Source organism: Lolium perenne, chromosome 4, assembly GCF_019359855.2.
Source record: "Lolium perenne isolate Kyuss_39 chromosome 4, Kyuss_2.0, whole genome shotgun sequence".
Taxonomy (NCBI): domain Eukaryota; kingdom Viridiplantae; phylum Streptophyta; class Magnoliopsida; order Poales; family Poaceae; genus Lolium; species Lolium perenne.
The window spans coordinates 321536518-321606664 of NC_067247.2; the positions used below are offsets into that span (position 1 = coordinate 321536518).

The following is a 70147-nucleotide window of genomic DNA, read 5'->3' on the forward strand; positions in this document are numbered from 1 at the left end:
CTTGGACTATTAATAGAACCAGGATGCAAACTATTATACCAAGTTTTAGCATCATCCTTTAATGAGAAAGGAAAAAAATTTAGCAACAAAATAAGTACGCAACTTGACTTCATCAGAAAACAAGCTACTCATAGAAGAAAGTTCATTCATGTGTTGTACAACACTTTCTTTTTCAGTACCACAAAAGGGTGTTTTCTCAACAATAGCTATATGAGATAGATCAAGAGAAAAATCATAATCCTTATCCTTAATGTTTATAGGAGATGTGGCAAATTTAGGATCAGGAGACAGCTTATATCTAACAGTATGTTGTGCAAGCAACTTTTTAATTTTTCTTGCATCAATAGTAGCATTGCATTTATCAATAAAATCATCATCAAGTTCCACATAATCCTCATCAGGATCATCACTAGAATATTCAACAGACTCAGGTGAATTAACAGGTGTAGCAGCATTTTCATTAGGAGTTTCAGTATTTTCAATTTGTCTAGACCTAGCAATTGTAGCATCTAGAAAAGATCCCAATGAACCACTATCATCAAGCACAGCAGAAACATCATCAATATTATAAGAGTTTTCAGATTCAGCAGAAGTACCAGCATGTGAAGCTTGTGGTGGTGAAACAAGTTGACTTATCACAGATGGTGAATCGAGAGCAGCAGAGGTACTCAGAATTGTACCTTTTCTTGTAGTGGATGGTAATATGGCGACTTTAGGATCGCGAGATTTACCCATGATGGAGAATTTGCAGTGAACAATATCAATCCAAGTAAACTTTCAAATAAAGATATGTTCCCCAGCAACGGCGCCAGAAAATAGTCTTGATGACCCACAAGTATAAGGGATCGCAAAAGTCTTCGAGGGAAGTAAAACCTAATTTATTGATTCGACACAAGGGGAGACAAAGAATACTTGAAAGCCTTAACAGCGGAGTTGTCAATTCAGCTGCACCTGGAAACAGACTTGCTCGCAAGAGTTTATCAGTAGTAACAGTTTATAGCAGTAGCAGTAGTGAAATAACAGCAGCAGAGTAACAAAGACAGCAGTAGTGATTATAGTAAACAGCAGGATTAAAATACTGTAGGCACAGGGATGGATGACGGGCGTTGGATGGATGAGAGAAACTCATGTAACAATCAAAGCAGGGCATTTGCAGATAGTAATAAAACGGTGTCCAAGTACTAAGCAATCCATAGGCATGTGTTCCGTATATAGTCGTACGTGCTCGCAATGAGAAACTTGCACAACATCTTTTTGTCCTACCAGCCGGTGGCAGCCGGGCCTCTAGGGAATCTACTGGACCTTAAGGTACTCCTTTTAATAGAGCACCGGAGCAAAGCATTAACACTCCGTGAACACATGTGATCCTCACATCACTGCCTTCCCCTCCGGTTGTCCCAATTTCTGTCACTTTGGGGCCTCGGGTTCCGGATAGCGACATGTGTATACAACTTGCAGGTAAGATCATAAAACAATGCATATCATCATGAAACAATAACATGTTCAGATCTGAGATCATGGCACTCGGGCCCTAATGACAAGCATTAAGCATAACAAGTTGCAACAATATCATCAGAGTACCTATTACGGACACTAGGCACTATGCCCTAACAATCTTATGCTATTACATGACCAATCTCATCCAATCCCTACCGTCCCCTTCAGCCTACAGTGGGGGAATTACTCACACATGGATGGGGGAGACATTGCTGGTCGATGGAGAGGCGTCGGTGGTGATGATGGCGATGATCTCCTCCAATTCCCCATCCCGGCGGAGTGCCAGAACGGAGTTTCTGGTCCCGAGACGGAGTTTCGCGATGGTGGCGGCGTACTGGATGGTTTCTGGCGACTTCAACTTCCTGTCTCGCGTTTTTAGATCGAAACCCTTAAGTAGTCCAGAGGGGGGCGTCAGAGGCCAGTCGAGGGGGCCACACGCTAGGGCGGCGCGCCCCCCTTCAGGCCGCGCCGGCCTAGCGTCTGGGGGCCCTGGGCCTCCCCCAGGCCTGCCCTTCTGGCTCCGTGATTCTTCTGGAAAAATAGGCCCTTTGATATAAATTCCGAGGATTTTCCTGAAAGTTGAATTTTTGCACAAAAACGAGACACCGGAGCAATTCTGCTGAAAACAGCGTTAGTCCGTGTTAGTTGTATCCAAAATACACAAATTAGAGGCAAAACAATAGCAAAAGTGTTCGGGAAAGTAGATACGTTTTGGACGTATCAAGTACCTAAAATCCTAAAATTTGGTATGATAATTTGTCTCCTGGATCTATTGATAGTCCTATTGGTTTGGTTAATGCTTTCTTTCAGAAATATTACCCTGCTAGTGCTCAACATGTTGCTTTGCAAAAAATCTTTGACTTTCACTACAAGGAAAGTTCTGATACTCAACGTCCAATTTTCGTCAGGCATGGCCCCTTTTTCGTCGCCTATGGGCCTAACCCGACGATATGGGTTCTGTGGTCGAAACTGCGTCAGGCAAAGTCCTACCACGTTTTTTTCGGTTCGTCGCGTTTGGGCGCCCTTCCGCCACGGAAAACCGGACCGTTGCAGAAGTGTTTTCGGGAGCCCGTTGACTGCTGACGTCATGCAAACTGACACGTGGTAGACGTCGTTAACGCTGTTAACCGGCTGAAACCCCGTGGTAGATGGTAGGCCCACATGAGGCTTGCCACGCCTTAAGCGGGCTGACCCATTTAGTTTACGGGCCGGTCCAACTGACATGTGGGGCCCACACGCAGGCCCAATTAGTAGGTGGGGTCCATCATAAACAAGTGGACTGGCCCACCAAGTTAGTGGGTCGGTCCAAGAAAATAGGTGGGGCCCACTTTCCTGTTAACGGGTCGGCCCAGTTAGTATGTGGGGTCCACCATAAAGCAGGTGGGCTAGCCTAACAAGTTAGTGGGCCGACCCAGTAAGCAGTTGGGACCCACTTCACGTTAGCGGGCCGACCTAGTTGTCCACCATAAAACAAATGGGCTGGCCTAGCATGTTTGTGGGCCGACCCAATAATAAAGGTGGGACCCACTATCCTGTTAACGGGCCGGCCCAAGTAGCCAGTGGGGCCCATCTTGAAGCAAGCGGGTTGGCCCAATAAGCACGAGGGTCCCACTTTCCTGTTACCTGGCCGGCCCAGTTAGTGAGTAGGGTCCACCTTAAAGCAATTGGGCTGGCCCAATAAGTAAATGAGCCGGCCCAATAAAAATGGGTCCCACACTACAATAAGTGGGCAGGCACAGTAAGTTGTAGGGCCCTAGTCGTTTGACTAGTCAACTTGCATTTTGGGCCAACCAATTTAGGTTTATGAGAAGGCCCATTAAATTTCATGAGTCTAAAATCTGATATCAATGATATACACAATTACATACACAAATAAAATAACTAGGAAAATTACAAGGCAATTAATGTGCCCAAATAAAACATTACATATAATCATGGAGGGCTTCTATTAGCATCATCAATAACACGCTGATATTCGGCAATCGCCTTGATTGAATCTTGTGAACTCTTTGTCAACATATCAGCTACAGATCTTAAAGCAGCAACCCCATGTCTTTCATATAGTACAACCTTGAGATATTTACTGTTTGATGAAATGAATGTTCTAGGTTAATGGCTATGAGAGGATGCATCAGAAGAAAGATCAGAACTTTTTGTGGGCCGCTCTACTGATAAAGATTGCTTCATCACAACTGCATTCTGATAACAATGCAAAAAGAGTTAAACGATGAACTATGCAAACATGTATTAAGCATTGTCCATATGAGATAGTCACAAGTACTAAGCACATACTTACATTATATCATTGCATAGGCTCACCACGAAACCTTTTGTGCCCTCTATGTTCTACTAAGGACTTCTTCATTATAACTGCATTCTATGTCGTGGTATCGTCACGGCATATGCCATAGGGTGGCTAAAGAGAGTGGTTCCTAGATGATCTCGCGGCGGTATCCGGATGCGGGTATGGGGACGAGCGACACGGCGACGTACCCAGGTTCGAGGCCCTCCGGTGGAGGTAACACTTCTACTCCTGCTACGAGTGTATAAGATGATCACACAATACAATGGTGCTCCTAGAGCTGTGTCCGGCTGCTCCTGGGAGGCTAAGGAAGACGATGGTCTCTCTCACAGGGCAGCGCTAAGGGTGGAATGAAGTGAGAATGATCGATCCCCTGCACGAGAGGGGGTAGTGCGGCTTATATAGGCACCGGCACTTTACATAAAAGACCCTATAGTCTACTGGCCGGCTTGGCCGGCTCCGGCTTCCGCTCCTTCCCGAGGTACTGACGTCAGTAGCCGTTGAGGCCTCATGGCCTGTCCCATCCGGCTGCCGAAGTCAGCGGTATGGAGAGGAAGCGTCCCTGTCGCCATCATGTCCTGTAGCCGGTACGGATCGACGTATGCCATGATGGCCTGTCCGGCGCGTGGCACTATTGCTCCACAGTGCCCCGCGCTTTACGGGAGATGAGGTCAGCGTGGACCTGCGAACCCGGACCACCTACCCAGATCCTTCCAGTGCAAGATTCGCCAGCCTCGAGTCGGTCTGAGGTATAAACCCCAGTCGGATATGGCTTGTAGAAGCCGGCCCAGCTACAGCACTGGCCGCCGCAGCCAGGCCGACTAGGACTTAGAGCCAGCCGGCTTCCGGACCAGCCGGCCACGGCTCCAGCCGGCTGCTCCTCAGCCGGCCTTTGCCGCGAGCCGGCCAGTGGCCAGCCGGCTGCTCCGCATCCATTGCCCTACCCGGGGTCTTCCCCCCCGACATTAGCCCCCGAAGCTGGCAAGGTCCTGCGTTAAGAAGGACCTAGGCAGGTTTTCCTGGCTTTTAGATCTCTTGAACATGTTTGACGGCACTCGGAGGGGCCGGCTGAGAACTCCCTTTCAGCCGGCTGCGCCCTCATCCGGCTCGTCTCGTCCGGCTGCTCCTAGCCGGACACTATTTTCTCTTCTGCAGCTTTTTGCTTTTTCGCAAGTCTTGGCGATGCTTTCGCCTTGCTGGGAAAGTTTTGGACCGGATTGAATTTAATGTCCGGCTCCCGCTTGGGTACGCCGGAGTCTCCGCCGCCTCGGGTCCTGCGCCCGACTTGACTGGTCTGACGTCAGGCTGCTGCGGTCGTTTCGTCTGGTCACATCGCTGTCTCCTCCGGATCCGGTGCGATCGTGGGAGACGTGGTGTGGCGGTTTCCAGTAACTGCAGCGGTCGTGGGAGACGTTATGGCGCAGTTAATCCGGAGGACGTGGCCACGATCGCCACTTGGAGGCCAACCGCCCGCGGCAGGCGGCTATAAATGCCGCGGGGGGGGGGGGGGGGCTTCGAGGCGGCCACCTTGCCCACTTCGTCCTCCCAGCGCTCCCGCTCCCTGCGTCTTCTTCCTCGAGCTCGAGCTCTTCGCTGCGTCGGCGGAAGTTCTCTCACCATCTCCCTGGTGAACTCCGGCCGGCAGCAGCCCCGGCACTTCTCCGCCGATCCGCCGCCGCCGCTTCATCAGTCCGGCGCCACGGGGCCACGCGTATCTACGGTACGTCCTCCGCCGCCGCCGTCGCCGCCGTCGCGTGGTTCTTCCTCGCCCTTCCGCTTGTCTTGGTCTTCTTCTTCCTCCTCCTCGTCAATGGCTCAATCGAGCGGATCTTGGAGGGGCTCGTATATGCGGGAAGATGATATCGAGCGCTTGGTGCGCCTCCGCCGGATCCCGACGACGGTGATCACAAGGGCACCCGGTGCGGAGATAGAGCCCAGCCCGGAGCCCGGTGAGCGCGTTGTCTTCGGCGCGCACTTTGACCGCGGGTTGGGCCTGCCGGCTTCCAACTTGTTCCGCGAGTTCCTCGACTACTTCGGCTTGCAGCCGCACCACCTGCCGGCCAACGCCTGCGTCCTCCTCAGCTGCTACGTGGCTTTCATGGAGGCGTACGCCGGCTTGTGGCCGGACCTCGACTTCTGGAGCCGCCTCTTCTACATCAAGGCGCAGACGACTGACGGCCATCTGCGGACCTGCGGCGCCGCCTCGATCTACTCCCGTCCGGGTACGCCTTTCCCAAAAATCCCAACAGTTGACTCGGTGAAGAACTGGCAGATGTCATTCTTCTACGTGCGCAGCGAGAACCCGGCCTTTGACCGGATCAACTTGCCGGAGTACAACCCGGCGCCGCCAGTCGGCCGGATCAACTGGGGCTACAACGCCCGGACCACGGACCCGGACGCGGAGGTGAACCAGCTCTGGGACTTCCTGGGGGCCTGCGTCTCTGGGGGGGCGGCTGAGCGCCGAGGACCTCCTCTGCACCTACGCCGAGCGCCGGGTGCTGCCGCTCCAGCTGCGCACCCACAAGATTGGGCATATGTCCGGCCGGTTCGACCCGACCCGGACGTCCAAGGCGGAGCTCTCCAAGGCCCAGGTGGCCCGCCGGGTGAACAACATCACCAAGGCCAACATGCCCGAGGCCTGGGACTATGGGCTGGTGCCCTACAGCCGGGGGTCGCCGCCTGAGCTGGTAAGTTTTCGTGTTGTGATCGACTTCCGGCTTGCGGCTGCATGGCCGACTTCTCTTTTCGCTGACTTCTGGCTCGCAGCTTACTCATCTTTGTTTTGTCTTCAGCTTTTTGACCGCCAGGGCATCGAGGACGGCGACCTGGCGCAGAAGGTCTGGACGCCGGATCACGCCGATCCGGCTGACCAAGCCGGCGATCAACCCGGCGACGATGAGCTGCCGCAGGTGCCTGACCAAGGCGGCCAGGGGGAGCACAACCCGCCCCCTTCGCCAGAGCAGCAGGAGGAGGACGAGCCGGCGACGTCCACCACGGGGCCAATCCCTGCGGTGCCTCTGCGCATGAGGCCGCCTGGCGCCTCGGTGACTTCGGCCCCCAAGGGGAAGAAGCGGGCCAGCGACCGCTCCACCGCCACCTTGGAGGCGAAGGTGAAGAAGCAGCGCCGGCAGCAGCCCAAGAAGGTTCCGGAGCAGGCCGGGTGAGTTTTCTTTTTCTCCGTTGTTTGATTCCTTTTATTTCCTTTCTCTTTATATTTATCTTTTCTTATTTGTCCGACTAGGGCTCCCATCAAGTTTGCCCAGGGCGGCGGCTCTCGGCAGGCTCCCCGCGTCGTGTTGCCGCTTCCGCGGCAAAGGAGGGAGCCGACGCCGTAGCCTCCAGTGCGTGCGCCTACGCCGCCCCCCGTCATTGTGCCTCCTGCGGGTACGCCGCCTTCCGCAGGGGCATCCTCTTCCGCTGTGCCTCTTGCTTCAGCGCCTGGCCGTGGCGCTCAGGGTGAGCCGGCGCGCCGGCCAACTCTCGACGACATGTTTCCGCGCCGCGCCCGCCTTCTGGACCCAGCGGCTGGAGCTGGCAGGGGCATGCCGCCTGCAACCGGAGTCGGAGCCGGCGGGGCTGCGCCGCCTGCGACTGGGATCGGTGGTGCCGCACCCAGCGTGGTGGTGTTAGAGGAGAGCCCGGAGGGGGCACCTCAGGCGCCGGAGACGGCTGCCCCTACCGGGCCGACTATTTCGCTCGGGGCGCCTCTATCTTTGGAGCCGTCAAGGGAGGAGCCGGCCAGGCAGGAGCCGGCTAGGCAGGAGCCGGCGAGGGACGAGCTGGCGCGCACAGGGGATACCGGCTCGCGGGCGCTGGCGAGGAGGGAGGGCCCATCGGTGCCGCTTGAGGGCCTTCACGTGGCCAAGGGCGCCCGGCTTCTGAACGTGGCGTCCGCCTCCGACTCCAGCCTTGGCTCGGCTGGCACCATGGAGCAGGCGTGGCACAGCGCGGATGCCTGCGAAGTGACCAGCCGGGAGGGGAATCCAGGCGTGGCGCCGATGAAGCTGTTCTTCTCCGGCTTCCTCGCCAACCTCAAGGCCAGGGCCGCTGAGACCGCCGCCAACCTCGCCAAACTGGAGGAAGCTGACAAGGTAAGTGCCTTATCTGTTTTTCAATTTTGTTACTATCCTGGTAGCCCTCCGAGGCATGGGCCGGCTGCTTGGGGCCGGTCCGGGTTTCGCCTATATCTGATTATGCTTCTTCTAAGACGGTTACGGAGCGGCGTACCGTCTTGTACAACCGGGTCATCACCAGCTACCACAAGGCGAAGATTGAGCGGGCCGCCTTGGCTCGCGAGCTGGAGGACGTCAAGGGTAGGGTTTTCTCCTTTTGGCTTGATTTCTTTCTCTTTGATCTTGCTTGACTAACGCTTTTTTCGGCCGACTTGCAGTTGAAGCCGCCAGGGTTCCGCAACTGGAGGCGGATCTCCGGGTCGCCCGCGCCCAGTGCGCCGAGAGCGAGGAGGCGGGCCGGTCTGCTGCCGCCAAGCTCAAGGTGGCGGAGGGGGAACTGGCGCGGCTGCGTCGGCTTGAAGCCAACCACCTCAAGGAGTTCGCCGCCCTCAAGAAGACTGAGGAGGAGAAGGTGGAGGGCCTGAGCAAGCGGCTGGAGGAGGTGGAGAAGCAGCGGCTTGCGCTTCACCAAGAGGTGACTGCTAAGTCCGCAGAGCTGTCGGCCACCGCCAAGCGGTGAGTGGAGGAGATTGGCGCGCTCGACCGCGGCTTGGCGGGTGAGTCTGCATTTTCTTTCTTCCTTTCCCTTTGCCGGCTTTCGGCTGTCGGCTGCCGGCTTAGGTTGGCAGCCGGCGGCAGAAACTAATTTTTTTTCGCTATCTCCATCTTCGGGTTGGGGGCAGTCGGTTCATGCCGGACGCCGCCAGGCTTTTTTCTTTTAATCTTCGAAATCTCCATCTTCGGGCTGGGGGCAGTCGGCTCTTGCCGGCTGCCGCCAGGCCTACTTTAGAGCTTCGGAATCTCCATCTTCCGGCTGGGGGCAGTCGGCTCATGCCGGCTGCCGCCAGGCTTACTTTAGGACTTCGAAAATTTGCATTTTTCAGCTTTTTTCGGCTTTGATGGATTTCTGACACACTTCTTCTTTGCAGCGGCCTTCCCAGAGGCGCAGGAGGCGGCGCTAGCAGCCGTTGGTGTTGCGCGCGATGCTAGGAGGCGGGCAACTGGCGAGGGCAGCGCCGAGTACTTCACCATGGAGGACTACATGGCATCCATGGCCGCCCGCGTCGAGCCCATCACTAAGCTTGGCTGGGAGCTCCGGAAGGCGGCGGAGGAGCTGATCCGGCTGCTGTGGCCGACGGAGACGTTGCCGCAGGACCTCTCCAACCTCATCTCCTGGCTGGAGAGGGCGCCTGACCGCTTCCTCGACTGGAAGGAGTCCGCCGCGCGCGCTGGAGCCGACATGGCATTGTCCTTCGTGCTCTCCTGGTACAGCGAGGTCGACCTCGAGCAGCTTGAGTGCCGGCGAGCCGGCGTGGAAGACTCGCTCCCGGCCGAGACCAAGACAGCCCGGCCTGCCCGAGCCTGTGCCATCGCCGACTTCGTCGACAAGGGCATCTTCATCCCGGACCCGAACCCGCCGTCTGAAGACGAGGGCGAGGAGATGGAAGACGAGGAGGCGGAGGACGTGCCTGAGGATGACCCGGCAGCTGGCTCCGCTGATGCTCCTCCGGCTGGTCCTAATCCAGCCGGTGCTTAGTTGTTCCTGTCTTAGGCATCGCTTTTGCAAAACAATCCATTAATATCCCGGGATGCCGGGTGCATATGTATGAATATTATTATCCTTTTATTATGTCACACTTTAATGTGTTTATTAATCATTTGTGTGCCGACTTGCTTTCTTCCGACTTGTTCGCTTTTTCCCATCCGCCCCACTCTTTGGCTTTGCTCTTGCCGATCGTACGTCCGACTTGCGATCCGTCGCCGGATCAAGAGCGGGCCGCTGGGTGAGGCCGACAGTATTTCAGTCGAACGAGCCGAGTTCGGCAATTTGGCACTTTTATGAAAAGTTGCAAGTCAATTCGCTTTCACTCTTTCCCTTAGTCGTCTTTCACGTGCCGGCTCCCTAGGCCTTACTCCCACCAGCCGGACAGCCGGGTTGCGGTCTGTAGCTGGATCGGAAGCCGGCTGTCGAAAACCGGATCACGTTACTTAGCCGGCCGCGTGAGAGGGTGTAAGCCAATTGGCGAAACAAAGTAGAGTACGCGAAAAACTTGTCGGAAACGGCGCTCTTGGCGCTTGCTTTTTCATAGCTTAAAAAAGGAGTACAAGGGATACATACATTCCTGCTCTCAAGTGTAAAATGGGCGGAGCAAGTTAACATTCCAAGGACGTTTAGTCTCCTCGTCAGCCTTGTCCGGCTTGTTCTTTCTGGCCTCTTGGGCATCTATGAGATAGTAGGAATCATTGCCTGCTGCCTTGCTCACGATGAAGGGACCCTCCCATGGGGATGACAGTTTATGCTGTCCGGCTGTCCGCTGGATCAGCCGGAGCACTAGGTCTCCTTCTCGGAATGCTAAGCGCTGGACCTTCCGGCTGTGATAGCATCGGAGGCTTTGTTGGTAAATGGTGGATCTGGACACAGCCAGCAGCCGGGCCTCTTCGACCAGGTCGACTCCATCTTCGCGAGCTTCTTTAGCTTCAGCTTCTGTGTAGAGCTTGATCCTTGGCGCGTCGTGCTCGATATCAGTCGGCAAGACGGCTTCGGCCCCGTATACGAGGAAAAATGGTGTGTAGCCGACTGAGCGGTTTGGCGTCGTGCGCAGGCTCCATAATACACTGGGCAGCTCTTCAATCCAGCAGCCGACTGCTCGCTCGAGCGGCTCCACCAGCCGTGGCCAGATGCCGGCTAGGATCAAGCCGTTGGCCTTCTCCACTTGTCCGTTAGACTCCGGATGCGCCACGGAGGCTAGGTCCATCCGGATCCCCATTTCCTCGCAATAGCAAGAGAAGATGCCTTGGGAGAAGTTGCTGCCGTTGTCGGTGATGATGCTGTGGGGGTAGCCGTATCTCACGATGATTTCCTTGAGGAATGTGACGGCTGTGGAGCCGTCCAGCTTCTTGATTGGCTTGGCTTCAATCCACTTGGTGAATTTGTCAATCATCACCAAGAGATGTGTCATGCCGCCTCGCGCCGTTCTGAACGGGCCCACCATATCCAAACCCCATACGGCAAATGGCCATGTGATGGGGATGGTTTTCAAGGCGGAAGCCGGCGAGTGCCTCTTCTTTGCGAAGCGCTGGCAGCCGTTGCACTTCTTCACCAATTCTTCTGCGTCTCTGAGCGCAGTCGGCCAGTAAAAACCGTGCCGGAAGGCTTTGGCCACGATGGCTCTGGATGAGGTGTGATGGCCGCACTCTCCTTGATGGATTTCCCGTAGGAGTTCAATCCCTTCAGCCGGCTTGACGCACCGCTGGAACACCCCACTTACGCTGCGTTTGTACAGCTGGTGGTTGATGATTGTATATGCCTTGGCCCTTCTCTCAATCTGCCTGGCCTGGACTCTGTCATCAGGCAGCACACCGTCGGTGAGGTAGGAGAGGAATTCTTGTGCCCATGAAGGTACGCATCTTATCTCGAATACGCTAACCAACAAGGCCTCCTGCGTGGGAGCTTCCGGATTCGACTGCATGGTCGCCGGGTTCGGCTTGCTAGCCGGCGGGTTCGGCTTGCTAGCCCCCGAGCTTGGCGATGAAGCCCCCGGGTTGGACTGAGAAGTCCCCGGGTTCGGCATGGAAGCCGGCGGGTTTGGCTTGTTAGCCCCCGACTTGGGCGATGAAGCCCCCGGGTTCGGCTGAGCAGCCCCCGGGTCAGCCGGCACGAATATTGAATCCGAGTCCGGTGACGGTATGATGGACGGCTTCTTGAGAACCGCCAGGGCAACACCCGGCGGAATAGCTTGCCGGGTTGAGCCAATCTTGGATAGGGCATCAGCCGCCTCATTGTTTGCTCGTGGCACATGGTGGAATTCGCAGCCGTCGAAGAAGCCAGATATCTGCTGGACGTGGAAGCGGTACGAGGCCATGTTGGCGTCCTTCGCGTCCCAATCGCCAGATGCTTGCTGTATGACCAGGTCGGAGTCGCTGAAGCAGAGTATGCGACGCACGCCAATCTCCTTGGCCAGCTTCAGCCCGTGAATGAGCGCTTCATACTCCGCCACATTGTTGGACGCGGCGAAGTGGATCTGTAGGACGTAGTCCAGCCGGTCTCCTTTGGGAGAGGTGATGACGATGCCGGCTCCCAAGCCGTTGCACATCTTCGAGCCGTCAAAGTGCAGCTTCCAATGTGTGGAATCCGGCACAGGCGGCAGGTACTGCATCTCGGCCTAGTCGACGAAGAAGTCCGCTAGGATCTGCGACTTGATGGCCGTGCGTGCCTCGTAGAGGATGGTGTGGGCGGCTAGCTCCAGAGCCCACTTGGCAACCCGGCCGTTGGCATCCTTGCTGCCAATGATTTCCACCAAGGGCGATGTGGCAACCACCTTGATGGGGTGCTCTTGGAAGTAGTGCTTGAGCTTCTTGGCCGCCATGTACACGCCGTAGGTGACCTTCTGGTAGTGGGGGTAGTTTTGCTTCGACTGGGAGAGCACTTCGCTGAGGTAATAGACCAGGCGCTGAACCAGCTGCTCCCTGCCGTCTTCTTTGCGCTCCACCACCAGGACGACGCTAACCACTTGATTGGTGGCTGCGATGTACAACAGCATCGGCTCCATTGAAGCCGGCGTTGCGAGGATTGGCGCGGTTGAGAGCACGCGCTTCAAGTCACGGAAGGCTTCATCCGCCTGTGGTGACCAGATGAACTTGTCCGACTTCTTTAGCAACTGGTACAGGGGCAGTGCCTTCTCCCCCAGCCGGCTGACGAAGCGGCTCAAGGAAGCCAGGCAGCCAGTGAACTTCTGGACGTCCTTGAGGCACTGCGGCAGTTTCATCTTCTCCAGGGCACTGATCTTCTCCGGGTTGGCTTCGATCCCTCGCTGAGAGACGAGGTAGCCAAGGAGTTAGCCGGATGGCACACCGAATGTGCACTTGGCCGGGTTGAGCTTCATCCGGAATCTTCGCAGATTGGTGAAGGTCTCTCTCAGATCATCAAGGAGGGTAGTCGTCTCCTTGGTCTTTACAACGACATCATCCACATATGCGTGAACGTTTCTGCCGATTTGATCCTGCAGGCATTTTTGCATGCACCTTTGGTAGGTGGCGCCTGCGTTTTTCAAGCCGAACGGCATAGTCGTGTAGCAATAAGCCCCATACGGGGTAATGAACGAAGTCTTTATTTGATCATCCGGAATCTGGTGGTAGCCTGAATAGGCATCTAGAAAAGACAATAGTTCGCAGCCGGCAGTCGAGTCTATGACTTGATCTATGCGCGGCAGGGGGAAGGGGTCCTTCGGGCACGCCTTGTTCAGGCTGGTGTAGTCAATACACATGCGCCAGGAGTCGTTCTTCTTCAGGACCAGGACCGGGTTCGCCAACCAGTACGGGTGCAGCACTTCCATGATGAAGCCGGCTACCAGCAGCCGGGCGATTTCTTCACCGATGGCCTTCCTTCTTTCTTCAGCAAAGCGCCTGAGGGGCTGCTTCACCGGCTTGGCTTCAGGCCGGACGTGGAGGTGGTGCTCAGCCAACTCCCTCGGCACACCCGGCATGTCTCTTGGAGTCCATGCGAAGATGTCCCGATTCTCACGGAGGAAGCTGGTGAGCTCGCTTTCCTATTTCTTGCTCAAGCCGGCACCGATGGTGACGTACTTGTCCGGCTGCGCCGGGTCCAGCAGGATCTTCTTGGTGTGGTCGGCCGGCTGGAAGTGAGTCGTCCCAGCCGGGTTGCCTGCAGCCGGCATGTCAGTCTGCGCGGCTTTGGCCAAGGCAACGGCATCGTGGATGAGCTGCTTCTCGGTGGCAATGACCAGCGTCTGGGCCATCTTGGAGCTCTGCGTGGCGCAGTCCATGGAGCGGCGATAGTCGCCGGCGATGGTGATGACCCCTTTAGGGCCAGGCAGCTTCATCTTCAGGTACCCGTAATGGGGCACCGCCATGAACTTTGTCAGGGCCGGCCTGCCCAGGAGCGCGTGGTAGGGACTGACGAGGTCCACCACCTCGAACTCGATTCGCTCGGTGCGGAAGTGGTCCGGCTTCCCGAACATCACCTCCAGCGTGATCCGGCCAATCGGCTGGCAGCAATGGCCTAGCACGATGCCATGGAAGACGGTGGGGGTGGGACGCAGCTCGGCTTCTTGGATGCCTAGCTTGCGGGCGGTGTCGCGGTAGAGGATGTTGATGCTGCTGCCCCCATCGATGAGGACGCGCGAGAAGCGCACGCTGCGCCGAGTCGTGCCAATGGTGGGGTCGAGGACCATGGCGTAGCTGCCCGGCTTCGGAAGGACAGCCGGTGTGTCGCGGCGATCAAAAGTGATGGCCTGCTCGACGGTTTCGTCTTGGGGGACCGGCGGTATGACCGCGTTGACCTCGAGGGAACGGCTCTGCTGGCTCGTCTTGTCCTCGGGCTCGGAGGTGAAGATGATGTAGGTAGCATCTTCGGCCAGGTATCGGCCATGGTGCACTTGGTTAGCCTCGTGGTGCTCGAGGTTGGCGTTCTCTGCGCCGGCTTGGCCACCCGGCCCGCCGGCTGGAGGGGGCGGGGGTGGAGGCATGAGAGGTTCGCCGCTGGTCAGCCGCTTCATGAAGTGGCAGTCGCGGGTGGTGTGGTTGGAGGGGTTCTTGCCGCTGTGATACTTGCACGGCGAGTCGAGCATTTGCTCGAAGGTGTACTTCGGCTTCCATTGCCAGTCTTGCTTCTGGCGGCGGCTGCCGCCTGCCGCGTTGTCCGACACGGCTGGCACATGGGCGGAGCCGTACCGGCGGTCCGGCTGGTCGCTGTGCCGCTTGCCGCGGTAGTTGTCCCGCCGGCTGCCATTAGAGGCGCCCTCTGCCGGCTTGTGCTCGGCCGACTTGTGGTGGTCCCGCCTGGAGGGAGCCGGCGTCGGTTCAGCCGGTGCCTTGCCGGCTTCTTCAGCCAGCGCGTACTTGTCGGCGATGGCCATGAGGGAGGCCATGGACTTGGGCTCGCTGCGGCGCAGCTTGTGCCACAGCATGGTGTTGGGCCGGCAGCCGCCCATGAAGAAGCTGATGGCCTGGATCTCGTGCATGCCCTCGCAGGAGTTGCGCGTCACGCACCAGCGCGTCAGGTACGCGCGATCCGTCTCGTCCGGGCCCTGCTTGCACATCTCTAGCTGTTGGGGGCGATCCGGCCGGCGGTAGGTGCCGGTGAAGTTGCTGATGAAGGCCTCCTCGAAATCAAGCCAGCCGTTGATGCTGCCGGCTGGCAGGTTGTTGAGCCAGGTGCGGGCGGAGCCGACTAGCATCAGGGGGGAGTATCGCACCGCCCAACGCTTGTTGCCTCTGGAGATGCCGACTGCGGTGGAGTAGTCCAGCAGCCAGTCCTCCGGCTTGGCGGTGCCGTCGTACTTGGGCGTGTCGCGGGGGAGCTGGAAGCCGTCGATCATGGGCTCGTTGGCGATGCGGGGCCCGAAGCACTTGGGGCAAGCCGGCCCCTCTTCTTCCGCGATGCGGGATTCGACCAGCCGATCAAGGCGGTCCCTGGCGTCGGTGGGCTCGATGCAGGGGCCCAGCCGGGAAAGCGTCGGCTGGCGGGTGCCGGTTGGCTCTGGAGCCGGCCGGTGCTGGCGCCTTGGCGCCGCCTGCTCGGAGTCATGCTCCTGGTTCCGGCTTGGTGGTGGCCGGCTGCGGCCGCTGTGGCCGCTGTCCAGCCGGCTTGTCCGGCTTGAACCTGCGTGCGTGGCGCGGGAGTCCTTGCGCCGGCTTGGCGCTGGCGAGGCGGACTCGGCCGTGTCCCTGTGGGGGTCCTTGCTTTTGCCTGCAGCAGCGCGGACGGGAGGAGCTTTGGGAGCACCATACCTGGGGTCCTTGGTCTGCTCAGCCGCAGCCCGGCACAGGTCAGCTACGCGCTGCGTCTGGCAGCTCTTCTCCTTCGAGGAGGCTCAGCTCCTTGGCAGCAGCTTCGGCTGCGAGGATGTTCTTGTCGGGGGTATTGTAGACGGGTAGCTCCATGGATGGAGCCGGCGTTTCCGCGCCGTCGCGCTCGATCTCGGCGCCTAGGCCGCCTCCTCGCCGGCGGATCATGCCAGCTCGGCTGGGGTTGTTGCCGCCTGGCGTGAAGCCATGGGCGTGCTCGTACTCGCGCTGGGTGATTTCCAGCTGGCGTTTGGCAGAGGCCAGCTCCTCAGTCTGCTTGAGGAGGAGCTGGCGATGCGCCTCCAGGTCCGCCTCGACGGTGGCGGAATCGCCGCCTGTTGTGAGCGGAGAGCTCAGCTTGGCCCGGACTTCGTCTAGTCGGGATGGTGGCGGGGGCGCCTTTGGGCCCGAGCCGGATGCGTTGGGGTCGACGTTGCGCTCCAGGTTGGGGCCGCGGATGCGAGTGGACTTGACGGGGGGCTCCTCGCCAGCCATCATGACTTGCACGACGGCGGGGCTGGCGGGAGCGCTGCTGGCGCCGGCTCGCGGAGGAGGGCTTGCGTAGCGCAGCACCTGCCGCGGGTAGCGCGGCGGTGCGACGGTGGCGATAAAGACGTCGTGGCCGCTGAAGGAGATGATGCGGCCGTCGGCAGGGAAAGGCCGGTCGGCGAAGCAGCCAGCGTTGTCGCTGACGCAGTCGAGGGAGCCGAATCTCCAGATCAAGCCTGAAGCGACTCGCTCGCCGGTGGTGATGGTGAGGCCCGTCCGGATGAAGACACCGGCCGAGGACGCTGAAGGCCCCACGGTGGGCGCCAAATGTCGTGGTATCGTCACGGCATATGCCATAGGGTGGCTAAAGAGAGTGGTTCCTAGATGATCTCACGGCGGTATCTGGATGCGGGTATGGGGACGAGCGACACGGCGACGTACCCAGGTTCGAGGCCCTCCGGTGGAGGTAACACCTCTACTCCTCCTATGAGTGTATAAGATGATCACACAATACAATGGTGCTCCTAGAGCTGTGTCCGACTGCTCCTGGGAGGCTAAGGAAGACGATGGTCTCTCTCACAGGGTAGCGCTAAGGGTGGAATGAAGTGAGAATGATCGATCCCCTGCACGAGAGGGGGTAGTGCGGCTTATATAGGCACCGGCACTTTACATAAAAGACCCTATAGTCTACTGGCCGGCTTGGCCGGCTCCGGCTTCCGCTCCTTCCCGAGGTACTGACGTCAGTAGCCGTTGAGGCCTCATGGCCTGTCCCATCCGGCTGCCGAAGTCAGCGGTATGGAGAGGAAGCGTCCCTGTCACCATCATGTCCTGTAGCCGGTACGGATCGACGTATGCCATGATGGCCTGTCCGGCGCGTGGCACTATTGCTCCACAGTGCCCCGCGCTTTATGGGAGATGAGGTCAGCGTGGACCTGCGAACCCGGACCACCTACCCAGTTCCTTCCAGTGCAAGATTCGCCAGCCTCGAGTCGGTCTGAGGTATAAACCCCAGTCGGATATGGCTTGTAGAAGCCGGCCCAGCTACAGCACTGGCCGCCGCAGCCAGGCCGACTAGGACTTAGAGCCAGCCGACTTCCGGACCAGCCGGCCACGGCTCCAGCCGGCTGCTCCTCAGCCGGCCTTTGCCGCGAGCCGGCCAGTGGCCAGCCGGCTGCTCCGCGTCCATTGCCCTACCCGGGGTCTTCCCCCCGACATTCTAGTAATATTGCAAACATAGTTACAACAGGGAACTATTCAAACATGTATTATGCAATGTAGATATAAGATAATAACAAGTTGCATAAATAAGCACGAGACAATGTATGGAACTTGTACTAAGCACAGACTTAGATCATAATGTTGAACAGGGTCGCTACAGATCCTTTTTTGGCGACTATCTTCTAATGATGACTGCTTCATTACAACTGCATTCTGATAATATTGCAACATAGTTACAACAATTTTGGGACACTCTCAATCTCATTATATTTGATGCCCTCACAAAGTTGGCCATAAAAAGAGGAAGTAGGAATCGCAAGAAGACCTGAAAGGAAGCCGTCTGGAGCTGATGGGAAACTATTGTCTATGAAACTGTCCATACCTATAATTTTTTATATCTGCTAACTAAGGTGGTGGCCAATATACATACACGTTGATCGTCTGGGTGAGTGAACAAATGGGTTAAAATCTGAATGGAAACAAATACAAGTAAATTGGATACCTTCAGATTTAACCTTTTAGAGCATCTCTAATAGAGTCTATAAAAATGTAAACCGAAAAACACGATTTCAGCGTTCCAAAAACATGTTTACAGGTCGCAAAACGACGGACGCAGAACAGACTCTGTAAACTAAAACTAAAAAACAAAATATTCGAAAAATAATCATCTTTTTTACGAGAACTATCTGCGCTGCCTAGATCTCCCGCGCAGCCGCCGCGGAAGCAACAAAGCACCAGCAGCTAGTACAGGCGTCTCCGAAGTAGCAAATCACAAGCAGCTACTACAGCCGCCGCCGAAAGCAGCAAAGCACAAGCAGCTTGTCCATGCGCACGCGCGCAAGCAGCAAATCACATCTCACTAGTTATTCCAAGCAGCAGTATTTTCTACGGCGATTCTTCCTCTTCTTCCGCGGTGCTGTGCGGGCGGGCGGCGGCGGCGTCGCCGGCGAGCGAGCGAGGCAGGCCGGATTAAATAGACTAGATTTTAATGTGCGCCTTGGCGCACGATCCCGTGAAGTTTGTGACAATTTTCATTATGTAAACATCGATAGAAGTTAAGCAATTAATAAAGAGTGAATAATTATACATTTGATTCTCCTTGATAAAAGGAAAAATTATTAGAACATAACATATCATGTGAATTAAACACAACAGTAAATTAGAAAAATGCACTCCACGTAAATGTCGAAGTAGGAAAATATTATACACAAATATGAAAACATGGTTATGAGAGAACTCGGTAGTTAAACATAGGGAAACATCAAAGAGTTTGCTTCGCAACTTTACAATGAGTGAGAACGGATGAAGGTAGGAGAAACGATGTAAAAATGATATAATATAATTTTGCTCCCAAATTTAATAAATCTTCTTCAACAACATGATGCGTGTACATAGGGATGTGTTTTCCCCATAGCCAGACTTTTTCAATAGATATGTATATGACATACCAATAGAGGTAGGTCACCGTCACTTCACACTTCACACTTCGTGGCTATAGTGTTGTACAATTGATCTGGAAGCTGCCATGATCAAGACCCTGGATGAAATCTCAACGACAACTATGTGCTTTCTTGGTTGTAGTCCGAGAAAGTAAATCATTTTTTCGATTGATCCATCAGTCGGTATGTATTTTAATTTCCGAAAGAGTCTGGTTGGAAAAGCAAGAATATATCTCACAAAGGATATGTAAGGGAACGTAATAATATACATGCAAGCCATTGATTATTTGATATTTCTGTCAACCTCTATTTGAAAATTTTCACCATCGAGCATAATGAAAAAATATATTTAATCTTTCTATGGGAAACATTGTCTGATATCTCACATCAAAATTTCCACAAACAATTGTGTCATCTCTGACTGAGTAAAAAATAGCTAGAATGATTATAGAAACACCATGTAAAAACCATGTCCATGGAGCCATAACTCTTATCCAAACATATATCAAATCACCACTTCATAACATTCAGAAAATAGCAGCGTTCCTATGCCCAAGACTAAGTAAAAAGTGTCCATCCAAAGTTGTAATGAAGTTTACTGTCTATAGAAGAACTATATTCTGGACAGATCAATAAACTGGGCGCTATTTGAATGTGTCCAACCAAATTGCACAAATAAATATTATATGGAAAGCCTGGAACATGGTCTACAATTTTTATTCAGGGTGTGCCTCGAAATTATGCTTGTAGAAATAAAAGACTTAATTCTAAACTCACTGCACCAAACAGCCCAAGGAGAACCTTAATAGAAGATGTTTGAAGTCAACACTCAACAGGCTAACACTTCTGAACCTTAACTCTCAATGTTGGCATGCACCCGTACTAATTTTCCAATTGCTACTGTAAACTACACAACATGTCCATCTTTTCATATATAAAAAGTACAAAACAAACAACACCTACAGAATTATTTTAGAGAATTCCAACTCTAATTTTTCCCTTCAATGGAGTATAGGGACAGAGAAGAAACAAAACATAGCTTAGCAAACCCAGCTAATTAACCATTTTTATCCCATCGTAAATCCATCTATTGGCCATATGCTTTGGTTCTACCGAGAACCAGACACAGCAAGGGATTGCTAAGATAACAGACCTTATGCCAAGATGGAGGCCGGCAACCTGTACTCCTACTCCAGCAGCTGCGGCGACCCAATGACAGCGGAAACATACTTCAGCATAAGCAGCAACCCAACAGGAAATGTTGCTGAAATGAATAATAGAAACATCGTACAAAACATGACCTATGGGTTATATACTTTAGAACAGCATTGGCAAATGTTTGAAGGCTATATGAATAGGTAATATCTTACACATGACAAAACTTGAAATAAAAATTAAACAAAAACAACAATGGAGGCCTTTGAAGCTTATTTTTCTGAAATAGTGAACCACTTAGTTATGTCATACACAGAACAATACATTTAGGATGATCAAACTAACAGAAACTATATGGTAAAGTAACAACTGAGTATTTAGCTGTACATCTTTGGATTGCGACCAAAAAAATATTTTTGATGCTGCTTAGAAAGGTTAGCAAGTAGTGCATACATGAGCGTCTAAACTCTAAATTAGTGTCCATCCTATTGGTGACAAATCACTATCGTGCAAACCAATTTGCACAATAAAAGAACCTTGCAGTTTTCTTCTTCGGGGTTACTTTTGTCACAGGCTACAAATGAAGTGTTTTCTTCATCCAAATCTAGCATAATTCTATTTCAACAAATAATCAAGCAAATATGTATAGGGCATAGATGCGGATGCAGCATGACAAAAGCACATCATAGGATGGCAAAATACATCCTAAACAATGAAGATCCCAGTGTATTAGTTCACCCAAACTAAACTCACATGCCCTGGCTGTACTGTTGGGACCTTGGGGATGTTTCCATCTTCTGTTTAAATAACCTGAAATTGATAAGTCAGTTCACCAATTTAAGGACTCACTTTTAGTGGCAAAAAGGAGAAATTGATACAGAAGTAAACCAGAAAACATATTAAATCTAGCAGGCAGAAGCAACAAAGAGCATGAACAGATCAGCTTTGGAGCGGTACGCCTCGCATCCGTTGAACAGCAACTTCAAGCACCAGAGACATGGGCCAGCGACCAACCTCAGACCTACCGGCAGGAGCTCAAGATGGGAGACAAATAAACTGTATTGGAAATGTAGGGGAGTATGTAGAGATGCATAAATACAAAAGGATACCTATATCTTGCAATCCAGGCCTGTAGGTCATCATACACTCTTCTTTCCGCTCTCTAGGAGACCTTATGCATCAACTCCTCGAGGATACTCCCATATCTGTAAAGACTTGGTTCGGTTCCTTTGAATACACAGTCATTTCTGCAGCACCAAAAAGGCAGTGTTGAAAGATTTGAGTTCCCACCAGGATATTTGGGAGTAGAAGTATAGAAAAAAGCCTGTAACCAGCCAATCACAAGGGGTTGCTATAGAATAATAAAAAATAAAAATATGAAAACTTATTAGGTATATTATCTGACATACAACGAAGTAAGTTGACCAAGTAGTGAACGGTAAGATTAGGGCTCTATTGGCCAAGGATTTCGTCTCATCATTCCCTAACTAATTTGTGAGCTAAACAAATATAAGCGCCAGTGCCAAGCTACTATACCTGCATGGTAGCATAAGCACACAATTAATAAAAAATCCAGTATTATCAGGAACGGTAAAATTAGCTCTCTAAACAATGTATAAGATAGAAATATGGGAAGATATAGCTGCAAAGCAATCTCGTTTGAACCAACAAAAAGATCTCAAGCTTGAACAATGGTTCAAAGCGCACATGAAAAATACATAAGCTGACTGTATGAAAGAAAACTGACACCTAAGGTTCAACATTTATCTACCAAAAGAGCCAGAATTGAGGGGAATCTTTCTTTTACATTGCTCCAATCAGCTACTACTACTAAATTTTGAACTACCCAATCAGAATATATTTAACCATGATTACTATAGGTCTGCAGCTGCACATTTTCGAGTAAATTCAATGCCACCGAGATGAGCACCACGACAGCCTGCAGCCTATGTCTTGTCTCCTTACCATCAGCCGGTACTGCGCAATTCAAAATAAATTCAATGCAAAAGATATGAGTTACCTTTTTGGTGACAAACTCTGGTAGTTGGCATGCATCACTGCAACATCCTGCAACCTCTATTGTGCTTCCCAACGACGGCAGCGAGTTCGGTGTTTAGCTTGACCTTTAAAATAGCATTCTTGACTAATTAACAGAGCAAGCTCAGAAAGAATGCACTTGGCCAGTGTTTTCTAGCATATAATTAGATTAAAATTGAATACACTAAACATTTGTTGTCCTTCTGGATGGTTATTTCTAACCTGGGTTGTCAATTATAGCTTAAGCCTTGGGATGAAGGTAGTACAGCTCAAAATGGAGAAGAAAATATTACTAACAGTGAAGCATAACGATAGTCCATTTTCAATCAGTTGTCGCCTCCCCCGGCGAAGCCGTCTGCCGCCCTCGTCGTCTTCCCAGTTCCGCTGTAATGTGTTGAGCTCCGCAATCTGCAGTACATGTTGATTTCTATGCATCAGTTATTTTGAATGTACAGGAGTATAATGCAAAAATGGAGAAGTTGGAGAGCATTTTGTTCTTTGAATCTACAGGTCCCTCATTTAGGTGAGAAATGAAATTCCAGTTCTATGGAGCAATGTTTTTGCATTTGATCATCCTAAAAACAGTACTTATCAGTTCCAAAAATAAAGGCAGAAGTAAATAGAAAATCAGTTTTCAGACATGTTCAGTGTAAAATGAATAAAAAGAGGTGTAGTTTGAGTAAACCTAGTGTCAAACTACTCCTATGTGATCACAACAATCAGTAGTAAATGTAAGGGCAGAAACTACGGTCAGCCAGCCCCCTGAGATGCATGTCGATAAGGCAGAGCTGCTCTCTGCCGCCGCCACCCGGCTCGACGCTCTGGAGGCCGAGCTTGAGACGACCAAGAATGTACTGGTTACATATACAGGCATATACCTGATGCTTCTCCAAAATGTTTTGCAAGTTAATTAGCAACATCTGATCTGGCTGCCATGGAATTGCATTGCAGGATCTTGAGATGTCAAAAGGGCAACAAGCGGAGGTGCTGGCGAACATTGAGAAGAAAAAGAAGAAGGGATGGTAAGACCACCACTCTCACTTGCATTGCAGCCATTGACACGCTGTCAGTCTCAAATTGTGAGCTCATCTCATTCATCTTATAAGCGAAGTTTTTTATGTGGTTGCTCATCTTGAAGTTCTCATTTTGATAAGAAAATAATTTCAAGGTTCTACTTCTAGTTACTGAAATGAAAGAAGTGCTTATTGGGCATAAGGGAGACAACATCACATTTTATATCTAACCTATAAGAAGACCCCGTCAAGGAAATCCGGGTGCATCATTAACCATCCATGGGCCAAGTTGAGTTCAATAAGCCTTGAAGTGAAATCAAAGTAACACAATTGGCTAAATGTCTGCATACATGAATAATTTGTCATAGAAGATCTATTGTTGAGAAGATCATAGTAAGTTACCTGTAAGGCATGAAGTGTTCCGAAAACTGTTTGAGCCTACAAAATTTTGCAAGGTGGCATCAATTATTTTGATGAATTGTATCAAGCTGTTTACAGTAGCTTGCGTGGTGCATGAATATGAATACAACACTAAAGGTTGTTATGTTGATAACCAAGTTACAACAGTACGACTCAGGGCTCCAAGCTACTAATATATCATCGAACAAGCAACCCATGAATTTGCTTTCTCTAAAAAAAACTAATAGAACTTAGTTTGTGCAACCTTCCTTCATGTGAACCAGAAACTAAATCAATAGAAAATATTTCCACAAAGAAGTACCATAGTTTAGTTTGTGCAACCTTCCTTTATGTGAACCAGAGACTAAATCAATAAAAAATATTTAAGAAACCCGAATACAAATCAGCAGAGGTTGTACCATCTTACAAAAATGAATGCTAGGTAACGACAGAGATGCAACAAAGCAATAGATCTGATGACAAAAACGAATGAGCTACCAAGATTGATTGATACGAACTTGGAGCACTATGTATTTATTTATGTTGTTGAACAACTGATGCAAAGGACTATCGTAGATTATCAAATCATATTCTATGCTTTTGTAGTTGCCCATAAGGCCATAGCAGAGGAGAATAAAGGTAAGAAATGGTTCACCACCTACTTATATCAGTTAGTGTACACTAAACCATCACTCCTCATTTAGAAATCCACAGCAAACAAATCATATGCATATGAAGAAAGCATAAATGGTATATAAAAAGGAAGCCAGATCTAGGCTTAACTTGATGTGTTCATCTGCAAGAAGCATTTTCACAATTATGCTGACCAAAGAAAAGCAGTGTGATTAGGGGAGGAAAGCTGTACCTAAAAGCAGAGCATGGCATTGAGGCAAGGAAGCATAAACTCGCTGCGATCTGCCGTTCCGATGAAATACAAGCTGTTTGAATTGTTTCTTTCCTGTTCACAAGATGGACCAAACAAGATTATAGGTATAGAGACAATTTTACACAATAATTATGGTCTACTTACTTATATAGCTGAAATCTCTGCTGATGAAAATCAAAACAAGTAGGTATACATGAAGTAGAAGAAAAGAAAACTACCTGCCAGCCTCTGATTCCCGTCCTTATTTATCCATGAAAGTTGTCTCTGCGCAGCTTATTGGTCCATGGCATCACGAGCTGTGGACACAGTATAACCAAACACTAAAATTAGAGGTAGAAGTAGAGAAGATTGGGAGAGATAGAGAGGGGTTATCTGGACTGCCAAGAACAGAGGATGAGCTTGGTGCTGCTGAGGATGAGGGCCACACCAACGCAAATATGAATGGATAGAGAGATGTGGGATGAGGCAGCGTACATACCAGATGGAGGAGACGAGGATGCTCACCTGGTTCCCAGGCGGCCGTCGCCGTGCTCATGGTCAGGGAGGAGTAGCACGCGGTGCTCGGGATTAGAGGAAGCTTCCCTGCCATGGTCGTGGTCGGGGACGGCGAGTTTGGGCGAGAGACCTGCAGGGTGGAGGGGACGAGGGAGGAGGCCGCCACCAACGACAGCTGCTCGGTCACCCCGCGTGTCACCGCTCCTCCATGGTCGCTGTTGAGGCCGCCGCCGTCTGCCCCGTGAGCACCACGAGCCCGAACGAGCAGATCAAGCGACGGGCGGCGAGGAGGCTGTCGTGGTCGCCACCAGATGCCCTCCATCGCTGGACTCGAGTAGGGAGGGGCGCGGTGGAGGCCCTGCTGCCTCCTTCTGCTCAGGCCAAGGGGGAAAGGAGGGGTGGAGGCAGAGGGGCGTGTGGAGGCAGAGGGGCGGTGCGGGGAGAGAAGGAGAGGGAGAGAGGCGTGCGGCGGCGGGGATGCGGGCGCGAGGGGAGAGGATTGGGGAGGAGACGGGCAGAGGAGGGGATTGGGGAGCGATTGGGGGCGTGGCGATTGGTGGAGATCGGGCCGAGCGGGCCTTTTCGCGACCCATGGATAAAATGCGGGTTCGCGGGAGGGCCTCGCCGCCCTGGACGGAACGACGGCCGAGATCGTGCCACGTCTGCTCGATCGGACGGCCGAAAATCCAAAGCGCTGTGAGAGCTCCATGGGGGTGCAGCAATCATACCGTGGGATACATGCGCACAGGCACGCACATCTGCTAGCTCGTCCATTTGCTGGTACATGCGCACAGCCACGCGCCGTTCCAGCGCGCCGTTGCAGCAAAGCGCTCGTTAGCTCGGCCTCACACAACCTGCACGTGATTTGCACAAAAATAACCCAAAAGTTAAAAAAAAGCACAGGCTGACCCTCCGGCGAAACTATTTCACCAATCTAACCCTTTTGTGTGGTGCCCCTCACATCGGCGCCACGCATGCCAGTGTGGCGCCCCTCCTGCCGGCGCCACTCTCCCAGCCGACGTGGCGCCCTCGACGCTGAGCTGGTCTGCCGATCCGACGTGGCAGCATGTGTGGCGTCCCTCCCATCGGCGCCACACATGCCAACTTATATCAGGTTTTCGGTCGAAAACATCCAGGGGCTCCGGAACGTCTGGGACTTAGCCGTTTTGGCGAGCCTCTATGTGTGGCGCCGATGCCACGGGCGCCACACATCCACTTAAGTGTGGCGCCCGCGCCCGCCCCCAGCCCAACCCTCTCTTTCTCTTCTTTCTCTCCTCTCTTCCTCTCCTTCAACCGCCGCCGCCGGTCGCCTCTCCGCCGCCCCCACCAAATCCTCCACGGATTGGCCGGCCAAATCCATCCCCATACAATACTCAAGGTATTCCTCTTCGTTCCCCTTCAATTCATCCAAGATTTGCTCCGGTTTAATTCGATTTACCCGTTTTGCCTAGATTAGAAATGTTGGTTGTGTTTGAACCATAGATTTGTATGCATGTGTTTGAACCATAGATTTGAACCATAGATTTGTTGGAACCATAGATTGTATGCATGTGTTTGAACCATAGATGTTAAATTTTGCTAGATTGTATGCATTGTATTCAAAGATGTTTGAAATGGCTATGTATGTGTTGAAATGGGTATGTAAGTGTTGAATGTGTATGTGTAGGAACCCTAGATATGTATGTATCCTAGATTTGTGGAGGAACCCTAGGCATCAAATTTCATGAATGTGTATGTGAAGGAATAACTCATATGGTGTTCTATCCCTGAATATGAATGTATATGTATGTATTTGATGTATTTGTGATGGCTTATTTGGATATATTCTCATGTATGTGTTGCTCATAATATGTTGTATTTGTGTAAACATGTAGGATGGTGTGGCTCCTGGATCAAGAGTATGAAAGGGATCACCGAGCTGTTCATATGACGGAGAGGACAACGGATCTTCACCCTTTGAAGATTCGTTACCATGGCACAGTGGATATACCGTATGACGAGAGGTACACGGAATTCATCGAGCCTACCGGTCTTCTGCCGTTCATATCCCTTGTAAGCCGTGGGGGGCCGAACATGAACCCCTCGGCACTCACCGCCCCTGTCAACCGGTGGAGGCCGGAGACTCACACCTTCCACTTGAGGGCCGGCGAGATGGCCCCTACTCTCCAGGATGTTTCCATGGTCCTTGGACTACCTATTCAGGGCGAGCCACTGTGTATGAACACAGCTTCTGATAGGTGGCGCTAGCAGATGGAGGCGCTTATTGGCAGGGCTCCTCCGCTGCCAGCAGATCCAAAGGAGAGAGCTCCCGCCGGCGCGTCTTTCTCTTGGATCAGGACTAACTTTGGACAATGCCCGGAAGGGGCCAACGAGGACACTCTGAGGACGTACACCCGCGTGTACTTATGGTACATGATTTCGAGGACTCTCTTTCCTGACAGTGGGGGGAAGCTGGCCCATTGGTGTTGGCTGAAGGCGCTTACGGTGTTGGAGCACCGGTGGAGTTGGGGAACAGCGGCACTTGCCTACCTCTACCGGCAGGTGATGATTTGTTCTATGTACTATTTTCCTATAGTAGTGTGCTAGACAAAGTACTAACCAAATGTCTTATGTGCGCAGTTGGACGAAGCTTGTCGCAGGACTGGGAGCAGGACTGGGAGCGGCGGTATTGGTGGATGCATGCTCCTACTTTCCGTATGGAGCTGGGACCGCCTATCAGTTGGGCGTCCCAGGGTACTCAACGAGAGGCCATGGCCTCATCACCATGAGAACCTTGATCGGGAACCCACTTAGGCATACCTTTGGGACAATGTCTCGGAGATGACGAGTGATCCAATGGTCATGTACAGACAGTACACTGCGGAGTTGGACACTCTTACCGCTGAGCAGGTAACCGATCACTCTTTTGCAATCCTAGTTTTCATTGATTCTAATGGCATGTTCTAAATGCTACTTGTTGTTTGAATTTACTTGCTACGATGTAGACTACATCTTCTGAGATTGCTACTTGTTGTGTATGTTCTGAGATTGCTACTTGTTGTGTCCAATGAAAACTGTTGGAGTTTGGTAGGATTTTTCATGATTTTAACACAAGTCAATGTGTGACGCCCTTCACACTGGCGCCACAGTGCACTATGTGGCGTGCCAACTTATATCAACTATTGGGTCGAAAACATCCAGGGGCTCCGGACGATAAGTCCTTAGCCGTTTTGGCGAGGCTCTATGTGTGGCGCCCGTGGCATCGGCGCCACACATGCTAGTGTGGCGCCCGTGGCATCGGCGCCACACATAGAGGTTCGCCCAAACGGCTAAGTCCTAGACGTTCCGGAGCCCCTGGATGTTTTCGACCGAAAATATGATATAAGTTGGCATGTGTGGCGTCGATGGGAGAGGCGCCACACATGCTGCCACGTCGGATCGGCAGACCAGCTCAGCATCGAGGGCGCCACGTCGGCTGGGAGAGTGGCGCCGGCAGGAGGGGCGCCACACGGGCATGTGTGGCGCCGATGTGAGGGGCGCCACACAAAAGGGTTAGATTGGTGAAATAGTTTCGCCGGAGGGTCAGTCTGTGCTTTTCTTTAACTTTTAGGTTATTTTTGTGCAAATCGCCCAACCTGCACGCTTGCAAATTCTATCGCTTCGGCGACCATCTTGACAAGGACACCACCTAAGTAGCAAGATTCACCGGGAATTAACATAGATATGGTTAGAATTTAAGCGGGCTAACATAATGTTTGATCGGTGATGCATAATTTTAGCAAAGCAATCAGAAATCGGCGGCTGGAGGTGGTTGTACGGACGGTGGCGCTGGAGCCTGGAGGAGTGGTGAGAAATCCGTTCAGTTTTGGGCATGTAAACAGCCCCTTCAGTCTGTGTTAATAGGGGTCGTGTGTAAAAAAATTCGGGTCTCTGAAAAAGTTTTTCGGGCCGAGCAGCTGCGCCACTTTCAACCTGAACCCGTAAATCGGCCGGAAAAATATGGCTCGACGTGATTTAAGGGCTCTCTTAGAGTTGCTCTTAGTTCGTCATTTCTGTCAAGCAAACCCAAATACCATGAGAAAGAAAATAAAGAGCAAGATGAGGTAGAATTTGCCGGGTCTCCATATAGATGTGCAGGCTAGCTCTATTATCATGTCCATGGAGAGCCACCCTGAATCACAGTTCTATGGCATCTGCCACATTAACGAACCGCCAGCTATTGACAAGAAGTCAACCTGTTGACTGACCAAAAGAGGAGAATACTTGCCAGGAAAGAGGAGCATGGAAATAACGCATGAAATAATCCCGACAGAAGTGGTTGCTGACCAACTTGACCTATGTTTTCACCCAGCCGTGTCTAAATGCCTCACATCCTCCATCATTTGTCAGACAACTTTGTCTCAGAACAACAAGAATAAACAAAACAGGTCTCAATAAAATGGAATGTAACGTAGTAATATATTAGTCAGTGCAATGAGGATTTACATATCTATTCTGTGTCACCCGATCAAATGGCATATCACTACTTCAGAATTACAAGATGTGTAGAGATGTTGCAGCACCAATGGTGAACTGAATTGGTGCATAACCCAAGCAAATTCAGAGTATCCTAAATACTAGTACAGTAATATACTTGAGGCAAAACTCACATATCTTCCAGCCGCAAAATTTCCTCAAAAAAGTTTCTGAATTTGAAGGAATAGACAGGTATGCAATGGGGAAATACATAAGCTTTTAGTTATAAATTGATGAGTTGGAAAAATCAGTGGCCAGAGTAAATGACAATGTTTTGACAGCTACCCATGCAAGTATATGACCAAAATCAACACACTCAGTCACAAACTTATTCTGCCTCCACTACTTCGCCTCCAGAAGTTCCTTCAGACAATCTTGCAAGTGTTGCTTGATCCATAGGAATAAAATTCCCTGGTAATTTGAACAGGGGATAGTCACCATCAAATTCGCCCTGGTACGCCTGTCCAAGGGAGTACCCCAGAGCTCGAGCAACAGGGACGGCTACCGCATTGCCAACTTGGATATATCTACATAAAGCATGCACATCACAATAAATCAACATAATAAAGGAGTCGTAGAGGTTGAGAGCTACTGTGTCCTTACAAAAATCAAACAGTTATGGTGTCAAGTTAAAGATGAACTTACTTCTGTTTTATAGGGCCAGACAACCTGTAATAGTCTGGGAAGCCTTGTAGCCTCGCGTTTTCACGGACGGTCAGAACTCGGTGCTGGGTGGGATGCAAAACAATCTGCCAAATTCCATCCAAGCTCGATCAAAATAAAAGATATTGGCAAGTTATGAACTCATAAAAGCACCAGAAATTTTATTAACAGCTCACTTGGTTATGAGGCTCAGCTCTGGTGACAACAGTTGCAACAGTTTCATCCCACCACAGGCGTCCAAATGGTCTGCAAAGCAACAAAACAAGGATTATCAATCGAGTTTTACGAATAATACAAACCAATATTCGGTATACTTACTTCAGTGACTTGCCCTTGATAAAGGTCATGGCATAGCTAGGCACCTACAAGAGAAGCAAGGATGATTAAAACATGGGAAATATGTACATTACAGCTGATAAAAGCACTGCAGATATAAGCAGTACCAAAGGCTTCCCAGAAGACAGAAGTACGCGAGGAATATCCGGATCGAACTCAACGGTATTGTTTTCCCCAACCCGGACACCTTTCAAATCACGGAAGTTGGCCCCCTGAAATACAATAATTGCTCATAAATTGTAGGACTGGGTAAAAAGAGAAAGGGCATTACACATGTTCAGCCTTAGCTTACCTTTTTTACAGGAATCTGCTGCACTCTTTCATAATCGTCATTGTTTAATTGTAGGGGCTGATGATCAAATAGAAGACCTTCCTTGTGAGTAGCATCTCCAAGTGAGTAATCCTTCATGTCTTAAAATGAATAACAAAACAAGATAACTCAGAATGGCACCAAATAACTCAGTATAATCAAGAAGTAACAAATTGATAATGAAATGCTGGAAACTATGGCATGATGACATCATTGAACCACCAACATGACTAAAAATATGAGAAAAGCATGCAGATATTAAATTTAAACACTCAACAGGTCAGACTAGGTGGGTTTACCTTTACGGTTGAGCCGGATATAATGTTGGAATTCTGTTTTGGGTCTAATACGATGGTCCATCACATCATTAGGTTGATGGTTTCCAACCTGTAGAAAAGAATATAATTTATGAGGACAGAGAAAACAACTGATGTTCAGGCAGCACTCCACAAATAATTGAGTAGGGGAGGAAAACAGCCAGTGCAAACCTTCGGTAAATCGGATATAGCATCTCTAATGACAAGAGCTTCCTTCAAGTGTTTATCTTCGGTTTCATTATAGGCAACTAGACATTGCTGAAAATAGAGCATCATTTCAGTAAGATGTAATAATAACATAAACATGGTGTTAGTAATATGTTCTCATACCGAGAATGCATTTGGCACTACTCCTCGATTAATAACATCATGGGTGGGAAGCGGAAACTTTGGAAGTACCTACATTGCCAGATGAATCTTTCTTAGCAGTAGTGTTACAAGGTACAACAGAGCAAGGAGCATAGGAAAAAGAGAGATACCACTGAAGGAAGCGCTCCACAGAGAAACACTCGCATCCTGAACTGTGGTAGCCCATAACATCCTGCAACCATCATACCAAGCCTAGCTTGGTAACTCATGGCAACAAGGCGACTCAATGCATAACGCCCAAGAAACCCATCTGCAAATTTCAGAATATCTACGACGTTCTCCATAAGAACATATTTGGGCCTCAGGTAGTTCACAATATCCATAAACACAATCAGTTGTTTGTTTCTTTCATCCGTCAGCGGATCTTCATAATTTCTGAATCTGTTCAATCCACTGATGCCTTGGCAAGGAGGACCCCCACAGATGACATCCACGCAGCCCTTTTGGAATTAGAAATACATTAATAGGTAGCACAAGAACAAGAACCCAAAAGGAACAAGGAGGGATATACGTACAGGCAAGGGTAAAATGGATTCCCTGTATCCACTCTCAACAAATTCTTTAATACGTTCAGGGGAATCACTGAAATGTTAACTAGGTTAAGGCACTATTGACAAAACAGAATAAAGAGGAACGCAATGAAACAGATACCAACCTAAGGCCATCACTTGGCTCCCAAGTATCATAACTAGGATCATATGTTTTCCACCGTACCTACAAAAATACACAAATATTCTAAATTATCTAGTGTAAAACTGAACATACAAGAGAGGAATAAAAATAGCCCTGAAATCCATAAAAATTACAGAAATATGTGCTTTGAAAAATCTAGTCTGCAGTACCTTGAACCACAAGCCAGCCTTTCCAGTGCTATTTGGATCACCGTAGCAAATATCAACCAGTTTCTCTACTTCAAATGTACCCTCCGGGAGATTTTCATTTTCATCATCTTCATCATTGTTCGAAGTCCGTGGTAGAGAATTGCTATTGTGGACGTCATATTTCTTACAGAGGGCATCCCAGTGCCGAAGGAGGGAAAGGAAATCCTCAGCCTTCTCATTCCGCACCTACAAATTAGATGTAAAATCATACAAGTCATCATGCCTGGTTAACAAAACAGGGAATGCAATTCAGTGCCAATTGTAGTTACTAGCTACCTGTGTGAATGTGTGGTTTTGCTTTAGACTGTTGCAAGCATTTGTGTTCATGTCTACAGCCCATTTCTGCAAAAGGTAATAATATTAAGATTGTCAGTTACAGTGCCTTCAGCGGCAGTGAAGGTCCTAAGACATCCTAAGCAGAAAACTTACTGTATTCAGTTTTAAGCCCGACCATGCAGCACCCAGGCATAGCCCAGTTGACATGGCACCACACCCAGAGTAAAGATCCAGCAGTGTTGCTGTTTCCATTTGTTCATCATGTGGTGCCGCAATGTCAGCAATTGGTTTTTTCTTAGAATAGTCAACATCGTCACAAGAAAGATCTGATGCTGCTTCACTGCCCATTGCACCACCATTTTCTACAAGAGTTTAACTCGTCAAAATACATCAGGAGATATATCATGGTACACTATATCTATCAACTTTTGTTTGCCGAATGTACTTCCTGGATGTATCACCAAAGTAATTATTGTATAGAGTCATTTTAAATTATGATCAGACCATCCAAGTATACTGTCTATTTTCATTTTAATATAAGTTGCATACAAGAAACAGAAAAGACAAGCTTGACTGAGCACTTATGATGGTTGCAACACAGGGAAAATAGTATCTACAGATGATTACCTGGTGGCATGTTTGCAAACGTGGAATATGCTACCGAATAAGACATGTCATAATACAAATCACACTTTGAGATTAGCTGAGCTTTAGCTTCGGGTGTCATCTGTAGTTGTTTAACAAAGCAAACATATAAAGATCAGCAGAAACATGACAAGCAGTATGTAGTACACATTCATGAACTTGAAAGAAAAAAACAAAGCACTTACATTTGGGCTCACATAAATGATATTTACTTTAGAGATAATTGACTCAATCATGTTATCATTCTTTTCCTCTGAAAGGAAAACACGCTTGCGATCATGCTTATGATCATTAACCTCCAGCAATTTGGGTGAGATGACCTGCAAATTTGTGTTAGGCACATGCAGAATTGCCTTTAGAAAAAACAAGAACACATGCTTGATTGCGAATAATTTAATAAAGAAGGAAGCTGTGTGCATCCTTTGGATGCAGATGCTGGGCCTATGCTCCTTGATCGAAAAAAAAGAACACATGCTTGACACGCATACCGTATCTTCCACACGGAAGAACCAGCGACAAGTGAAGTGTGATCCATGATCGATTCCTTCAAACAACTCTGTGATCCGGCCAATGTAATTGTCCTCACCAGGAGCAGCCTGCAGTCACTCAGAATAACAATAACATGATTACCGTACGTAGTTGGGTTAAAATAGAGGTAATCAACAAGATAAATGCAGGAGAGAAAACTAGGATATTTAGGAGCTACACCCTTCATGGTCCATGCAAAGGAAACAATCAATAAGCAGTCTGCAAAGTATCCAAGACATTTCCTATCCTAAAGTGCTAAATATCACAGATCAGATTCACACACAAAGTGGAACAGTACAAAATAACATTTTAACCAAAAATGTATAACATGAGAAAAAGAGTGCTGTATGTTGATAAATCGAGAAGAAGCTACTTAATTAAAAGTCTACAGGACACTCCAAATTAAGAACACAGGGGGCACAGAGTAATAAGTTAGTAATGCATGATAAGATTAACAAAATTAACCCACTGGAGTAAACTAGAAAGCCTCTTGGTATAATGCAAAAGGACTCCATGAGACAAACTTGTAGTCCTAGTGTACCAAATCATAAAATTCAGAACTGATTTACATGCATATCTTCATTCTCATGATGGAGGACAATTTAGTTCACAGTTTACGCACTTAAGCTAGCATTGCACAGTACAGTATTGAATTGGTACAAGGAACCGGGCTAGCTAGCATGCATGCACCTGAGCACATTCTATTGTCACAAACTGAACGCATGGAAGTTAACAACAGCTTGGCAGAAACAAAAAGGGGGACACCACCACTTCAGCAATTATAGCATAACAAAAAATCGCAACCCAAACTGTATCAATCTTCTTCCTACACTACAATCATCAGGCAAGGAAGACAATGGCAATCAACCAATAAGCAGTAGAGCTAAAAGCAGGCGATCGTGTTTGACCTTGACATAGACGTCATCCCCAAGATGGAAGTTCGCCTCATCCACGCAAACTGTTGTGTAGTGGCGCAGGGCTCCGATTTCGTCCTCGGCATCAGACCTGCAGAAACAGGAATGCCTTAAGCACCGCAAACGCAAAGCAGGTCCCTTTGCAGTACAACGGAAACCAGCAGAACAAGGCGAACATTGCAGCAAGCCATGCATACCTCTTAGCTTGTGAATCAGAACCCTGCAATCAAAGGTAGGAGTACAGGATTTTTGTCAGTCACAGTTTCCAAACACGAAACACCATCTCTACCACCTACGTACGTGCTGATCGATCAGATCCAGAGACAGACAGCAGAGACACCATAGTACGTACCTTGGCGGCGTACCGCTGCGGCCACCGCTGCCGCGCCTCGCCATCCGGCACGGGCTCGCCGACGAAGTGGTCCTGGACGGCCTTCCTCTTGTTGGCGCTCGGCCTCGCCACCCTCTTCTTCTTCCCGGCGCCGCGCGTCTCCGCGGACCCTTCTCCCCCCGCCTGGACCGCGGCGCCCTCCTCTTCGTCCTCCTCTTGGCCCATCTGTAGATCCTCCGCGTCCGGCTCCTCCGCGCAGATGTCGTCGTTGATCGCGCTGCCCGCGTCGTCCGCCCCCGCCCCCGCAGTCTGCTGCGCGTCCTTCGTCCCGTCCTTGGCCGCGTTCCCCGCCGCTCTGCGCTGGCGCTTGCCGCGCGAGCGCGAGCGCGACGGCCCGCGTTCGGGGTCCGCGTCGGGGTCCGCTTCGCGGTGGCGCTTGCGGCGCGACGACGTCACGCGCCGCTCGAGCTCGGAGTCGGGGTCGGGGTCGGGGTCGGCGTCGGCCGGTTTGGGCCGCAGCCGCACCGAGCGCCTGGGCTCGGCGTCGGGGTCGGGGTCGGCGTCGGCCGGTGTGGAGCGCAGCCGGACGGAGCGCCTGGGCTCGGTGGCCGGGGAGGGCGTCACCGGCGACATGGGCGGGCGAGGTGAGGGAGCAGAGAGTGGAGCTCGGGGAATGCTGGCTGGGGCTAGGGTTTTTGGGGAGGTTGGTGTTTGGTGGAGACGAGATGGACCGAGGCTGAGAGAGAAAAAGGTGGAGGATTTGAGGACAGCGGCGGGCGCCTTGGATGCTTTGGCGATGGAACGGGCGGGAACGCGCGGAATGGCGAGCGCCGTAGTGGTGGTGGGGTTCGGTCCGGGCCCACCTGCAGTGGCTCGCCGTCCGCTCTCTCCGCTCCGAGACCGGTCAAAGTGGCGTGCAGTTTACGAAATATCTTGGACGTAGCCAACGGGAAGCTGGCAGGTGGGGGCCGGAACCCAGAAGCGGAGAGAGCTCCTTCGCTTTGGTGGGCAGGCGATGACGATTATCATCAGGTGGCTGTTTTGAGCAAAACGCCGAAATTTTCTCCTTTGCTTTTCCAGCTGCCGTTCATCTGTTGTGTACGGGAAAAGAGGATCAGGACGGAATATCCCGCGCGCGCGATTCACTGCGGTGGTTTGAATTTTGAAACCGCCGCGGTGAGGTGTTGTAGACTACGGGGATACGTGTGTATATGTATGTAGTTTAGAGAAGATGGGGGTATTATTAACTGAAATTCCCAACGGCTCTTTCAATTTTGTGAACACGTCTAATGCGTATGTGTCCCAGGTGGGCATAGAGAGATAAAGAAATCTTCCTCTCCAAGAGCACCAGCCTTCAGACGGCCAATCATTTTCTAACAATACATTTTTTCATCAGTTTAACATATAAGAATTGATTTTACAATTTTAAAAAATAATATTACGTTAGGAAAGTGTACCTCGCATTACTAGGAATTTGCTTACCGTCGGCGCACAGAATTTGCTACCGCTGGCGCGTTTCTATTCGCCGGCGACCACCTTGACGGTGGTTATGCCTTACCACCGGCGCATTGCAAACCGCCGGGTAACCCAGATTACCGCCGGCGCCTCAGCCAACTCGTCGGGTGTATTATTTAGAGCCGGCATTTTTCGATCCGCTGGGGGGACAACTTCAAGATGGCGAATCTGATGATGGGTTCGTGGTTGGAGGCTGGCATGCCTAATTTCTTTCTCCTCACTAGTAGAAAAAGGCCCATCAATACCGGTTCCAGAGGGGCTTTTGTACCGGTTAAGCAACCGGTACAACCCCCCCCCCCTTTGGTACCGGTTCCAGAGGGGCTTTTGTACCGGTTAAGCAACCGGTACAACCCCCCCCCCCCCCCTTTGGTACCGGTTCCAGAGGGGCTTTTGTACCGGTTAAGCAACCGGTACAACCCCCCCCCCTTGGTACCGGTTCCTTACGAACCGGTATTAAAGGGACCTCCACGTGGGCACGCAGGAGAGTACAGGGCGAGGGAGCTTTGGTACCGGTTTGTAATACGAACCGGTACCAAAGGTTGGCAGCCGCGGCAGAGAAAATGCATAAATCTCTGCCGGAGCAGAGAATTCAGGGTTTAGGGTTTTAGGAGGGGTTTAGGGGTATCAGACCGTTTCATATCGCGTCGATGCGCCAGAAACGCGTTTGGATTTAGGTAGTACATGAAGATAAATGTGATGCATAGCAACTTGGTGCATATAATATAACACATGTAATTGCATAAGATCGCAAATTAAGTAGTACATGCATGAAGATCGATCTTCATGCATATATAGTGGTACTCTCCGAGGCATACTATCTGTTACATGTAACATAGTGGTACTCTCCGAGGCATACTATCTGTTACATGTAGCATAGTGGTACTCTCCGAGGCATACTATTTGTTACATGTAGCATAGTGGTACTCTCCGAGGCATACTATCTGTTACATGTAGCATAGTGGTACTCTCCGAGGCATACTATCTATTACATGTAGCATAGTGGTACTCTCCGAGTCAAACTATATGTTACATGTAGATCTTCATTCATAGTGGTACTCTCCGAGTCAAACTATATGTTACATGTAGATCTTCATTCATAGTGGTACTCTCCGAGTCAAACTATATATTACATGTAGATCTTCATTGATAGTGGTACTCTCCAAATGGCGGTATGATGTCCCGAAGGAAAAAAATCCCACCAGTTCCTCGCCAATTTCTTTGAAGCGTTCCTCGATTGAGATCATGTCCCGCTTTCTTGCCAACTGTAAAAGAATGGGATACAAATGAATACATGAGCTATGTGTGTGTATATATATATATATCAAATCACAATCAAACAATTATTACGGAAACTCAGCACAACTTATGCTAACAAAATAAATTTATGAATATTGTTTTCGTACCTCTTTATTTCTTTGATTATTCGTTCTCTCGCTGACAATTCTGTGGATGTACTCGCAAATGTAATATCCACATAGATTAGTCCCGTGTGGTTGTTTCGGGCATTCGCAAATCGCATTCACCTTCGGGTAACTAATGTTGCACTACCTCTTGCGGCCCAACCAGGGGCCCGTGAAGGCACTCGATAGCCAGGTGGGCCACTACGTCGGTTCCGAAGAAGAATTCTTGAAGAACAAGACAAGGAGACGAAGGATACAAGGAAAGTTTAGACCTAGGACTCTTTGTAACCTAGTCGTACCCGGATAGATCTCTCGAGACCTGGCTCCCAATATAAGGGCCATGAGAGAGGCTGCCGAGGACACACGCAATCTTAGTAACCACAGCCACCATAAGTCTAGAGCTAGGTCCCTACAGAACTTAGCCTCTCGACGAGATCATAGCAGAAACCTTCGGCACCCCATTGTAACACGGTATTTTCAAAATCAAGATCAGACAGGCAGGACGTAAGAGTTTTACCTCATCGAGGGCCCCAAACCTTGGTAAATCGCTTTCCCTGCTTGTTTGATAACCGATGTCTCATGTCAGCCTACAGGATTTCATCTACCCTAAGCCCCAAATGGAGGGCATTGCCGAGGAGTACCCTCGACAATTGGCGCCGTCTGTGGGAACCCTGTCGGCACAAGCCATGTCATCGACAGTTCCAGTTACGTCTGCAGCGTTCGTGCTAGAATCACCAACGCCATCAAGTCCAAGAAACTCAGTTCGTTACGGATCCTTTGAGTTCACACCGCAGTTTGAGGCATCGCATCCGACCTTCACGGAGTCACGCGACAAAATGGATACTACTTTCGGTGGTATCCACTTCATCATCAATTCCAGAGGGTTTCTTCGCCTTCCTAGTTCAAGCGCGCCAAGCCCAAGAACTTCGGTTCCAGATGATATCGCGTCGGCAGCAGCTTTGGCGGTCCTGCCTGGGAACATTGGAGAGGGCAGTCGAAGCGGTTTCGGCAGCAAAGAGGAGCAAAGGAAAAGACGAAGGGATTCACGCCGCGAAGAAGAAGAGCGAGTCGCGACTCGCCCTCGGCATTATGAACGAGGATGTCACAGCATGCAGCCAAGCAAGAACATCTTCGTACACCTTATCTATCGGCCACGGAGCAACTTGAAGCGTCGTGTTACTTGCATTCTTACATCGACCCGAAGGATAATCTTGAAAAGTCCACTCATCTGCTTAGAAATTGTTGATCTTAGGGCCGAGACAGCAGCAAAAGCTGACCCGGTAGAAAAAAGGGCGGCAGCCTACAGTTACCCACCGGAGCCATACATACCGGAAAAAGGAGACGTATATGTACCAACCGAAGTATTCCCAGCATCTCGAGGACAGGTCAACATGATCCATAAAACTAGTTTTTCGAAGAGAAAAGCTAAAAAAAATCGCGAGAGGTGAAGTATGCAGAAGTTGCTATGGCGGAGGTACCCGAATATATCGACTGGTCGGACCAAAACATATCTTTTAGCAAGGCGGATCACCCGAAGGCCGTTCCAAGACCTGGCCACGCTGCCCTAGTTCTTGAAGCACAAATTGGAGGGTACAACATGAGCAAGGTGTTCATGGATGGTGGAAGCGGCATGAAAGTGTTATTCGCCAGCACAATGAAGGCAATGGGTTTAACGGTTGATATGCTAAAACAATCTGATACAGTGTTCCATGGCATTATCCCGACCCGACCCGCTTATCCCCTTGGAAAAATATCACTGGATGTAGTTTTCGGCACACCTAGCAACTTCAGGAAAGAAAAGCTCGAATTTGAAGTAGTGGACTGTGAATCACAATATCATGCCATCCTCGGCAGACCAGCGTTTGCCAAATTCATGGCGGTACCTCATTATGCATACCTAAAGCTGAAGATGCCAGGCAATAACGGGACAACAATAACCGTTCACGAAAGTTTTTCTCGTTTTGATAATTGCGACAGGGATTTCCAGAAGATTGCCTCGAAGTTTGGCGTTAAGGAAGAGCTCAATGCACTCGATGATGTCGCAGATCACACGAAGCCACCAGCCGATAATCGGAACGTGAGATCTGATGAATTTGACGTCGCAAAAGAGGCAAAGAAATAGCAAGTGCATCCCTTTGACCTGAAGAAAACAGTCAACACTTCGGCAGATCTCACTATCGCATAGGAAAGCGCGCTCATCGAGTTCATCCGTGAGCGCTGGGAAATATTTGCATGGGAACCATCCGACATGCAGGTATTCCCAGGGAACTCGCTGAGCACGCCCTCAATGTTGACCCCAAAGCCAAACCTGTACAGCAGACGATGCGTCGCTTTTCAAAACCAAAAAGAAAAGCTATTGGCGAAGAAGTTAATCGACTCCGCAAGGCTGGATTCATTCGGGAGCTCAAGGAAGCCGAGTGGGTAGCTAACCCAATCATGGTGCCGAAGAAGGATACGATAGCTCTTCGCATGTGTATCGATTGCACAAGTCTTAACAAGCATTGCCCAAAGGATCACTTCCCGCTGCCACGTATTGACCAGATAGTCGACTCCACAGCAGGATGTGATCGTCTCTCCTTCCTCGATGCGTACTCCAGATATAATCAGATCAAGCTCAAGAAAGAAGATCAAGAGTTAACCGCGTTCATAACCCCGCACAGCGTTTAATGTTACAACGTTATGACTTTTGAGTTAAAAAACGCAGGTGAAACTTATCAGCGGTGTATGCAAGCCTGTCTCGGGGAGCAGATGGGTAGGAATATCGAAGTCTACATCGACGATATCGTGGTTAAAACCAAACATGCAGTTACCCTCATTGACGATCTGCGAGAAACTTTCGACAATCTCGACAGATACAAAATAAAGCTGAACCCGAAGAAATGTTTCTTCGGGGTGCCAGGAGGACAAGTACTCGGGTACTTCATCTCAGCTAGAGGAATAGAGGCCAATCCTTTGAAAATCAAAGCTATCCTTGACATGGAACCACCGAAGAATTTGCATCAAGTGCAACAATTGGCAGGACGATTGGCAACGCTTAGTAGATTCATCGCCAACTTGGGAGAAAAAGTTTTTCCCTTTTATCAGTTGATGAAGAAGTCAGAAAAGTTCGAGTGGCAGATGAGGCGCATGAATCTTTCTATAATTTGAAGAACATTTTGTCGACATCTCCGGTACTCGTGACTCCACATGAAAAAGAACCAATGCTCATGTATATAGCAGCAACGGTGCAGGTCTTTAGCACGGTTCTAGTCGTCGAGCGAGAAGAGGCGGGGAGTGTTCATGGTGTGCAACGACCCGTTTACTACCTCAGCGAGGTACTCACGCCAGCAAAGCAGAGATATCCTCATAGTTTCAAGTGGTAGCTCAGGTGGGATTGCTCCTTGGTGATCAACCACTGCATCAAACTGACTACCAAGGTTGATAGGAATAATTTTCTTGGAGCTTTGTGCTGCATCAGCACTTGCTTTGTCTTTGTATCCAGCAGCTTTACTGGCAATCCTTCTACTGCGGCGTACCAGACTGACATCACGTGGGGCAGGTTGCTTCCTCTTCTGTTTATTGAAATTTGCTGGTTCAGATATAACTGCAACATCACTGTCAGTATTGGGTGCTTGAATCTCTTGCATCGTGACAGTTTTTGTGTGCGCTACTGCATAGTTGGCTGGGACAGTACTGATTTCAATGGAGCACTTCAGTACTTCTACTCCATTAACTTCTTTTTCTTCCAGGTTGATGGTTGTTCCATTGATCTGATTGCCAACAAGCTTGTGGATCAGTTCATGCTCAACTTCATTTTCCATTAGCTTGTTAATTAACTTGGTCAGTTGAGTAATAGCATCTGGTTCCTGTTCTGGTTTAGGGACAGGGATATAGTTCTCTGTAATCAAAGGATGTTGTGGAGAAAGAATTCCATTGGCCATTGTAGGTGCAGCCATAGGAGCAGGGGCAACATGGTGACCATCTGCTGGATCTTCCTGAATATTGTCACCAACATCTGCCATGTCATCCATCTGTGGTTCCATATTGGCATCATGCCAAAAACCAGCGTGTACCAAAGGCATTGGGTGAGGGTTTTCTCCATTGGGGGCTAGAGGGTCTTCATCACCTGCATGTCCTCCTAGCATAGTGGTGGAAAGCAGGATCATAGGGCAAGTCCAGGTGTCAGTCTGCCCATCATCTGAGAGGTTCTTGCCAACTACAACGCTGAGTGGTAGTGTATCAACATTGTGTGCTCTGAATTTAACCAAGACTCTAGCTCTGTTTGAGCAGTCCTTCCAAACTAGGAACCTACCAAACTGATTAAATGTGCGCATCACAGTTTCTGGATCCCACAGCTGTTGAGGGTAGTTAAGTAGCATGCGCCGGACATCATGGGTCATAATGGAGCTATGTTTGTTAATACCATTAACAAACATAATAACTGATTCTCCAAGGAAATATGGACTACCCACTACTGCAGCATCTCTATCTGTTACAGTAGAAAATCTGATAAGGGTTGTTCCCATGGAACTACGTGATGTGCTCCGTACCTGAATTCCAAGATCATGCAGATGCAGGCCAATAGTGGCCGCAGCAGCAAGGAAGTCTCCATCTTCAGGCTCAGGTGTTAGCGTTGCCACCGCCCAGTCATCAGCAAAGAGTGGGAAGTTTCCACCAAGAAAGACATGGCTGCGCTGAGTGCGAAGAGGCCCAGGTGGGATCACCTGCATGCCCGCAGGAACATGGGGGTAGGATCAACGGGGTAGTTTGCCATTGGTGTGGTGGACGACGGTGTCTCAGAGACATGGGAGGGGGTGGATTGTAGCAGCGGTGAAAACTGGGCATTAGGGTTTATCTCTGGAATATATGGAGGATCAAGAGGGCTCACAACAGAATTATGTTTGATCCTATAGATTGGGGCATTGTTACGTTTAGATAGGCATGCACGCAGAGTATGTCCATAGTTGTAACAACCGCGACATCTGATCTGATTCTGGCACTCGTGGGTTTGGTGATCATATGATAAGCATCTATTGCAAATACTAGATGGGGCATGTGGACTATAGTTTTGCCTTGCGGGCCCAAAATCATAATCCATAAGATTGGGAGACGTTGGGTGGATAGGGGGACATTGTATCAACGAAATATCTGAAATATTTTTGTTAGCATTTGTTTTGGACTTCCAGACATTATAGTGGCGAACTTCTTCCATATGATTCCGTACACTGCCGACCTGGAAGGGATTGACAAAGTGATTAATGCTACGATGAAAATGGGCATCTGATCTGCGACGATTACCTTGATGCTATGGGCCAGAAGTTCTTGAAGATTTGTGATGTACAGTAGTCCATTCATGATCTTGTTCCATGTACCAGATCTGTTCCTCTCTTCTCCAGTTCGGGCCACCATTGCTCCATAGATGGAAGAAATAGATAAAATCTTTGCATGTGTAGGATCTCAGACCAAAGATCATGAATCCAATATCTTTTGAACAGACTTGGAAAGAGAAAACCCTATCTCGGAGATGTGAGACACGAATGCATCATGAGAATCGCCTAAGCACGCAGATAGTGCTAATCCCACATTAAGGATGTTGAGGGGAAAATTGGCACGTCCAAATGATATCACCAAAGAAAATACATGGTTATGAGGGGGAGGGCAGATTGAGGTGGAGAACTTGTAACGGACCTGAGATCTGAAAAAATCACCAGATCTGAGATCTAGTCGGAGAGCCAGGCAGGGTGAGTCTTCAAGGTGATCCATGGGGGGAGATCGTCGGCTAGAATGTGGTTAGGGATGGTAGGTTGAGGAATCGCCATGGGAGTCGCCTAGAGGTGGTGAGGGAGAGGGAGTCACCATGCGATGCACCCTCTGAGCCCTAATATTTGACCATCAATTACTAATCCACTCAGTCCTACTCCTTCAGTTTTAACATAATATAAGGAATCACACCGACCATATCCCTCTTCCTCCATGATGGACAATAATTTCAGAAACCTTATGTCTATCCTATGTAAAAAATTTGAACAAATTTTGCTCCATCATATTGAAAATACAGCTCCCACATCTTTGATTGCTCCCTATCAACCAAATTAACAGTCTAGTCAAGCTACATCATCATTCTACCCACATTATTACCAGGAAAAACCCTAGGGCAAAATCGAACAGGGGAGTACTCTACAGAGGGCAAAGAAATCTTACCCGCTACCATTGTAGAGATAATGGCTCATCGGGTCATTCTGCGACGACATGCCCCCAGATGTCCACCACTTCTCCGACTCTGGACGCGGGGGCTTGGTGGCGTCAGTTGCAGCACCGGCGACGCGTGCTGCAGAACCGGCGGGGGCACGACGAAGCCCTCCATGCCATTAGCAGCAGCGGAGGCGCCATACGCCGGAGATTCGCCGTCCATGACTGGGTCGTCGGACCTGTCGCCGTCGCCTCCTCCGTCTTCCATTTCTGTTCGATTTGGGGGAGAAGTGGCTCACTGACGATGGGGAAAGTCAACCAAGAGGTGCCCTAACGCGAGCCCTAACGGTCGTCCGTCAACTGCATGCCACGTCGGCACTGACAGTGGGCCATGGCTACCAGAAACATGGTTAACACGACTAATCCGTTGAATCAGTGCTCCGAGTCGCGACCGTGCCCCAAACCTGGTAGTCATATGACAATCGCGTCCCATTTGGTAATTCCGTGTCACCTCTGGCATAATTGTGGTAGTTTTTTTTATCATTTACTCCCTTGACTCCTTTGACAGAAAAAAAACCTATATGTTCATTTCCTTGACCCTGGTTCTCCCCAAGAAAAGAAAAGAACAAACCTGCCACAAAATTTTCGAAGAAATGGCCCATGGGCCCTGCTCGACCGAGGCCGTGATTTCGCACACACCCAAACTTTCGCTGTCCAGGCCCGCAAAATCCTCGTCGTGCCTATTCCACTCCCACATCCACTTCACCGCCGACGCCTCGTCTACAACCTCGCCGCAGACCTCGTTCCACTTCCCTCCTCCGGCCACCACCGCCCACACGCCATGGCCGCCACCTCCACCTCCCTCTCCCTCGCCGTCTCCCCTCTACCCCGCCCAAAACCCCAACCCCAATTCCAGCCGCGGCACCTCGACCCCAAATCTCCCAAACCCCTGCGCCTCAGCCTGGCGCCCGCGCTCTCCTGCGCCGCCGCGCCCCTCGCCGCCGCCCCCGACGGCTTCGCCATAGACGACATCGTCGAGAAGGACTGGTCCTTCCTGAACGCGTCGGGGTCGCAGCTCCCGCGCGCGCTCGCCGCGGCGGCGCTCTCGCCGGCGTCGCGGGTGCTGGCCGTGACGCCCACGGCGTCCTTCGTGAGCGCCCTCCTCTCCGAGTCCCCCTGCGAGCTCCTCGTCGCCGCGCACGAGTCGCTGTACGCGCTGGGCGGGATCAAGGAGGAGCACGACCAGGTGCGGTGCTTCCATCTGGAGGGCGGGGGAGCGGGCCAGGGGGGCGGCGTGGTGGAGGCCGTGCCCGGGAGGTTCGACGCCTTCGACGTCGTCTTCGTCTGCTACTTCCCCGGGATGGGGGTCACGGCCGACGCGCTGCTCAAGTCGCTAGCCAAGAGGTGCTGCAAAGGTGAGTGGAATGCTGCCTTAACCTTATCTCTGTTTTTCTTCAGTTTGTTGTTTCTCGGTCAATGTTATCAATCAATGGCATTTGCTGATTGGAAGCGTAAGTTTAGGCTTGTGCATTTCCTTCTATCAATTGTTTACTACACATAAGATGGCTAGACTTGTGCTACTAGTTAATCTTTGTTTGTTTCAGTATGTTGTTTCCAACTCTGTTTTATCAATGCCATTTGCTGATTGGAACTGTAAGGTTAGACCTGTTCATTTCGTTCTATCACCTGTCATACAAAGATGGGCCCGCTAGAGGATGTTTCTGTGGCCTTATTGCTGTGTTCCGTATGACTAATCAGTACTGCCTTTGAGGTGGTATGTGATGCTTAAGATGCTACAACACACATTATTTGGTGGGAAGTTTGTGAGCTGTAACGGTCAGATTTGTCTTAGATATCCTGTTGCCTTATCATAACAATACGGGGATATTTATGTTCAGTATTGATGCAGTATCCTGCTTCCTCTGTCCCAAAATATAAGGCGTTTTGGTACGCCACAACAAACTATTGCGATGTATGTTTGGTCGAATAATTTAATGGATCATACATATACGCACATTGACTCTTAAAGTGTAGCCGATGTCCAGGCAGTACGCTGTCTTTATTTTAGTAACTTTGTGTCATTTGAGTTTCTTGTAAGACTAGTAGATTACAGGTGATTGATTGGGGGTGCTCATTCTACTTCAAAGATTCATACTACTCATTGGCTGAATTCATCACCTGCTCCCGCTTGCATAAACCTCTTACTGCAAAGACAACTTAGGTTTCTTGTTGGAAACAGGCAACCTAGAGTTTTCTCAAGGTGATTTGTAGCATTTCGATAGTGCCTTTCTTTTGCGTCGGTAAATTCAGTTCAGTTAGTATTTAGATTTTTCCTTGAGTTGCCTCTCATAATTTGTTCACTTTCACCTAATTAACACAAATGGCAAATGCATTAAGAAATAGAAGGCAGTTTTGGTTTGTTGGGATGGTCTAAAAGCATTTGTTATTACCCAAACAAAGCACTGTCAATGCTTCCAGAACTTGTCAACCGTGTGACACCTCTGGCTGAGGCAAGTTTGAAGCATTTGACAGGTTACTGCAGGTCCTTTAGGTCATAAACCAAACATCACCTTAGTTTTTTTAAAATGACAATGTTTTAGTGTTTTACTGCGTGACGAGTACTTCGATTATGAATGCTCAGTTTTATTGCTTGAGGCATTTCTTTTCATATTACCTAGGTGCAAGAGTTGTCATCTTCTTGGAACAAGGGAGGCAGAACTTGGCGGAACACCGTAGAGAGCATCCAGACATCGTGTTCTCTGACTTGCCTAGTCGGTCTTCACTGGAGAAAGCTGCTTCAGGGAGCAAGTATGAAATAGTGGAGTTTGTCGATGAGTCGGCGCTATATCTTGCTCTTTTGCAATTCCAAGGATGAAACCCTCTTTTGTAAGACAGATTCTTTGGACTGGTTTATCAGCTCCTTGTTTGTAAATGTGCAAGGAGTCATTATCATGTTGTGGAAGAGGCCGATCTAGCAGGTGATGCAACGAGATCATCCCAGTTCTCTTGTCTTGCGCTTATGCTATTACCTACTCCACACATGAGCAAAGACCTGAAATACACAGGGACAGCAACGGTAGATAGCGTAGGATTTTGTGTGTAATTTTCATCCTCTCTTCCAGTCCCCTGGAAGCAAGACGTGCAGCGATTCACAAATTCAGTTTAGTTTGTGTTGGTTCTTCCGGAAGATTCCCCTTTTTTATGTTTGTACGGAGTATAAGTTTATAGTGTACATAGGTACGTTGTTATTGGTCCTAGCTGATAATAGTGCTTCTGGAAGATGATCCTTGTTCCTGTTAGCAAGTTTATTGTGTAGATTGACACGTTGGTGGTCAGTCCACTTTGAGCTTCTGCCAGAGAGCAGATGAGCCCAAGACAAATGATGGTATAGCCACCACCAGGAAACCACAGAACAGGGAAAAGATGATACAACGGCAGAACAGATTAAGAGAAGAAAAAAGAGTGACAAGAGCCAACTCTAATGACGCAATTTTCTTCAGAAAATAAAAACTCCTGGAGCAAACTACAAACTTAAAAATAAATATTGGATATTTACCTCATATTTAGAAATCAAAATGCTACATCATACACGTAAGAGGATAATCGGAAGAGGGAAAAAAGAATAAAGTGACAATGCACATAAACGTACAGGAAAAACACTATTAAAATATTTTATTTCGTTCAGACAATACAATCACTCACCATATATGTTTTTTTGACAGTAAAGTGGGGAGAACACGTCTCCCATGTGTGTTTCTTTTATCTGGATAAAGGAAAATAGACCCTTTGATCAGTGGAGAACAGATTGTACTCCTTCATATCTGCCTGCGCTCTAGAGCAAGGCTGGGCTTGAACCGGAGCAAATGGCGTTCTTGCTAGGTGCTCTCCACTGTTAACATCTTTGGAAGATGGTGGTGCTTGTGGAGCTATAGGCAGGTTGAACTGGAATAACGAGAAGGATGCGCTTCGGTCATGCAATTTGTTACCATCTTCTGCAGCATCCTTCAGGCCCATCGGCTTCAGCATGGAACTATGCATATCTGGATTCAGGTCTCCACCAGGGTGACCACTGATCGGCCCTGTCCGATGTTGGTAAGGCGGAGGTGGAGGTGGAGGCATGACTCTGAAGCTTGCTGGCGTCTTGCGAATTTGCTCTGGGTGAATACAACTATAAGGAGGAGCTGGATAATGATGAACATTGTTATACTGCACCGGGAAATCTGCAGATTGGTTCCCAGGTACTCCGAACCTGAGTGGGCTGGAAATGAAACTGGGAGGCTGACCATACTGGAAGTATCCATTTGTTGGAGCAGCACAAGAATGACCGTGAGGGCCAACTGTGGTTGGCGAATAGGCAGGTGCATGCATGTTCTGGTGACGCAGTAGCTGATCCTGGAAGGGGGATACATTGAATCCAAATCTCTCGTTGTGAGGCGGGCATTTGGCTTTTGGATGGTATTCTCTGAAACCATTTCCCGCACATGTCTCAAGTAAAGAACGTGAAACAGTTTTTGTTGATGGAGCTTCTGCAATGCTGTTGATTCTCTCAGATGATTCCTCTGAGTCCGATGATGATGGTTCTGGATTATGAGTGCTCAAAGAGGTCATACTGCTTGAACTGCTTTCTCTATCTGCCTCGCTCATACAAGAAGATGAACCATCAGAACTGGCAGAGTTTGTCATCAGCTCTTCATCCACCCTAGAACCTTCATTGTTTGTGGAGTAACAATTTTGCTTATTCATCATAGGAGTTCCATCACAACAAGCAGATTGATTTTCCTCAGAGTGTTCATGTAACTGGTCTGTTTCTGATTTACAAACATCCCTGGACATTTCAGAAACCTGACCCCGTGGTTCAGGTCCTTTGTCAAGCTTTTCACATCCACTGATATCAGATTGCACTGGTTTGGGTGAGTCGACATCATCAACTGATCCTGACATATTATTTGTTTCGTGTAAGCAAGTCTTCATTCGGGTATCCATTCGCTCCCATACTTTCTTCGGAATTGCATCTCTCTCTTGTGTACTACCAACACGACGGTACTGAACCAAAGGCTTATCAACTCCTGTTTTCCTTGCTATCTTCATCTCCCGACCTGATCTAGCTGTTGGAGAAAAATAGCTGTCCCCAGCTCTCTCCTGATGGTCATAGCTGCAAGAACTATAGTCTTGCCGATCTCTTGTTCTGTTATTTGTACTAAACAGTGAGTTACAGCTCCCAGCACCATTTCTCGTTCTTTCCATTGATTGCCACTGCAAATTGCCAACATTTCCAGATTCATCTCTTGCATTATCATGCCAACATGAGGACTGGTCTTGAGGAATGTCCTTTCTCAACCTCAGATTTCGTCTTGATGGTTTTGATTGCTCGGATGTGAAAGGTTCACTGCTATTAATTGGAAGACATTTTGTCACTGTATCGTAGCAGTCTACATTATCCTGTCCATTAATTTCTATGCATGAAGATTCAGTATCAGAGTGGCACAGATCAACTACTGCTGAATTATCTTCCTCTTCACTAGCTGAATCTTTGGAGCCAAAAGCATTCCCCGAATCATTGTTAGTACATGTTGAGGAGTTTCTTAGAGTTGACGATGAAATATCGTCTGAGGTTTTGAATTCAACTAGCTTTTTCCCCTTATCCCTTTCCTTTTCTTTCAGCCTCTCTTTTCTCCTGTTCTTCTTTTCTCTCTCTTTCATTCTTCTCCTCATCCTGCGCTCTTGTTCTTCGAGTTTTTCTTTCTCCTCTTCCTCAAGAAGCTTGTTCTACAAGGTGTACAATAAATTGATAGTCAAAAATATAAATGAGCATACCTTTTCTAAATTTTCTTTGCAAGTAATACCACATACCTGTTTTTCCAACGTAATAATTTCTTTGCATGCTACATGGACTCGGTCCTCCAGGAGTTTTAGTGCAAGAGACACAAAAACACTTTGCGCATTTTGTTGGGCTGCACCTTCTCTAAAGGCCTTCTCAACCTGCAAAGAAAATCATACTTACTATATGATTAAGACTAGGAGTATGGGCGCCTAAATTTCTCGATAAAATCACAGTCAATTTTTTTTCTCAATAAAACTTGAATAAATCTGAATAGTTAGTTGCCGGCAGCAACATTAACCACAGTAGTATTGCAGGAAAAACAGCTTGTCTGCAAACTATGTGAATGTGGTAGATAGAAAATATATCACACTAAGTAGTGATTAAAGCTGTCAGTCCTTGTAAATTCATTGACCAGCAGAAAACAATACAATTATTATTTACCGAGCTGGAAAAATCAGATGAAATACACTACTAGAAGTCTTCACAGGTGAATACTAAGAACTGCTGAACCGTTGTACATTCCTTGTAGGGTCACAACCAAAGGCTAACATACTTACTGAACTCAAACTTGTACGCTGCAATATACGGTATATGTCTAAAAAAGGTAGGCGTTGTCCATAATTTGGTAGGCGTTGTCCAGAATTTGTAAAATAGGTATATTTCTTTTTCTTCTTTGTACAGTCAGAATCATTATGCAAGTACTGCTTCGGATAAGTCTTGAGTTTTGACAATAAATTACCTGTTCTTTGAATATGACTGCAGCAGCGTCCAGAAGAAATTCTCTTGCCAGCTCAGGACTTTTGGCATGCTTTTGTGGATGAGAGCCATCACCGTCAAGATCATTTTCATCCCTTTCCATGGCATCATCTTCCTGCTCATGTTTTCGTCAGTTAGAATAATAAATGCTCCCAGCTAAACCTAACTTAGTTAAAGATGTAAACACCATAAGTGACATGCCACGTACATCCTCTTCCTCGGCCTCTTCAGCATGCTCAAATAAACTTCTTATACCTTCACCCTTTGTAATCGCCACAAAGCCATCCCCTACCACCAGCCTGTGATGCACACAAGATTGGCCCTTCAATGCATGTGCTTTTACACACAACTCTGTATAGCGCCCATCAAGCTTCCAAGCTCTCAAAGTTATGAAATAATCTTCATATTGGTCAAGATCAATCCCGCTTCTGTGAACTTGGGTCTTCATCCCAACATTTTCAAAGCCAAAGACATCAGATTGTCCTTCATCTGTCCCAATAGCCCATTCAAAGTGATGATAAGATCCATCTTTCACTGATAAAGATTGGCGCCAATCAACCATGACGGCATCCTCAAACACCTGCAAATAAGTGAAGCCGGATTAACTTCGTAGAAATTAGAAACCATGTCCTGACCAATTAATTTGCAGATCATGTTGGTAAGCATTTTGAGGAAGTCACTCTGACCTCGCATTGAAAGGCATAATCTGCAACACAGAACCAACTTGTGCAGTAAGATTCCCTTCGCATGCGTTTCAGTTCCTTTAGCTCCTTGAATTCACGGATAACATTCCTTCGGCAATCTCGGCAAAATCTCTTGCTGTCAAACCTGTTAATTTTTTTTCCATACTGTTAACTTTTCTATTAGAAGCTGGCAGAAAATAGCAACAATTGGCAGCATTATAGGAAAACTTTACTACACGAAATAGGATTAAATAGAACTGATCAGTCAATAGTTGAACTCGTGGGGTTCCTAACTTACCATATCTATACTAAATATGACACCGCAAAATACATTCTTTCATGGCTGAGCAGCAAATTTTTGGCCATGCACATTCCAGTTTCCCATCAATTTGTGCAACTACAAAAACCTTAAAAGTACTTTTGAAGTTTCTTCTCTAGGTCATCTTCCATTTTGTGGATATAAGCAGAGTTAAGATTTCAGCTTGTTAAGAACTTGCTACTTCAATTCAGTTATTTTGTTCATAAGTTGAATGCCAAGTTCAGTGAGTACTTTTTATGCCTCTAACTTGAATTTGAATAAAACAAACATCTCTATTGTGCTCACCTATACATTAATCTTTCAATGAAATCATCCTCCTTCATACGCAGAAGAGAAGATCTTGTTTCTTCGCATAATGCAGACCAGAAATTCACCAGCGTATTACATGAAAGGTGGGCAGTATGCAGAGCACATGTTTCTCTAGTTCCATAACCTCTGCTATAGCTAGCCATCCCTTGGCTAATCCATCCTCTGCCTCCCCCACCACATGCATCAGGATAAAGCATTTCCCGTTCCCTTTCTCTTGATCGTGCATTGTCAAACACCTAATTAACACAAATGGCAAATGAATTAAAAAATAGACTGATCAAACATTTCCTAATCAAGAGTTAAATATTGAAAGTAAAACCATTCAGTATACATACAAATGATCAGTAATTCAGTATACTGAACATATCAAAGTAGTTCGTAATCATATTCACTGATGCAGAGAACAAAAAACATCTGACCACAAATTACTGCATATTTGTTTAGACTTACATTCTGGAGCACCCGTAGCGACTTGGCTTTTATAAAACAGTCAATAAGCGTAAGGATGCCATCCTTTGTTGTTGCAAGGCCTCCCCAAGGATGAACAGATGGATCCTGAGACTCAATTTGTTGCGTAATCCTTGAATCACCAGTTGAGCTCAGGCAATCAATATCTGAAACTTCTTGCTGCAGCGACTTGAAATTTTCGAGAAGCAACCCATTGCACCTTGAACAGTAGAAATTCTTGCGTGCTTGCTCAATGAGCGTTTGCTTATCCAATTTGAGGAGCTCCCGTCGTGCTTGAGGTGGCAGGTCATTCCAGAACTGAAACAAATTTAATCCACCGCCAGAAAACCATTAGTTACCTTCGCAATAAAGCTGTCGTGAAACTCACATAACTTCAATTTCCAAGATAAGAGTATGATACCACTTAAATATGCATTCTGGCTTGTTTCCAGTGAAATAAAGATACGCCCCCAGTGAGGACAAGAAAACAGCCTATGTTACAGAATAGCAATTTCTTTATTTTAATTAAGACTACCGCAACACGACAATTACAGCCGATACTGGAAGACACCTCGCATTTGTTTGTCGGCTGCCCCCGCCTTCGCCCCCTTTGGAATGTCGTCTCCCCCTCAGGTCGCCCCCATGTGGACGCCGACGTTCCGGCCCTCCTCGATGCTCTCTCCGAAGACTTACCTCCCATGCACCCGGAAGCGCGCAACACGGTCATCTTAGCTCTCTTGTGGACTGTCTGGAAATCCCGCAACAGAATGGTGTTTGATGCAGATTTTATGTCTACTCCGCGCATTCTAGCCATGTTGGTTGACCATCTCCGCCTGTGGGTCGTCCGCGCCCCCCCCCCCCCCCCCCCCCCAGGATCGACACAAGCGCCCTGCTGTCTTGGTGCCAGGCTATCTCTTAGACTCTGTCTTTCACCTTGCCCTGTATTCCCCCCGTATCCAGCTTCCCCCCATCTCACTCTCGCTCTGTTTGGGCGCGGTATGCCGCCCCAGGCCTATTTTGTAGGCTTTATGCCCCCCATGTAACCCACTCCCGCATTAATGAAAATTGAGTTCAGGTGGGCGATCGCCCCCCGTTGTTTCCTCAAAAAAAATTACAGCCGATACGAAGGAGGCAATGCAGCGAATTCAAGGTGGCTCAGGGGAGTTGTAAGGAAAAATCCAAGGTCTTGTAAAAGTGATAGCACAAAACCATAATAATAAATGCGATAGAGTAGTAATAGGCCACAATGGGGATACAAACAAAGCAAACTCTATTCTAGGTGTATCACCATTTGATAACCAATCTAAATTCTACTTGCAGCTTGCTAGCTTATCATCAGTAAAATATGTAAACCACGAAGACTTAGGATTGTAGATTTAAGTACATGATTAGTTGATCTGAACCGAGACTGATCACGGCTTGATGAAAGCTTCGGAACAACACATTCTGCCTCATCAGCAAGTTATTCGAGGCATATTTAAGTGTCCTGGCAGAATTTTGTTTTGATAAGCCTGGTTTATTTCCCCAGGTTAAATAAACCAAACTAAACGTGCAAACCCAAATGGTTTAGAGTCTCTAAGAGCAATGCGCCACCTATAGCAACTCAAAGTCAATTCAATAGAGCTGCTCACAAAGTCAAAATTGGTACATATGGTCGTCAGGGGCACGGACGAGTAATCCCGTTGAATCCAACCACTAAAATTCAGAAGGGAGCCTAACTTAGGGAGAGGGGGGAAATCAAACTAACTAAACAGCTCGTTTTCCCGGACGCCATCTGGAGGCAGCTTTTACGCAAATCGCGGAAACCGAGCCAATCCAAGGCAGGGCGCGAGGGGGGCAACCAGCTCAGTCACGGATTCGCGGGGACACCGCCACCAATTCACCGCCAATTCTCGTCACACAAATCAAACCCAGCGTGATAACCAAAGCAGCGCGCGCGCGCGACGCGACGCGACCCCTACCTTCTGGAGGCGATCGAACGTGATCTCGTCCCGCCGGCGCGACCAGATCCCCGATCCCGACGCCGACTCCGCCGCCGCAACCCCCGTCATCAATTCTCAACGCAACGACGTGTCCGCGCCCGATCCAGCGCCGCCAGCGACGGCGGCGCAGCAGCCGGGGGGCAAGGGCGCGGTGGCGTCGCCGGAGCTGCGGCCGGGTCAGATCGGCCGCGGCGGTGGCGCCAACGGGGGTTTTGCTGGCGAGATGGGGAGGATGGGGGGAATGATGAGGCGAGGCGAGGCGAGGTGGGTTTGGGTAAAAGGGAGAAGATGAGGAGGAAGATGGGGAGGGAACGCGACGACGACGTTGCTTTTTTAACCGCCACGGTTAGGCCGCGGTGCGGTTTCTCATGGGTTCTACTGGTTTCAGCAATTTTAGCCGGGGTGTTGGTTGTAAATCTTGTTAGAACAGCCGCGCTGGTTCAGTGGCGTTCAAAATATGGCGTGATAGTTTTATTTTTCTTCTGGTCCTTGTAGAGTGCTGAATTTATGTTTTGTATATTCAAACATGTGTGCCACATAGTGTGCCATCTTTTTTTTGGAGGCAACACATGGTGTGTCATCATGAGTTCATAATAAGCAAACCTTTATTATAGGGCATGATACCATTATACCAGGAAAATAGTAGGATGCTTTATTTATTTTCCGTAATTTTGTAAGGTTTTCCTGCATCAATTGTTGTTGCATTTTTATGGTATAAGCAAAAATACACGGGATTTGTATAGATCGTTTATGAGCTTAGTATGATATTGATTATATCGAGTTACAACTTGTGGTGCGCTCGTTCAACCATCGATGGTTTTGGCCCCAAAGTGCGACAAAAGTTTCAACCATAAATAGTTTATGCAACCTATAAAATTTGACATCCAACTAAAGAAGTCCAAAATAAATAAAATAGAATCTTATTACTTTAATGTGTTAAAGATTTGGTTTGAATAGCACAACACATGTTTGCTTTCAGAAGTAGCATAAATGAGTTGACCCTGGTATTTTTATACAAGACTATAACAGATTAATTAGTGCCGAAAAAATCTTGAGAATATTTTTCATATTGATTTAGTGCCCACAAAATGATTGTATGAGTAATAGATACATTCCATGGACAAAATTAGTAGGTCCATTCCATAGAATATGACATAAAACCTATTCTATTTCATTTCAGAAGAACAATTAATTGTGCAGAACTTCTTGACATTATGGTCACATCGCAACATAAGGGTAGAACATGAATAGGATGTCACGTACCTTCAACTATTATCAATGGTAAGGAAATCGTTAACTGCTTGGTTGGCTTAGGAGTAGCGGTTAATCAGAATTCGAACAATTAATTCTTTTTTAAATTGAATTCGGACAATTAATTGGTGCAACCTACACAAATTGGCATTAAAACATGTGTATATAACAAAGAAACAGTATATGAAAAACTATATTACCGATTCTACTTCTGTAGATCACAAAAGCTCAATAAAACATGTATGGTTCTCTCCCTGACCTAATATTCAAGGTCATGAGCGACTTAGGATCCACCATTCAGCACCATGTTCCTTCTTTCAGCTTCTCCTCCTCTAACCTCAGAAGTTCCTCTTCTCCCACCACCTACCTAGGGTATGGTCCCTATTGAACCTCAACCATCTATCCTATTGAAGGTGGGCTCGAGCTCCCCAATGAGCTCCTCAAGGCGGCCGAGCTCTTATATCCAAGGGTTTGCTCAGCAACTGCGAGGATTGGTCAGCGACGACAAGGAACTAGTTGGCGACGACGGGAATCAAGATTTTCGAGGGGGAATCGAGTGGGAAATTGTCAAATATGAATTTTAACGGTATAACTGTTATGATATATAGTTTATATTTTATTGGTAAAATTGATGGTTAAATTTAGATCCTAAAAATATATGTGCCACATAAGTAGAGACGAGTAGTATTTTTTTGCGAATAGGACTCTAGCATTAAAAGAAACAACGAACAATACAAAGCACCCTAAGAAAAAACGGAAATTACAACAAGATCCTTGAGAAGCCCTTCATCTTGAACCTCCAGACCATGTCGAAGGCGCGCCGCCGCTGCCGCTCCTCCCTAAGTCGGCCTGACGTTGTTGGTTGCGAACGGGAAGTCGTCGAACGGGTCAAAAAGACCACATGCGTCCAAGAGACGAAGAAGAAGAAGACAGAGCCGTCGATGAAGCTCCTTGACGATCCAAAGATCTCCACAACCAAACGAAATCCTCGAAGACCACACCGCTCCCACAAGCCTCTCGACGTTGTCGGCGAGATGGAGTCGAAGCCGGGGAGACCTTATTGCACGAGGCGCCGCCACTACCACCTGAGCGTCGTCCCTACAAACATTGACCCTAGAAACGAAGAACGAAGCTCTCAAAATATGGGACGGAGCCGTCCCACCGATGAGGGCCGAGATCCGCCACGCCTACATGGCCCAAAGGCCACAGAGACGAAGCGATCAGCAGCGGTGCCGGCAGGAGACCGAGATCCAATCGTCTGTCGCCTGTCTTGGATCTCGTAACGGTTCGCCTTCTACTTAACTTGTAGAGACGGGGTAGTATTTAACTTGTACACCATGAAAATCTTGGTACGAAGTTGCTTACAATATATGGGGACACGCAATTCATTGTTTACCATGAATCAAATGTCGGAGCATTATGACACGCAATCCATTCTTCCAAAACTTATGTTTTGTGGGGGGGGGGGGGGGGGGGGTTTCGAGGCAAAAATAAAGGAACTTTTGGATGCCATTTTCTGACAATTTATGAAAAGTTGCAGAGAACGACGGAAAGTACTGTAAAAAGGAGGCACCAAAACTCAAAAGATGAGGGAGGACAGTGGAACGGTGCGGCCGAAGCAAGAGGACACGCTTTTGTTTTGGATCGGACGCTGCCGCTGGCACGCTCGATGCGCTCGTTCCGTTCCCTCCTCGGGTCTCTCTCCCTGGACGGTAAAGCGAGCCCAAATAGTGCCCGTGCAGAAGAAGCGGCACCACCTCTTTTGGACATGCGAAAGCGCTACGCTAGTGTGCGGCATCTTTGCCTTGTGTGGAGCAAAGCAGAAAAGAAAAGCCATACCATGTATTTCTACAATGGATATATAATTGGCAAAGTAGAGTCGATACTCAAGCCCTCAAGGGCTTGCTTTTGCCATTCTCACATTCGGTTAACACTCAAATTCGTAAGGCTCTGGTTGGGAGTCTAGTGATTATACATCGAAGTATTTTTTAGAACGTGTTATTCCCATGCCAAAGCAACCAACATTCCAGTTTTGGAAGTAGGTTTGTATCTTATTTTTCTCATACTACTCCCTCTGATGTTGTGATTTTAGTTCAAGCACGGTATTTGTTATGGATTAGAGGGTGTACTAAAATAGTGCAACATCATGCATGGTTTGGTTTATGAATATTCTTTGTTGGGAGTCGACGTTCCTGTCGACAACGAGGTGTTTGTGGTGACTTCATTAATCTCAAAACCGGTCGGATCAAGTTTATGAACAAGTCTCTTAGAGGTGCCGGGTAGGGTGTGCATGTGTGCGTTCATATGGGTGAGTGTGTATACGTATTTGTGATCATCTACGTTTATATTGTGTTTCGCAAAAAAAAATACAGATTTTGGTAAAGCCGTGGTATAAAAATCACGGCATTCTTCAAATAGTTTTAGCGAAAAAGGTGTTGTCAAACAGAGCCTAATTTTTGGCACATTTCGATGCAGGATTACGGCTAAATCTGGATTGGTTTAATAGGTACATAGTTTAAAATAAACTTTCACCATTAGTTTTGGTCAGCAAAATATAAATTATACGTCTACACAATCAATATCATTTGATTCATATTTAAAAATGTTTCCATGTTATAATTTTTGTGATATATTCTCTATTTTATTGACCAAAATAATGGTCAAACCATTTCCTTAAACCACGTGCACACATGTTAAACCGGTCCAGATACAAATCAATAAACATAGCATTATGTGTTATTGCATCTCTGATACTACTCATTAAAAGGATAGTCATAGAGTAGTAGCATCTGCAAGTTACTAACATATGTTAGAGCATCCCTGCCACGTCTTTCAAAGCGGACTTGTCATCGTGGTATAATAACAGATGTCATAGGATGGCTTATGTTGGGGCTGAATGTGCGCTAGAGGATCCGGGTGAGGGTTTGGTTAACAGAGAAAAAGATGAAAAGAAACCAGTATGTATTCCTTAACTTGACCCCTGGCCAGATGTAGAAGATGTACAGTACACGATCTCTAACAGTTGATCTCCTCATGGAACCCCCCGCGCAGGGGTGTGCCCCCTCTCCTTATATAGGGAGGAGGGTGGCTTACAAGGCAAGAAACCCTAATTGAATCTAGGATGAGCTAAGCTACTTTATAAAGCTACTTTGTCCCAGCTGGCACTGGTTATGACTTTAAACATGGAGTGGTGACCTCCGCTGGTATCTTTAACGTCATCATCTGCTTTGGCGCCAGGGCTTCGTTTAAAGCTGATGTGCTTCGCTCATCCTTGTCCTTTAGTCCTTGATGGAATCTTTGACCAATATGCCGACATGCTACAGTGACCCCTTGATGAGGTCTAAGACCCCGTGTGTGGCCCGATCTCGCGGATTGACTTCGAAACCAAGGGGAGAGATGGGAGAACGCGAGGAACACGAAGAACACGACGAACACGAGGAACTCCGAGACTCACGCACACACACCAACCCGATACACCCGATGCTTACCTCCGTGGCTCGATGGACCACGCCAATAGAATCTCCGAGGAAGAGGCACGTGGCAGAATTCCCGGAGAGAGATTGGGGTTGGAGAGGAAGAGCTTGGTGAGGGAGAGAGAGTAACTAGTACTAGAATCTCACTCAACAAGATCAAAGTCAACAACCAATGTGCCTTGATTACAGAGGGATGATACCCAAGGGAGACTAAGCTCAAAAGTAGGTTTGAGTTCAAAACAAGTCTAAAGAGTAAAGGAGGGGTCCAGGCCACTTATATAGGCATACATAGCCAGCAAGGGCGAATGGGTACGCGAATGGATAAGTTAAGGCAGTTTGGTGGGTCATTCCCGTCAGATCCGGTTTGGGTCCGGTCTGACCGGGCATGTGACCGGGCTGTCCGGTCCTGGGTCCGGTTGACCGGGCGCAAACCGGAAATCTGCGAAGAGTCCGGTCTTGGGTCCGGTCGTCGTCCGGTACAAGGGAGCTGCGCCGGTTTGCGCCCGGTTGACCGGGCCTGTGACCGGGGCGTCCGGTCGTGGGTCCGGTCTGACCGGGTCCTGGACCGGCCAGCGTCCGTCTCTTCCTTGGAGCGCTTCGAGCGACGTCGGCTTCGGCTTCATGATCATCTCCATGTCCAGTTGCTTCTCTCCCTCCCTTGACCTTGGCGTCTCCTCCTCTCCGGGGTCTTGATGCGCCTTGTACCTAATGACACATAGCACGTCGGCATGAGGTAGCAATCCATCCAAAGGGGTACCAAGATCAAGGGTGGTGAGGAGCGAGTTCACCTCATCATGTAGAGCTTTGACTCGGGCTCGTGTCATCGGTCCACTTGGGGGACTTGTTGGTCTTGGTGTGGAGGTGACCGAAGGCCACCCCGCATCATCTCCCCCCCCTTGGGAAAGAGTCGTCCTCGACTCTTGTTCCTCCTCATCTTCATGATATGGCGACAAGTCCGCAACGTTGAATGTGTTGCTCACCAAGTACTTGGAGGTGGGAATGTCGATGACGTAAGCATTGTTGTTGATGCGTTTGAGGACCTTGAAGGGGCCATCTCCTCTTGGCTTGAGCTTCGAGTTGCGTTCATGAGGGAACCTTTCCTTCCGGAGGTGGATCCAAACGAGGTCGCCTTCTTGAAATATGCGTTCCTTCTTCTTGGCGTTGAGGCGGGTAGCTTGACGAAGGACATGTTCTTGAATGGTAGCTCTTGTTTCTTCATGAAGTTTCTTCACGGCGGCGGTGCGCTTGTCGAAATCCATGTTGATCCGCTCATGAAGGGGGAGCGGGAGTATGTCGAGTGCCGTGAGCGGCTCAAACCCGTAGACGACCATGAAGGGACTCTTTGATGTTGTCGAGTGCTTGGCGCGGTTGTAGGCGAACTCCGCGTGTGGGAGGCACTCCTCCCATGACTTCAAGTTCTTCTTCACGAGGATGCGTAGAAGGGTGGAGAGGCTTCGATTGACCACTTCCGTTTGGCCGTCCGTTTGCGGGTGCGAGGATGACGAGAATAAGAGCTTCACTCCAAACTTTGCCATGAGCGACTTCCAAAGATAACTCATGAACTTGACGTCTCGATCCGACACAATGCTTTGCGGTACTCCATGTAGGCGAACAATTTCCCTGAAAAACAATGAAGCAATGTGTGAAGCATCGTCGCTCTTATGGCAAGGTATGAAATGAGCCATCTTAGAGAATCTATCCACTACCACGAATATAGAATCATGACCATGCTTAGTGCGAGGCAATCCTAGAACAAAATCCATGCTAATATCGGTACATGGTGCATGTGGAATAGGCAATGGAGTGTAAAGACCATAGGGGTTGGAGGTAGACTTAGCTTGTAAGCAAGTGGTGCACCGGCGGCAAAGGCGTTCCACGTCGCGGTACATTCTTGGCCAATAGTAGTGGGTTGAGAGCATGGCGTATGTCTTCTCTCGACCAAAGTGTCCCATAAGACCACCTCCATGTGACTCTTGTAAAAGCAATTTTCGAAGCGAAGACTCGGGAATGCAAATCTTGTTAGCTTTGAACAAGTAGCCATCATGCAAATAGAAATCATCCACTCCTCGTTCAACGGAGCACTTCTCAAAAATTGGAGCAAAGAAAGAATCGGAAGGATAGAGTTCTTTGATCTCTTCAAGTCCCAAAACATGAAAATCCAAACGAGTTAGCAAAAGGGTGTTTTTGCGGGAAAGAGCATCCGCCACAACATTGTCCTTGCCCTTCTTGTATTTGATCACATATGGGAAGGACTCAATGAACTCGACCCATTTTGCATGTCGCTTGTTCAAGTTGTGTTGGCTTTTCAAATATTTCAAGGACTCATGGTCGGAATGAATGATAAACTCTTTTGGCCAAAGATAGTGTTGCCAAACTTCAAGAACACGAACCAAAGCGTAGAGCTCCTTGTCATATATAGGATAGTTGAGGCGTGCGCCATCCAACTTCTCACTATAGTATGCCACGGGTTTGCCCTCTTGCATAAGAACACCACCAATACCAAGCCCACTTGCATCACACTCAATCTCAAAAGTTTTTGCAAAATTTGGAAGAACAAGAAGGGGAGCTTCGGTAAGGTGTTTCTTCAACTCATCAAAAGCATTTTGTTGGGCCTTGCCCCAAACAAACGGAACATTCTTCTTGGTAAGCTCATTCAAAGGGCAAGCAATGGTGCTAAAATCTTTCACAAAGCGGCGGTAAAACCCGGCAAGTCCATGAAAACTTCGGACTTGACCAACATTTGTAGGAGTAGGCCAATTGTGGATGGCCTCCACCTTGGAAGAATCAACTTCAATCCCATTAGCGGAAACCACAAAGCCAAGGAAAACCAATTTGTTTTGAGCAAAGGTGCACTTGGGGAGGTTAGCATAAAGCTTTTCATGACGCAAGATGCACAAGACCTCTCTCACATGTTGCACATGGTCCTCGAGGTGTTTGCTATAAATGAGAATATCATCGAAGTAGACAACCACACTCTTGCCAATGAGAGAACGCAAGATGTGATTCATGAGGCGCATGAAAGTAGATGGAGCATTGGAAAGACCGAAAGGCATAACGAGCCATTCATAGAGACCAAGTTTGGTCTTGAATGCCGTTTTCCATTCATCACCAATGGCCATGCGGATTTGATGGTAGCCACTACGCAAATCGATTTTAGAGAAAATCGTGGCACCGCTTAACTCATCAAGCATGTCATCTAAACGCGGAATGGGATGGCTGTAACGGACGGTAATGGCATTGATGGGGCGACAATCCATACACATCCGTTGCGTCTCATCCGGTTTAGGCACAAGAATCACGGGAACCGCACAAGGGCTAAGGATTTCGCGGACATACCCTTTAGCGAGGAGATCTTGAATTTGGCGTTGGATCCCCTTTGTCTCTTCGGGGTTGGTGCGGTAGGCGGCACGGTTCGGAAGCGGAGCGCCGGGTATGAGGTCGATGCGGTGTTCGATGCCTCGAAGTGGTGGTAGTCCATGAGGGAGCTTGTCGGGGAAGACGTCTTGAAACTCCTTCAAAAGAGACAACAAAGACGAAGGAATGTTGGTTAAGTCGTTAGTCGCCGACGATGGTCCCTTGCATATGAGCACATAGTGCAATATGGTGGATGGGTTCTCTTGGAGCTCTCTCCACTCACTCTTGGTGGCTAGAAGGACACTCTTGGACTCACTCATATATGGCTTGTGGCGCTCACTATCTTTGTGGTGGGTCGCTCCCTCTCCTCTCATCTCACTATGGTGGGTGCGGAGTTGTGCCCTCGCTAAAGCCTTCGCATTATCCGCGATGATTTGGCTAGGAGTCATCGGGCGCAACTCGAACTTCTTGTCGTTGACCTTGAAGGTGTATGTGTTTGAGAGTCCATCATGTATAGCCTTCTTGTCATATTGCCAAGGGCGGCCAAGCAACATGTGGCACACCGTCATGGGTACCACGTCGCACTCGATAGTGTCCTCATAAGGTCCAATCTTGAAAGTGATGGTGACGGTATGTTGTATCTTGACGTTGCCCTTGTCACTCAACCATTGGATATGGTAAGGGTTAGGGTGCTTGCGGAGAGTGAGGTTGAGCTTCTCACACAACTCGGTGCTAGCAAGGTTATGGCAACTTCCACCATCTATGATGACCTTGATCGACTTGCCACCAATTCCGGCACGGGTTTGGAAGATGTTGCACCGTTGTTCTTCCATAGCATGAGGTTGCGTTGTTAGCACCCTAGTGACCACAAGTGAGGGACTTGGGTCATGCTCACATAAGAGAGGATCTTCTCCACTTTCTTGCTCATAAGCTTCTTCACTTTCCACGGCGGCTTGCACAAGGGCCTCGTATTCATCTTCATCTAGCGTCTCGATGTCACCATTCTCCATAGTGATCATAACCTTGGTGTTCTTGCACTCAAACGATTTGTGACCTTGGGTGCCACACTTGAAGCAAGTGACACTAGAGGGTCCCGTGGATGCCTTAGAGGAGGCGGTGGAGGAGACCGTTTGCTTCATGCGACTTTGGATAGTAGGTTTCTTGGATGGTGTAGAGGATGCGTCGGCCTTGGCACTTGTAGTATGAGGAGTTGATGTAGTAGGAGGAGTCGATGTAGCGAGCTTGGAGGAGAAGTAGGTCTTGGCCTTGGAGTACTTGATGTCCTCAATCACTTGGCGCTCGGCCTTCGATGCTTGGTGGACCAACTCAACCATGTTGGAGTATGGTTGGAACTCGATGATCCTCTTGATGGGGTAAGTGAGGCCATTGAAGAAGCGAGCAATGGTTTGTTCCTCGGACTCTTGGATGTTGGCTCGCATCATAGTGAGCTCCATCTCCTTGTAGAACTCCTCAACGGTCTTGGTGCCTTGCTTCAACTTTTGGAGCTTGTTGAAGAGGTCGGTCATGTAGTGCGTGGGGACAAAGCGAGCATGCATCTCTTTCTTCATTTCTTCCCAAGTGTCAATAGGAGGTTCACCCTTTTCTTCCCTAAGAGTGAGGACTTGCTCCCACCAAGTGTTGGCGTAATCCTCAAACTCAAGTGATGCCATAGCCACTTTCTTGGCACCGGAGTAGTTGTGGATGCGGAATATCTTGTCAACCTTGAGTGCCCATGAGAGGTAGGCCTCGGCATCTTCTTCACCCTTGAACTTTGGCATGGTGAATTTGAGCCTTCCAAACATGTTTTCTTCATCCTCCAAGTTTCTTCTACGAGGAGGGGCGCCTTCATCTCTTGCGGCTAGAGGAGGAATAGGAGGTCTTCTACGGCCAACCATAGCATTGGGTTGGCGTTGAAGATGAACGCTTGCTTCACTTGGTTCACGGTGAGGATGTGGTTGAAGATCTTGTCGTGGTTGTGGACGATGCTCAATGTTGGGTCTCTCATCTTGATCATGGTGTGGCTCTCCTCGTCCACGTTGATCATGGCGAGGGTGGCGGCGGAGATCTCGTCGAGGTTGATCTTGAGGACCTTGGTCTTGGGGTTGGTCGTCACGCCCATGGTGGGCATGGCGATCCGCTTGGTGACGATCTTGTTGTAGGACTTGGTCTTGTGGAGGTCGCTCATGTGGACGAGCATGGCGATGTATTTCTCCACGCCTAGAGTTGGAGCGAGAGTCTTCATGACGAGCATGTGGGCGATGAGGTCGATGATGGTCTTCATGCCTTGAGGAAGAGCTTGAGGACGAAAGGCCACCATGAGAGTAGTAGTCTTGTGGTGAGCTTGATGAAGATGAAGTAGAGCAGTGTCGGCGATGGCGACCCAAGTTGGTGATGGCGCGCTCGAGGCTATCCATGCGCCGCTCCATGTTTGCATCATTAGCCGCCATTTGGCCATTCAAGTTGTCCGTAGCTTCACGAAGAAGAGCCAAGTCTTGGTTCACGGCGGAGAAGTTGTGAGCCACCTCATCGTATTGCTCATCGATGCGCGTCTCGAAGAGAGCGAGTTGCTCCTTGAACTCTTGACGATGCGTCCATAGGTTGTGTTGACTCACCAACCTCTCGGTGTTGCGGAGGACCTCATCATCCCTTGGGGTATCTCCGTTCCTATCCATGATGGAAAGACAAGAACTATGTTGTGTATGTTAGTGGAAGGAGACTACCTCGCACTCTTACTAAGGTAAGATAGTATTGAGGCAATCCACCAAGCCGAAAGCAAGATCAAGTGTATCGGGACACACGCAAAACCACACGCAAAAGCTAGCAAATATGGTGTTAGGCGAGTGTTGTGGAAAGCCAAATGACAAATCCAAGATCGAGTATGTTGTTAAAAGTGGGTAAGGTCCAAAAATCCAAATGTCAATGTGAAGATCACTATAAACACGGAAAAAGTTGTGGAACACACACACGGGATAAGCGGGGTTAGTGCAACCAAAAGTGAGCGGAAAAGTGTATGTATAAGTGCTCGGTGTCACACTAACACAAGGAGAGCCAAAGCTTTGGTTGCAAAGGAAGAGACAACAAGATTCACACGCAGCCTCTCTTCTCGTATCTCTCTTTTGCTTAAAAGCTTTTTCTCTTTTGTATATGGTGGCACTTGCACTCGTTTGTATCTTTGGTGGCACTTGGACACTTTTGTATGTATGGATGTATGGATGTATGGATGTATGGTGCTACTCGCACTCTTTTTGTGTTTTTGGGGCTTTTTGACGCACTATGTTAGCGTTAGCCTCGCTTTTGCTATCTTGCCACACGAGTGTTTGCTTGGATGCTTTACTCAACACGACACACACACCTCACAATTCGGGGCCACGTGCAATGTCTCGCAACACTAAACAAGCAATGCTCGATGGGATAGATCGCAAAAGGAAGAGGGGTTACAATGGAAAAGTTGCAAGTTATACCCGCGATGATGGTGGTGGTGGTGGTGGTGGTGGATGTCGCCGGAAAACAAGCTCGAAGGAGGGCGCGAAGATGCGCCCGGTCTGGGGCCGGTTGGACCGGACCGAGGACCGGCTGCTCCGGTTGCCGCCCGGTCGACCGGGTTGTGGGCTGGCTCGGCCGGTCGGGGGTCCGGTTGACCGGGTTCCCAACCGGGTTTCACGATTTTGAGATTTCTCTCTCCTGTTCTTCCCCAAACCAAAACCAAAAGGGCAAATCGACGGGAAACGATGGAATTGGAGGCTCAAAGTTGGAGAAATAGTAGATCAAGCACAACAACACCAGATCCACGGACCAAAACCACTCAAAACGCAACCAAATCACAGATCGGTCAAGGGGCAATTTGGGGCTTTTTTTGGGGATTTTTTGGAAAATTTTCTAGAAACGAAATCGGGTGGGTGGAGGGTCAAATCCGCGGTAACCAAGAGCTGCTGATACCATATGATGAGGTCTAAGACCCCGTGTGTGGCCCGATCTCGCGGATTGACTTCGAAACCAAGGGGAGAGATGGGAGAACGCGAGGAACACGAAGAACACGACGAACACGAGGAACTCCGAGACTCACGCACGCACACCAACCCGATACACCCGATGCTTACCTCCGTGGCTCGATGGACCATGCCAATAGAATCTCCGAGGAAGAGGCACGTGGCAGAATTCCCGGAGAGAGATTGGGGTTGGAGAGGAAGAGCTTGGTGAGGGAGAGAGAGTAACTAGTACTAGAATCTCACTCAACAAGATCAAAGTCAACAACCAAGGTGCCTTGATTACAGAGGGATGATATACAGCAGGAGAGGTTCCTTTTCCTTCGGCGCCACCAGAATTGGTGGTGTCGAGATTGTGCGCTTCAAATCCTCGAAGGCTCTATCGGCCTCTTCGTTCCACTGGAATTTATCTCCTTGCTTTATTAGAGCATAAAATGGTAACGCTTTTTCTCCCAACCTGGCGACGAATCTGCTCAAAGCTGCGACTGTTGATTAAGTGCTGTATTTCTTTCAACTTTGTTGGCTTCCTCATTGTTATGATAGCTTGTATTTTATCGGGATTTGCTTCAATCCCTCTTGCTGAGACTAGAAATCCCAGAAGTTCTCCTAAGGGGACGCCAAAGGAACACTTCGTTGGGTTCAGCTTGAGGCAGAATTTGTTGAGGTTGTCGAAGGTTTCCTTGAGATCCTCGATCAGTGTTGCCCCCTCTTTTGACGTTATGACGACATCGTCGATGTATACTTGCACGTTTTTCCCGATCTGTGTCGCCAAACACTTCTGCATCATCCTCTGATATGTTGCTCCCGCGTTTTTTAAACCGAAAGGCATTGTTCTGTAACAAAACACGCCGTAAGGTGTTATGAACGCTGTTTTGGCCTCGTCTTCTTCTTTCAATCTGATCTGGTTATAACCAGAATACGCGTCCAGGAAGGAAAGACGTTCACATCCAGCCGTGGAGTCGATAATTTGATCGATCCTCGGGAGGGGAAAGTGATCCTTTGGACAATGTTTATTGAGACACGTAAAGTCGACGCACATGCGAAGGACTGTCGTGTGTTTCTTCGGCACCATCACTGGGTTAGCTACCCATGTGGCTTCTGTAGATATTTCTTTGATAAAACCAGCTTCCTCAAGTCGATTTACTTCTGATAGCATAGTTTTGCGGTTTGGTTCCGAAAAACGCCGCAGAGGTTGTTTGATTGGTCTCGCTAATGGATCCAAGTTTAGGTGGTGCTCGGCAAGTTCCCTGGGTACTCCTGGCATGTCAGCTGGACACCATGCGAAGATTTTCCAGTGCTCACGGAGGAACTCGACGAGCGCGCTTTCCTATGCGATATCCATGTCGTTTGCGATAGATGTCGTCTTTTTCGGGTCTGTCGGGTGAATCTGCACCTCCTTAGAATTTTTCCTGGTATTGAAAGTTGATTCTTTATTTGGCCTTCCAACGTCTGGCAGTACGTCGTAATCGGTCATGCTTTTTGACGCCAAATACTCAGCTTGCATCCCGAAAATTTCTGATAGCCGATGAAAATCCTTATCACACTTATCGGCTAAGGCAAAGCTTCCTTTGACTGTGATTGGTCCCTTTGGTCCAGGCAACCTCCACAACAGGTATGTATAGTGTGGCACCGCCATAAATCTAGCATATGCTGGTCGTCCCAACAGAGCGTGGTATTGCGACGGAAAATCCACGACTTCAAATTCCAGCCTCTCGATTCTATAATTTTCTCGGGTCCCAAACTGAACGTCGAGATTGATCTTCCCCAATGGATAACTTGGTTTCTCCGGTGTGATGTCGTGGAACCTTGTGTCTGTTGGCTTCAAGTTTGCTAAGGATATGTTCATCTTCCTCAATGTATCTGCATACATAAGGTTTAGGCTGCTGCCGCCGTCTATGAATACTCGAGAAACATCAAATCCTGCGATAACCGCCGCGAATAAGTGCTGACTGCCCTGGTCGAGGGACTTGCTGCGGATGATCTGCTATTGTGAAGCCAATATCTTGTCCTGACCAATTAAGATACTCAACTGTTGGTGGAGGCATTTTTTCTGCCATAAACACCTGTCGTGAGATTACTTTCTGAGCTCGATTGGACGGCCTTCCCTTCTGAATCATTGACACCGCTCCGTTGGAGTTAGGATCAACATAAGGTGGTGGTGGAGGTGCTGCCGCTATTCTGAGCTGATGCCGATTGTCGTCTGTAATCGCGGGGGGAGGCGGCAAGTGAATCTCGCCACGGGTTCTCGAGGATTTCTCTCGTGTTGCCGCGCGTTAGCGTTCTCTGCATATCTTAGCATTGCCTGAAAATTTCGACAGTCTTTCTGCAAGTGCCCTGACTGTCTTTTACCGTTGCTGTCGAGGAAAAAGTGCATTTGACACGGCCCATTCATCATCTCTTCAGGGGACACGAAAGGCCTTGGGAACCTAGGCCCGCTATTTTTCATGTTGTTGCGAGAATCATCCCTGTTATCACCTCGCTGTTCACTGCTTCTCTGATAATCATCTCTGTTGCTTCCTCCTGTGTTTGCCCGAAAACCTGCCGAAATTTGCCCTGGAGCGTCATAGTTCGGGTACTGCCGAGGAAATCATCGCCTCGGTTGATAATTTCGACCACGGTCCTCCTCTGGCGACCTGTGCCGTTTGTTGTGGACAGCGTCTTCTCCATCTGCCCATCTGTTTGCTATCTCCATTAACGCAGATACTGTCTTTGGATTGGTCCTTCCTAAGTCCTCGACAAAATCTCCACGCCTGATTCCTGCGACAAACGCATCTATTGCTCTCTCGTCGGATATATTTTCTGCCGAGTTTTTGATGATATTCCACCTTTGGATGTACTTTCTCATTGGCTCATCGGCTTTTGTCGACATGCTCTTAACTCCTCTAACGACGCAGGTTTTTTGCACGTGGATCTGAAGTTCTTGACGAACACATCCTCGAAACTTTCCCAGCTGTCGATAGATCCTGGAGTGAGTTTCTTTATCCAAGATCGTGCGGCTCCACTCAAATGCACCTGGATGCTTTGCATAGCTGTTGCCCTAGTTCCTCCTGTGAGCTTCACTGTCTCGAGATAATCAACTAGCCAATCCTCTGGATCTTGAAGGCCGTCGAACTTCTTGAAATTATCGGGTAACTTGAATCCTGAGGGGACTCGAGTTTTTCGGACTCTCCTCGTGAAGCATGGTAAGCCGCACATATCTTCGTCGTTAAGCTCCGGAGATTGCCGATGATCCCGTCTGCTTTGTCGCGCTCTGTCGACCCTTGCTTGTGCTGCTGTGTCTCTTGCTCCACTTGGTCCTTCAGGTGCTGCCGCTGTTGCTGCTGCGGGTCGTGGACTATTTTGCCTTGCCGCTCCTTCGGGAGGCGTTGATACAAACGCTGTCCCCATAGCTCCAACTCCTGCTACCGCCATATTGTATAGTGTCTCCCTTGGATCACCTGGAGGTGGTTTAGATGCAAGGATAAAAGCATGTGTCGCCATATACCCAGCCTCTGGTGTCTTAGGGATGATGTTTCCTCTTGTGTCTATTGACATGAAGGACATATCGAGGTTTTGGACCAAGTGCTCTCTTTCTGCTTCGGGTATATGTTGCAACCTTGATCTTGCTCTGTTCCGCGCCTCTCTGTGGCTATCACCCGAAGTTCTAGATTGTCGACTTAGATCTGCCCTCCTCCTGCTAGATGCAGAAGCTGCTTCCTTTCTTCTGTTTAATTC

At 48.8% G+C, this 70147-nt stretch overlaps 4 protein-coding genes across 33 annotated transcripts; 1 reads left to right on the plus strand and 3 right to left on the minus strand.

Moving 5' to 3' along the window:
• Positions 1-18793: 18793 nt before the first annotated feature.
• LOC127296285 (uncharacterized) lies at positions 18794-25481 on the minus strand. 30 transcript variants are annotated; one of them, XR_007848417.1, is made up of 9 exons: positions 24918-25481; positions 24632-24709; positions 24393-24485; positions 23531-23566; positions 23360-23432; positions 21188-22523; positions 20832-20888; positions 20077-20122; positions 18794-19132 (listed from the first exon to the last, which is right to left on the minus strand). XR_007848417.1 is itself a non-coding variant. In XM_051326326.1 (2 exons), exons 1-2 carry the CDS (start codon positions 25228-25230, stop codon positions 24687-24689), a joined length of 336 nt encoding a protein of 111 aa, XP_051182286.1. In that variant the 5' UTR covers positions 25231-25481; the 3' UTR covers positions 24631-24686. The 30 variants fall into 30 exon arrangements, 1 of the variants encoding a protein (XP_051182286.1); XR_007848416.1 differs by having other exon boundaries at positions 18794-21283; positions 22099-22201; positions 22413-22523; XR_007848398.1 differs by having other exon boundaries at positions 18794-21325; positions 22099-22201; positions 22413-22523.
• Positions 25482-29537: 4056 nt separating this feature from the next.
• On the minus strand, positions 29538-35277 carry LOC127296284 (DNA (cytosine-5)-methyltransferase CMT1). The gene is made up of 21 exons (XM_051326324.2): positions 34994-35277; positions 34839-34861; positions 34636-34732; positions 33688-33795; positions 33385-33519; positions 33182-33281; positions 32708-32916; positions 32555-32620; positions 32240-32464; positions 32053-32111; positions 31913-31979; positions 31508-31837; positions 31359-31427; positions 31200-31286; positions 31011-31098; positions 30694-30812; positions 30509-30613; positions 30384-30427; positions 30242-30311; positions 30048-30151; positions 29538-29929 (listed from the first exon to the last, which is right to left on the minus strand). Exons 1-21 carry the CDS (start codon positions 35195-35197, stop codon positions 29731-29733), a joined length of 2508 nt encoding a protein of 835 aa, XP_051182284.2. The 5' UTR covers positions 35198-35277; the 3' UTR covers positions 29538-29730.
• Positions 35278-44775: 9498 nt separating this feature from the next.
• LOC127296283 (uncharacterized) lies at positions 44776-47017 on the plus strand. Its single transcript, XM_051326323.1, has 2 exons — positions 44776-45470; positions 46734-47017. Exons 1-2 carry the CDS (start codon positions 44897-44899, stop codon positions 46928-46930), a joined length of 771 nt encoding a protein of 256 aa, XP_051182283.1. The 5' UTR covers positions 44776-44896; the 3' UTR covers positions 46931-47017.
• A 684-nt stretch (positions 47018-47701) lies between these two features.
• LOC127296282 (uncharacterized) lies at positions 47702-54679 on the minus strand. The gene is made up of 8 exons (XM_051326322.1): positions 54352-54679; positions 52394-52708; positions 51920-52179; positions 51319-51460; positions 50841-51212; positions 50616-50747; positions 49906-50034; positions 47702-49821 (listed from the first exon to the last, which is right to left on the minus strand). Exons 1-8 carry the CDS (start codon positions 54439-54441, stop codon positions 47815-47817), a joined length of 3447 nt encoding a protein of 1148 aa, XP_051182282.1. The 5' UTR covers positions 54442-54679; the 3' UTR covers positions 47702-47814.
• Between the last annotated feature and the right edge of the window lie 15468 nt (positions 54680-70147).

Coding starts and splice junctions, on each gene's coding strand:
- LOC127296282 (XM_051326322.1), bottom strand. CDS start 54,441: ATGACGGGGGTTGCGGCGGCGGAGTCGGCGTCGGGATCGGGGATCTGG. Junction 52,709..54,351: donor CGTTCGATCGCCTCCAGAAG/GTAGGGGTCGCG, acceptor AATTTGTTTCAG/TTCTGGAATGACCTGCCACC. Junction 50,748..50,840: donor AAGAGGCCGAGGAAGAGGAT/GTACGTGGCATG, acceptor AAACATGAGCAG/GAAGATGATGCCATGGAAAG.
- LOC127296283 (XM_051326323.1), top strand. CDS start 44,897: ATGGCCGCCACCTCCACCTCCCTCTCCCTCGCCGTCTCCCCTCTACCC. Junction 45,471..46,733: donor AGCCAAGAGGTGCTGCAAAG/GTGAGTGGAATG, acceptor CATATTACCTAG/GTGCAAGAGTTGTCATCTTC.
- LOC127296284 (XM_051326324.2), bottom strand. CDS start 35,197: ATGGGCCAAGAGGAGGACGAAGAGGAGGGCGCCGCGGTCCAGGCGGGG. Junction 32,621..32,707: donor CGGGCTTAAAACTGAATACA/GTAAGTTTTCTG, acceptor TACCTTTTGCAG/AAATGGGCTGTAGACATGAA. Junction 30,813..31,010: donor TATCCGGCTCAACCGTAAAG/GTAAACCCACCT, acceptor ATTCATTTTAAG/ACATGAAGGATTACTCACTT.
- LOC127296285 (XM_051326326.1), bottom strand. CDS start 25,230: ATGGAGGGCATCTGGTGGCGACCACGACAGCCTCCTCGCCGCCCGTCG. Junction 24,710..24,917: donor GACGGCCGCCTGGGAACCAG/GTGAGCATCCTC, acceptor CTGTGTCCACAG/CTCGTGATGCCATGGACCAA.